The sequence below is a fragment of the Pseudorca crassidens genome, chromosome 13 (genome assembly GCF_039906515.1).
Source record: "Pseudorca crassidens isolate mPseCra1 chromosome 13, mPseCra1.hap1, whole genome shotgun sequence".
Lineage (NCBI taxonomy): Eukaryota > Metazoa > Chordata > Mammalia > Artiodactyla > Delphinidae > Pseudorca > Pseudorca crassidens.
This window is the reverse complement of record NC_090308.1, coordinates 44,281,480-44,353,568: the sequence shown is the minus strand read 5'-3', so window position 1 is coordinate 44,353,568 and position 72,089 is coordinate 44,281,480. Positions and strand designations below refer to the sequence as shown.

Here is a 72,089-nt window from a genome sequence, read left to right as displayed (position 1 = left end):
TACTGCAATATACTTACCGAGCCTAATCAAATTTCTGTATTTCTACTCCACTTTTCTGTCTTTTAATCTAAACCCAAATATAACTGTTCATATAAATGGCACAGGTTCTAAGGACCATGCCAGACCTACCTAGTTTGATGTTCACAAGCTAGTGTGTTTCATATAAACCTCTAGGTGAGTCTCATTCAACAGCACACATGCTGGTGATTATATACTACTGCTGCACTGTGTCCCATGCATCATTCTCAGATAAATCATCCTTAATCTCAGATTCTGGGCTAAACAGCATTTAATGCCTTTCTTTTTGAGAGCTAATGAAGTTCAGGTTTTAAGGCACTTCATAATCTGGTTCCAGCTCATAGATAAGGAATGATCCTCTTGCACTTACCCTGTGTTTCCCTCAAACAGAAAGACTTGCCAACGCTCAAATAATCTGTAGGAAATTCCCACCTATTTCCTTTTATACTGTCTTCCCTTATTTGTTGTCTAAGAAATGTAATACCATCCATTCAAAATATAGTGTTGTCAACTTCTGTATTAGTTCTATCCTACCAAAGGCAAGCTCCACCAAAGGTAAAGTCATGCTTTGATATAGTTTGCACTATGTTGTAGAATGTGGTGTGGGTAAAAAAAAATAATATGGGACTAAAAACTGCATTCTACCTCTGGTTTGTCACCTAATATTGAACAAGTCATTTAATTTCTTACAGTTTTTTTCCTCTAGTCCATAAATGGATAAGGAACACGTACACTGTCTACTGCATAGAGCAATTGGGGAAGATCGGATTAGATCTTCTTTCACACCAAGAATCCAAATGCCTGGGTTCTAATTCCAGGTCTATCACCTCCAAGGTCTAACCTTGTGGAAACTACTTAAACTTTCTAATCCTCAGTTCCTTCATCTGTAGTGTGCATCGTAACAACTCCCATGTCAAAAGATTATGTTGAAAATTAGATGAGATGATACATGAAAAGTGTATAGAACAGTATCTGCCAACTAACTGGTGCCTAGTAAATGATACTGTAGTAAGGGTTTATAATTTTCTTTTCAACCCTCTTTGGCATCTGGCATAGTAAATACAGACTGAATAAATATTTTCTTAAAGTAAAAATGTTGAGTGAATGATTGGATAATTTATTTAACTCTGATATGTGACTGAGTAATGGATTTGGCCTGAACTGGAGGCTAACATGATTATTAGGTACAGTAGAAAAATAAGATAGGAAAAACAGAGCATATGTCCAGAGATGCAGTCCAGTATGAAATCCAGATACAAAGAATTATGAAAACTACGGACTGTTTGAATTTGATACAGTAGTCAACTGGAAATCATTATGACTAGTTGAGAAGGGAAGCAAGATAGATATAGAAATGATTCAAAATATATATTTTTGCAGCAAGAAACTGGATGGATTGGAAACAGGAAGACACGCATATAGGCAATAGGCTTTCATAGTTAATATCGCCTTTTGCATATACAACTTTCAAAATAACTTAATGGATTTCATTATCAGAATAGTTACAAATAATTGTAATTAAGCTCATTTCTTTTTATCTTGCATTGTCTTGGTGAGTTGCATATAAGAAAGAAGATTTTGGGGCTTCCCTGGTGGCACAGTAGTTAAGAATCCACCTGCCAGTGCAGGAGACACGGGTTTGAGCCCTGGTCTGGGAAGATCCTACATGCTGTGGAGCAACTAAGCCCATGCGCCACAACTACTGAGCCTGTGCTCTATAGCCCACAAGCCACAATTACTGAGCCAGCATGCCACAACTACTGAAGCATGTGCGCCTAGAGCCCATCTCTACAACAAGAGAAGCCACCGCAATGAGAAGCATGCACACTGCAACGAAGAGTATCCCCTGCTCACCACAAGTAGAGAAAGCCTGCACGCAGCAATGAAGACCCAATGCAGCCAAAAATAAGTAAATTTATTTAAAAAATACATAAATAAAGTGGAACCTCAAGTTCATCTTCAAAAAAAAGAAAGAAGATTGTGTTAAACTGATGTAGTCTTATGAAAGAAATATAAATTTCATGTTAGAAATTTATGTTTTATATGCTTTAATATAATTCTTGCTGGGTCATCATAAAATTTATAGTATGATGCATTGAAAATCCTTCTTATTAGTACATCTCAATAATTAGAAAATATTAATCAGTAAGTTACTACTTTTGAGTACAACAGTAAAAAGATTTGCTTTATAGCAAAATGATCAGAATACTACTCAGTGGTGTTGTAAGAAAATGTGAGGAGCATAAGGATTTGGTGAAATACACTTAACCAAAAATTATTTATACTGAAAATAAAATAATTTTAAACAGTTTACAATATGTATTTTATTGAGTTATTTGAATGCATTAATTATTATTCTTTATTCTAATAATACATATGTAACAAACTGAGTGGTACCATTATTCCCAGAAAAAATTAATGTGCTTTTTAAATTAAAATTTACAATTTTGGAATCACATATTGATGAGAGAATTGTATGCCTTCAGAAGGGCAAAGTGGTAAGTTGTTTTCCACAAATCAGTTCTCACAAATTCTGACACTCACATCTCCTAAAGAAAGTCTTTTCAGGAAATCGAATATTGATATGACCGAACATTTTAACCTACAAGTAATAATTTCATTGATACTTTTAAGTAAAAATTACATACCCAGAAATAATTGATAATTGTGTCAAAAGCCATCACTAATTCTTTCAAATTTTAATGTTTCCAGCAGTCTTCTTAATACTTAAGATTCCAGGATGTGTATTAAATAAATATGTGCTTCATAAACATAGTTAATATAATTTTCACAATTATTTAGTTCTCTATTGAGACTTGTGGCTATAAGTTTGTCTGTATATTTGTTTCTCCCCATTTTTCTCTATTTCTCTCTGTCTCCTTCTCTCTCTCACTCTCTCCACACACACACACAGACACACACACACACACACGACGCAAACACAAATATACATAATTTGAATGATCATACTGGACTTTTTAAATAATATTTTTAAATCACTCTCAAAATAGTTTAGGTCAAATTTTCTTTTTTGGTTAGGAAGTGCACTACCACTATCCATTTCAAATGATGCTATGCTCAGAGATGAGATGAATAAAAAATTGGTAAGAATTGCTAACCATAGTAAGGCCTTTGTCCTTGTCTATATTCTTATTCTTCCTCTGATTTCTGTAGTATTTTGCTCATCTCAGATAATTCTATTTTAAGGTCAATGTATCTAGTCAAATTTCCTACTCTGTATGTGTGCCTAAGTCAGCTATTAAAAAGAGCTGGGAAAACTGCAATAAAAAGCTAATTATTAACAATGGCTTAAGAAGTTTCCCCTCCACTCTTGGCCTATGCTTTGTGCAGGACTCTGGAGTTTTCTACTGGTGTACTCTGATCCAGTGGGTCTTCTTATTTGGGGGTGCAATAACCAATACAGAATACATGGGTGGGTCAAGACTCCCTAAAATTGTATGTAAAATTTTGTCTTTATGCTTATATTAATATTTTCAGAAACAGCTTTCATCAAATACAATAACCTATTTGTGATCCAGAGTAAGGTGAAGAACCACAGTCTGTCAGAAAGGAAGAAACTAGGACATCTGGCAAAACAGGGACACAGCCCTCCACAGACCCATATTTCCTTGAAAATTGCCGGGTTTTTCTTAGAAATCATATAATTTTTACTTTCTGTTCCATAATATCTCTGTGTTTATTTAATATAATATATATACTTTTAAATTACCTCATGAAAGTTATTGGGTGAACCTCTTATTTACATAAATTAAGCTGGACAATTTCTATTTCCCTCTGAGTTCTGTTAAAGAATGGCCCAATATTGAACCCTTTCTGGCTCTTTAGTAGTCTGCTGACCTGTGGGAGATCATAAAAATTTTCATTGTGCTCCTGGGCACCTCGAAGAATGGGGTGAGGTTTGCACCATACGTTCAGAGTTTCTAGGTTCCTTAATGTCTATTTTTTGTGAACACATTGCTTCCCATTATTCCTTTAACCCCACTCTCAATTAATGTGATTAAGAAAATATCTAGCTAATTAACTTACAGAAATTAAAAGAAAATAATTATCTAGAAATCTGTAGTCATTTTCTCTGACAAATTCACTCCCTGGAAGAATACTTAACAGATTATACATGTCATGTGAAGAATAATAATTAGTATGTCATTCAGTTCACTTCCAAAAACATTTTAAGGCAGATTATTATATGAGACAGTGCTCCCAAATGCGGAAAGAAAAAGTTGAGTAAGACACAGTTAATGACTTGAGGGAATAGGCTGTCTAGGAAGAGAAACTGGTATGGAACCAAATAATGATCATACTGTGCCATAGCTAATGGTCCATTCTGTTTTTCTTGATTCTTACTTTTGCCTCAGTAGTAGTTTTTCTTTTGTCTATTCAGAGTGACTCTCTTTTGGGAGAAGTTTTTCTCTCCTCTTTATCTACAGTGGAGAGCCTAGCAAAACCCCCCAGAAATTTGTCATATGTGATCTCTTCTTTCTGCTCATAACTTATTTGACCAAGTTAGGACAGTTGACTCAAGCTGAGCTGAATAGATGTTTCCTTGCAAGTTGTTAGAACTGCAAGGTTCAGAAGTGACTGTGAGTGGCTTATGACCAAGTTAAGTCATGTAAATTTGGAAGCAGTGGTTCATACTCTTACAGCCCAATGACTAGAGAAAGTCAGACACAAAGAAAGAGTGGAATATGTACACGAAATAGGAGATCAGAGAAAGAAAGTTCTGATGGATTTATTTTTTAGCTCTACTCTTTAGTTACATTCTTCAGAAGGCAGGAAAACTGTGGCACCAAACCAGTGGCCTTTCCATCATCTTATTCTACCTCTGTCCTTGTGACCAAGGCAAGAAAATTAACTTTTTGTACACCAGTTTCCTCATCTATAAAAAGGAAATTAGTAATAGTATATTACTCCATAGTAATACTATATATTACTATAATAATTATAGTATATTATCCCAATGGTAATACTATGGGGTTTTTCCAAAGATTAAATAAGCTAATATATATAATGAGCTTAGAGCAGATTTTGGCACGTGGTAAGCACTTGATAAATGGGAACTGATATCGTTATTGCTTTTGCCATTGGATTTCATGGGATAACTTTCACTAATTAAAGTGAACTACCTCTTTTATTTCCTTGAGATTGTTTCTGTTACAAAAAGCTCCAAAAATTGCCCTTTCTATAGAGTTTTATCTTGGCATTGGTGTTTTTAATTTAATAGGCACCACGGGAGACAGCTCAGGCTGATGGAAAAAATTAACCTTGGCAAAATAGTTCTCTGAGATTCATTTTTTCTCTTTGTTAAATGCAGGTATTAATAACTATCGTGTAACATTGTTTTAGGATTAAGTGATTTACAGTGTCTGTCACTTGGCATATTGTGAATAAACATCTATTATTATGATGTTTATTATTTCCATAGATTTATTCTTTTTTTTTTTTTTTTGCGGTACGCGGGCCTCTCACTGTTGTGGCCTCTCCTGTTGCGGAGCACAGGCTCCCGACGTGCAGGCTCAGCGGCCATGGCTCATTGGCCCAGCCGCTCCGCGGCATGTGGGATCCTCCCAGACCAGGGCACGAACCTGTGTCCCCTGCATTGGCAGGCGGACTCTCAACCACTGCGCCACCAGGGAAGCCCTATAGATTTATTCTTATTCTTGCTGTATTATTAACTGGTTACTAACTTTATTGTTGCCTGATTTGCCTGAATTTTGAGTTATTTCACTTAGAAACAGGCAGAGTTTTGTGTTTGGGGCTCTTTAGTTAGTAATTTTAGGTCTCAAAAATAAGTACTGCAATAAAATAATTAAGTAATTTTATCCATTATGGGTATTAAATGTCTAACGTTTTTGCCAATTTTCCAAGAATGACAGTTAAAGTAGGATTAATATTGATAGCTATTTAATCATTTCCTTACAGTTCCTACTCTTAATACATTTCTAATTCAGTATATTAAATTAAATTAGTAATTGTTATTAAAATTTTAAACTTCTTCTAGAAAAGAATTAAGATATTATGGTAATCAAATAGACATTAAAAATAGTTTCCATTTTCTCTCTGTTTCTTAGATTCTTCTTTTCATGCCACTTCTATTTGTCATTCTAGTTTCATCTTTCTGGTTGCATATTTACATTCAGGATTGCATTATTTTATTAGCTATTAAATCATCACCTGAATTAACATATATTAAAGTATACTTTTATAATTTTTAATTAAATGATTCATACAGTTTTTTTGTACCATAAATCTAATAAGCCCAATTTAATAGAGTCCCTTTTGGTTTCTTATGATGTTTTTCTGTACCCGTTAGTCTCATTCATATACAGATGGATACTGAAAAGAGAGACACGATTATTTATTTTTCTATTAATGTAATAAACCCAATAAAATTAGGATTTACCAAACGAGATGCCTTCCAGTAAGAGATGCATCAACAATCGTCGCCAATTGCTTCCTTAACATGTACTCGCTTTCTTTTTGCAAAGACTTTTTCAAACCTTCCCATCCTCTCAACTTCCTGACAGAGAAGCGCCTCTTGTACAGACAAGGTGGAGGCCGTCAGAAGGCCAAATGCCTGATATTACCTCCACTGGGCAAGTAAATCCACTCTCTTAAACTTACCCATCATTTTCTCCTTCTCTATTGAAAAAATAGTCTCCTCTTTCCCATCATTGTTTTGCAACCTGAGTCCTCACACCTCTCTCCACTTTGATTATCCCTTCTCTCACTTCTGCATTCAGCTCATTTGTTTCTTTTCAACAATCTTTACACATAATCAAATATTTCTAATCCAAGCATTTTTAAAGATATCAACAAAAGGATTAGTAAAAACAGTGAATACAACAGTCCTTCCAGCTGCTGCTTGATCTCACCCTACCTTTACATAGTCAACTTTTTGTAAGAGTGACGTATATTTCCTATCTCCATTTTGTCACCTATCACTGAATCCTTAGCCCTTCCAGTTTGATTTATATCTCTCATTCCATTCTAACGTGATCTGTAATGGCAATGCCATTAGGTCTAATGGACGTTTTTCAGTATCAATCTTATGTTAACTTTCAAAAGCATTTGACATTGTTGACCTTGGCCTTCATCTCTAAACACTTTATTCCCTTGGCTTACTTGATATAACACTACTTTAGCATTTCTTTTTCTATTTCTTTATGTGTACCTCTCTCTCTCTCTCATAGGCTTATCTTCTACAAGCCCCTAAAAGTTGAAGTTCTTCAAGTAGTTTCCTTATACATTCTCTCTTTTCACTCCATATCTTGTACCCACTTAATTGCATCCATGCCCATGGCTTAAATTTTCACCTTTATATATTTATATATTTATTTATTTTTGGCTGTGTTGGGTCTTCGTTGCTGTGCACAGGCTTTCTTCATTGTGGTGCGCAGGCTTCTTGTTGTGGTGGCTTCTCTTGTTGCAGAGCACAGGCTCTAGGCACACGGGCTTCAGTAGTTGCAGCACGCAGGCTCAGTAGTTGTGTCTCATGGGCTCTAGAGCGCAGGCTCCATAGTTGTGGCATGCGGGCTTAGTTGTTCCACGGCATGTGGGATCTTCCCGGACCAGGGCTCGAACCTGTGTCCCCTGCATTGGCAGGTGGATTCTTAACCACTGTGCCACCAGGGAAGTCCAAATTTTCACCTTTATGAAGGGGGCAGGGCGGGGGGGAGCTCAAATCTTTTTCTATCTAGACTGTGTCTTTTCTGAGCATTAGACCCATGTATCCAACTGCCTACATGACAGTTCTACTGAATATCTGCAGAGTAATTCAAATCAAACTTCTCAAAATTGAACTTTATGATATTTCCTCCTTGGTTCTAAGCACCATTCCCCATCAAGGGGCCATTCTGAATATGACCTCCTTCTCCCTTTCCATCTATGTGTATTATACAAAGTCATACTAATGTTACCCCCTAAGTAGCTCTTGAGTAAACTCACTTTTATGCCTCTCCCTTACCAAAATTATGGTCCAAACTACAGTATAGTAGTTTCTCATATACTCATAATATAGTAGTTTCTCATTTTCTCATATAAAGCACAGAATAGCCCCCTAACTTCACTCTCTGGATCATCTCATGTCACCCTCACTATGCACTCCATAGACCAGCAAGAGTGATTTTTCCAAAATATAAGGTTGGTCTTATCATCCGCATGCTTAAAATAACTCTAAGAGCCAGATGAAGAACCAAATTCTTGGTACAGCTTAGCTTTGTAAATCCCTCCCTACCTCCCTTGTCTTACTTTATAACTTGCTTTTAGCAAGGCTGGTTTATATGTAGTTTTCCAGGATGCACCTATACTCTTTTATGGCACAGACTGTTACCCTCTGACATTTCTCTTAACCTTAGTTTTTACTTGGTTATTTCCAGTGCTTCCCTGAATCATAGCTTAATCAGATCATCTTCAGGAAGTGCTTCCCTATCCTCACTGACTAGGTCAATTTTCTTTATTGTAAACTTGGAGAATACTTAGTAACTCTTCTTTTTTAGTGTTTTTTACATCTAAAGTTTTGAATTTAAGTATTCAACTCTTGCATTAGACTCTCAACTCTGTGAGAACAGGTTCTGTGTCTCTTTGTTCTCATCATGGAAGCCCCCATACTTAGTACACTGCCTGGCACTTAGTAGGAACTCAAGGAATAGTCACTGGATGGCAAAAATGAATGAATTATGAGTATTATACTTAGAAGAATTGAAATTCCGATACTGAAAGGAATCTTATGACTGCTAATTTGACAGAAATTTAAATTAAAAACAATTATCAGCTCTAAAAGTGTGATACTGTATCACTATTTGATTTTTGTTAAGACTAAATCTAAAACAATAGTATCACTTACATGTAACACGTTAGAAAAATGGTATGTGATAAAGACAAAGTGGAAGAACTTCTAAGAAAGGCAGTGAAATGATAAATGAGTTAGAGGAACTGACTCAAGTGGGAAAAATAATAATGATCAGCCCAGTATTGAATTTGAAGTAGCATTCTTCATAGACTAGACAGAACTTGTTTTCTATGTCATGATCTCCACTCTTACTATTTTAATTGTGATACATTTAATTAGACTGTTCTTTTCCAAAGAAAGTAAATAATTCTATTTCAAAGGCATGGCTCAGAGATGGTTTAAAGAAATACGATAATAATCTATGTTTATTGAAAGCATGCAAACACCAGTTGAGGATAAAAAGTATTAGATAGAAGAATTAGTTCTAAGATTAATAGAGTGAAATTAAACTTGGGAAATTTTCAATCAAGCATAAAATTCCTATCCAAGATACTGTTTTTTCTAAAATGAGTGAATTCTCATAATATCCATTATGCAGCAATTTAAAGAAATAGCCAGACTGGGGTGGTTTTGAAGATGGGGCATTATAAATAAAATAAAAATAAAGCAAATATTGGAAATGTAATGCAGTATAATATAATAATCTTTTCTTTCAAACATGAGTTTCCTATAATTTTCAAGCTTTTGGTCATTATAAATATTTATTATATTTTAAGTTAAGTTTGATTCCGTCTTTTAAATTTTTTTACATTAGAAAATTAGAAGCATCTAATGGCAAAAATAAAATTTACTGTATTTTTAAGAACGAAAAAAATAAAGCTGTGTTCATTAAGAGAGATTTGTAATCTTCACTGCTAACACAAATGTCTCAATATTTTAAAACTTTATGTGGGGAATTTTATATTTATCAATATTTGAGTATTCTTGATATCTGCATTCACATATTCTTTTTCTCTCTGTTTGTCAGGTTCAGTTCAAAGTCTCATCCTTTTCTCCCATATGATGATAGAATAGAATCACTTTGAAACACATAGATGAACAAATATTCCATGAAGAGAAATTAACTTCCTTGACTTCTTCTTGGACACGAGACTATGTTTCCCAGAATTGTAGCTAAGTATGGTCATGTGACTAAGTTCACACGAGTAGAATATGAGAGAAAGGGAGATGTACAATTTCCACCTCACATTTAGAGAGAAAATCTAGAGCCCTTTCCCTTGTTCCATAGGCAAGAATGATAGTGACTCAGATGGCCTTGGAAGGCCTCTGTGAACATGGCAGAATTGCCCTCCTGGACCCTAAACAGACTTATGGATCAGAGCTGTCCATAGACACTGAATACTTCTAAATGTTCTTTGCTTGAGGAATGACCTGGGTATTTTCACAGAGCAGCTAAGTGTTTTACCCTCATTAATACATATGTGAGTAAAAAAAAACAAAAAAACAAAAAAGTTTGAAATTTTATTCATTGTGTGTCAATTATAATCAAAACAAAACAAAAATATTCCAAAAACATAGTTGCATTTTGGGTTTGAGTTGAATAACAGGTTATGGAAAGATCATGAAAGTTCTGGGTGGTCTGTGGTTTTGCTGACATTTCCAAATGTCACACAGGTATGGTGTCTTCCCTTATTGCCTTTTGGAATTAAATACTTGAACATGAAATAAAGATGTCACTTGAAATTTGAAGTCTCCACTTGAAGCTGGGCTCTTGGGACAAGTATCCGGAGATTGCCTAAGAGTGACACCAGATGGATTTTGTTGTAAGAACTCCCTAATCTTGTGTCAATATAAATTAATTCTCCTGCAACAGCACTGGGTTTAAGATCAGCAATAGAACACTTTTTGTGAGAGAATGTACTGAAAGAATGAGTTATAAGCCTGTGTCCCACTTACAGTTATTAAATTTTCTGATCTTAGTAACTTCATCAGAGGTTTACTGTTTCTATTTAGCTCTCATTTTACCTTGAAGGAGAGAGGTGTTAAATGTTCTTTTGTCTGTGTTGAATGCTTCCTTGGTGCCATTTTGTGGTATTTGCAGCCCTCTTTGACATTATCTAATGGACTGACATTTTAAATATTTGCAGTGCTCAGTGGGTACTAATTCAGCAAAGGTGAACCACAAGCTTCTTTCACTGTGGCACAGCAAGTGATGTGTGTCTGTTTAATCACAGCAGCTGAAATGAAATCAAAAGGTACTATGTTGGTGAAGTACTAAAACTGCTGTCACAGCAGACACACCTGGAGGGGTCCTTAAAGGAAAAAGCTAAGTAGTGAAGAACGTACTTAAGCCACAAGCTTATCTGAACCTGTTAACCCAATTCAGCAGGAAAGTCTCTCCTAGCATGTAAAGTTTCTATATTTCTAATACATTCTTTATTGGTGCAGCTTAATCATTTGTGGGCCTCTCAGCAATTCTTGATTTTCTTTTGACCCTAAGTGGAAATTTTACATTCTATGCTTTCTCAGAGGTGAGAATCCAAATATTCTCAAAAGATAAAAAATAGAAATCATTTGACATATTCACTACCATATATTTTGGGGACTTGAGCCAAAAAGAATTTTAGAGGGTATGAAATGGTACTACTAACTTTTTGGCTGTTGAGATTGTATACTTCATGGATTATTTACAGATTCTACAGTGACCAGTATTAAAACATCAGTGAATGGAATGACTTTAAAATTTTGTCCTAAACCGTTTTTTTTCCTCAACAAAGCATGGACTTTATGTATTATCCCCAGTATTTTAAAGTAGTCCATCAAATAACCATTTGTTAAAAAAAAAAAAGCAAAAAAAAAAAATAATAACCATTTGTATTTTTTGTTAACTTGAATATCTTCAGCCTTCAGGGTCCTGCAAGCAAGGAAGAGTTTGCATTAAGATTTTTACCCAAATTCCCCGGACTTACGTCAATCCCACGTATACCTACAGAAACTCAGCATCACTATCTTCCATCCTAGTCTTTCTGAAGGGGTTTAGGGCATCATATCAAACCTATCTATGCAAGTGTGTCAAATATATTAGTATGGAAAATACTAAAGGCCAGCTTCCTGTAGTTCAACTTGCTATGTGTTTAAACTACATTTAAGAGATAAATAGGACGTAAAGCTGAAAAAGTTTGGTTAAATATAAGGTGGATAAGTCAATATATGTTATAATTTAGGTATATAAGGCTAATTTGTATGACAGTAGGGAGTCATTGAATAATTCGGAAGACAACTCAGTGATTTTTGTCCTGCAATTTGCTCCATTTACTTCTTGGCCTAATATATGACATTCTTGGTTGTCAGGCAAGTAACTCAACTTTCTTCTATATACCTTTTCTTTGCAGTTAAGAAAAACAATTATCATAATAGCAAAATAAAATAAAATAAAACCATGGAATATATGGGAAAGAAAAATAAATAATTGCTTTGGGATTATTTACAAATGTCCTTCCTCTCCAGTGTCCCAGAGGGCAACTGATTTCACGTCAGTTGAAATCCTCATCGTCATTTCCCCCCTAGGCTTTTAAAAGACAGCACTGAGGCTTTCATAAACAGATTCAAAGAGTGTGTGGTAAAGAACTGGGCCTGTGGAGTAGGAGGAGAAGGCGAAATATTGAGGGTAAAAGATTGTTACTATACTCAGGGGCTGAAATAAAATACTTAGCTGGGGCTTCCCTGGTGGTGCAGTGGTTGAGAGTCCGCCTGCCGATGCAGGGGACATGGGTTCGTGCCCCGGTCTGGGAAGATCCCATATGCCGCAGAGCAGCTGGGCCCGTAAGCCATGGCTGCTGAGCCTGCGCGTCCGGACCCTGTGCTCCGCAACGGGAGAGCCCACAGTGGTGACAGGCCCGTGTACCACCCCCCCCCCAAAAAAAAATTTAGCTGCACAAGCTGTAATAAAAGAAATATTTATTGAGCATGAACTACAGGTGTGGTGCTGTTCTAGGCATGTGGATGAAAGAAAGAAGGATCCATACCCTTTTGAAGCTTTCATTCTAGCAGAAGGAGACTGATAATAGATACAATAATAAGTAAACTATGTAGTTTGTTAGAAGATTAACATTTTCAGGATAAAAGAATAAGATGGGTGGAGAGCGAGGACGACATGGTTGGTAATGGGGGACTTAGTGCAAGTTTAAATATAGTGGTAAGAGTTGGCCTTATTGAGCAGGAGGGATTTGCAGGGCCTCGCTGACTAGTATGGATTGGAGGAGGAGGTTTTTAAGAAAGAGGAGCTGAGAGTGTTTGTGAGCAGTACATGGAAAACAAAGGTGTAGGGGAAAGGAAGTTATGTTAAAAATATTTAATAGGTTGCTTCCATATCTTGACTATTACAAGTAGTGCTGCTGTGAACATTGGGCTGCATGTATCTTTTTGAATTAGTGTTTTCATTTTCCTCAGATATATACCCAGCAGTGGAATTGCAGGATCATATAGTAGTTCTATTTTGAGTTTTCTGAAGAATATTCATACTGTGTTTCATAGTGGCTGCACCACCGTACCTTCCCACCAGCAGTGTACTCGGATTCCCTTTTCTCTGTATCCTCACCAACATCTGTTGTAGAGTTTTTGATGGTAGCCATTCTGACAGGTGTGAGGTGACACCTCATTGTGGTTTTACTTTGCATTTCTCTGATGATTAGTGATGTTGAACATATTTTTATGTGCCTGTTGATACCTGTATATCTTCTTAGGAAGAATGTCTATTCAATTCTTCTGCCTATTTTTTAATTGTGTTTTTTGTTTTTTTGATATTGAGTTGTATGAGCTATTTATATATTTTGGGTTGTTGGTCCTTGTTGGTCATATCACTTGCAAATATTTTCTCTCAGTCCGTAGGATGTCTTTTCATTTTGTGAATAGTTTCCTTTGCTCTGCCAAAGCTTTTAAGTTTAATTAGGTCCCATTTGTTTATTTTCATTTTTGTTTCCTTTGCCTGAGGAGACAGATCCAAAAAAAGTATTGCTATGATTTATGTCAAAGAATGTTCTGCCTATGTTTTCTTCTAGAAGTTTTATGGTTTTCATCTTATATTCAGACCTTTAATCCATTTTTAGTTTGTTTGTGTATATAGTATAGGAAAATGTTCTAATATTATTCTTTTACATGTAGCTGCCCAGTTTCTCCAGCACCACTTATTGAAGAGACTGTGTTTTATCATTGTATATACTTGCCTCCTTTGTCATAGATTAATTGATCATAGCACGCTTAGTGTCCATCAGTGGATGAATGGATAAAAAAGATGTAATACATATATATATATATATATATATACACACACACACATACACACATATATACACACACATACACACACACACACACAATGGAATATTACTCAGCCATAAGAAAGAATGAAATTCTGCCATTTGCAACAACATGGATGAACCTAGAGGGTATTATGTTCAGTGTTCTAATTTTTTTTTAATTTAAAAAAAAATTTTAACATAGTTGAGTACACAATTGTCTATTTCGTTGTTTTAATAATTTGTACCTATTTTAATAATTCTTTTGTGTAGTTAATAATGAACTAAAACAACATAAAAAACACCTTTGAGTAGAGAAGGCACATTCTAAAAGGACTAAATGTGGTAATAGAAGTCAAAATGGTAGTCACTACTGGCGTTGGATACGTTAACTCACCGGGAAAGGGGTAAAGAGCTTTCCAAGATGTTGGAAGTGTTTTTATCTTAATCTGGTTGCTGGCACACACGCCTGTGTGTGTGTGTGTGTGTACACTTGTGTGTCTGTAAATATTGAGGAGCATTGTGTACCTTTCATCCAGGTACATGGAACGTCTTGAACACTCTGGAGAGGGGGACACAAGGAAAGAGAAGTTAGGCCAATCATCACAACATTTATCCCTATTCATTTCCCTTTCCTCTTCATTGGTTGTCATTGCCCTCTAAAGGGCCTTCACATGTACGGGTTCCTTAGAAAATCTCTTCATAATCAGCTGTTTCAGTATTTTTTTTTATAACCTTTCTCCTAAATAAGACATCTCTACCGTGTTACAGACTTCTGTTTCCAACTGCTAAGCGTGTTTCTTTGGATCCTCTACAGCATCTTCATAGTGATACTGACCAGCATTCTTGGCCTTTCCCAATCAATAGAAATTGACTAGAAGTTAGATAAGAAATTCAGGCAAGGTTTTACTGGGGCCCATGCTGCAGCAGGGGGCATCAAGAACAAGTAACAGGTTCCCTTGCTCGTTCCCCAAAGAGGGGCGAGCTGGTTCCTTAAATGAGGTGAGGGTAGGGGTGTGTCCAGGGGTTGGGCCAGAGGGATGGCTTAGGTGTTCTGCCCACCGCTTTGTGGTGTTGAGTGAAGGGGGCATACACAGTACCCTGCCTGCTTTTGCTCCCAACACCCGACACCTGGTTTTTGCTCCTGGCTCTTCAGAAGTGGCAGGTTTTTTTTTTTTTTTTGGTCTTTTTGTATATTTTGGCCCAGAACTTGCCCCTACTGTGCATACATGCACTTACTTTTAGTCGTATATAGTTTCTTTGTATTTTGTTTCTCGAGGAGAGGTTTGTCCAGGTGCAAGCATTGCAGCACTGCAGCAAAGGGTCTCAGGTCCCAGCCTGTCTCAATAGCACTAAGACTCTAATAAAACACTTTGGGAACAGACAGACAAATTTTCTTACCTTCAAACCTGCACTTTCTAGAACTGTAAGGACGTATATGTTGACCATCCACATAGTTGAATACCTCTTCTATATTCCTACCTAGGGGTCACACATGTTCCTTTGAGTACTTCAGAGAGTAGTAATTCTGCATCTTCTGAACCAGAACACCTTTAGATCTAAGGGTTAGAATATTCTTTATGTTAACACCAAAAACTAATCTCAGATTCCACATCATACCATTTATATATTCAAAGTACATGGCATATATTTGAGTTTAATACATTCATTTGGACAAATACTTACTAAGTGACTACTGTTTAAAAGAAATAGTTTGTTGAATGTTAATTTTATTTTTTATATAATTGAATTTATATTTTGCTTCTGTATAACACAATATCTAACTAAAATAAATAGATAAAAATTAATCTAAAACAGATTGAAAAAATCTAAATGCTAACAAAAATATGAAGGCAACTTTGAGTTAAATAATAATTGCACCTAATATAATGAGTCATTCTTTGTTTGAGCAAAGACAAGGCCATTTGCTGCATAATGCAAAGCAAGTCTGTTATCCCTCAGGGAGGACACAGCACTTGATCTACTTTTTCCATGATATATTACCTTTCAGAAGCTTTTCTTTCACATAAGTAATCACTTGCAGGACAGTAAGAATATCTTATGAAGGAAGAGAAAGAGGAAAATAGGTGAAAGCACATGCTAGAAAAAACAGAAACCCTAAAAATTCAACCACTTAAGTTTACCAGACTTGAAGAATTTATTAACAGTGACAAAAATTCGATAAAATGAAAGTCCTATGCAAGGAGTAGAAAAAGATTATAAGAAAAAAAATTCTTTCTTACTAGTTCTAAAATATTTCCTTAAGAAGACCATCACAGAGTATGTTGACCATGTTGCATTTTTCCTACTGCTATACTATTTTTCAATTACAGAATACAACAACTCTTCAGTGAAAAAAACAAAAAGGATTGAGAAACAATTTTTTTAGGCATTACAGACATGTTCTAAATATCAAAAGCCCAGTCACATATGCATTTTAATAGGTAAAATGACATTATGACTGTATACTATGCCAAATATAAAATAGACAATATTATTTTCCTTAAATTTCCACATCCTCTGATTTATGTCAGGTTCAGAAAATGACATAGTATCAAGGCCAAGAAGTATCCATAAGTGAAATTTCCCTGTGGACCCCTAGAAATGGAACTGCATCTTTTCAATTCATGTACTTCTTCAGACTCTATGTTAACTTGAATCTGACTATAATATCTGAAGTCTGATGGTTGCTTCTATTTGTAAAATGGTTACAGAAGAATAGAATAGTGAGATTTGGCAAATCGTGTTGATTTTCTTGTACCTTTTTTTATTGAATGAAAGTCTTTACAGGTATAGTATATTGTTTCACAGTTTCTTATTGTACAGATGATAAGACAGGATAGAGATGGAACATTAGTGGAATAGTTTATGTTGGAAATAATTTATCTATATTGGAATTGTGCTGTTGGGGCCTTTAATAACTTAGCTACATTTCTGAGCTGAGATACATCAACCAAGGTTCATTTTGTTCTCTGCACCCTATCAGCAATTATTTTCCTTAACCTTAAGTTTCACATTCAATATACACATTAAACTAAACCTATCATCTTGGGATACTCAGAGCATATTTTCTCCATTTCTACTGTAAATATAACGTGGCCCTTCAATCTATGGACTAGAACATGTGTAAAAGAAGGTTTATTTGGAGAGAAAGAGAGAGGGACTGTCAGTTAAGGATTCTCCACTGACTATTCTGGAGTTCATTGGCTTTAATTAAAGTAGTAGAGATGCCCGAGAATTTCCAACAGAGACTGAAATTAAGAAGCACTAAACCAGAAATCTATAGAGCCGTGTGGCTGACAGGGTCTTGGTGCTCCAGCCTGGTGTCAGGCCTGAGCCTCTGAGGTGGGAGAGCCGAGTTCAGGACATTGGACCACCAGAGACCTCCTGGCCCCACGTAATATCAATCAGCGAAAGCCCTCCCAGAGATCTCCGTCGCAGCGCTAAGACACAGCTACACCCAACAGCCAGCAGCTCCAGTGCTGGATGCCCCATGCCAAACAACCAGTAAGACAGGAACACAACGCCACCCATTAGCAGAGAGGCTGCCTAAAATACTAAATTCACAGACACCCCAAAACACACCACTGGACACGGCCCTTCCCACTGGAAAGACAAGATCCAGCCACCCACCAGAACACAGGCACCAGTCCCCTCCACCAGGAAGCCTACACAAACCACTGAACCAACTTCACTCACTGGGGGCAGACACCGTAAACAATGGGAACTACGAACCTGCAGCCTGCACAAAGGAGACCCCAAACACAGTAAGTTAAACAAATTAAAAAATAAGAAGACAGAGAAATATGCAGTAGATGGAAGAGTAAGGTAAAAACCCACCAGACCAAACAAATGAAAAAGAAATAGGCAGTCTACCCAAAAAAGAATTCACAGTAATGATAGTAAAGATGATCCAAAATCTTGGAAATAGAATGGAGAAAAAAGCATGATACGTTTAACAAGGACCTAGAAGAACTAAAGAGCAAATGATGAACAACACAGTAAGTGAAATTTAAAATTCTCTAGAAGGCATCAAAAGCAGAATAACTGAGGCAGAAGAAGAGATAAGTGACCTGGAAGATAAAATAGTGGAAATAACTACTGCAGAGCAGAATAAAGAAAAAAGAATGGAAAGAATTTAGGACAGTCTTAGAGACCTCTGGGACAACATTAAATGCACCAACATTCAAATTATAGGGGTCCCAGAAGAAGAAGAGAAAAAGGGTCTGAGAAAATATTTGAAGAGACTATAGTTGAAAACTTCCCTAATATGGGAAAGGAAATAGTCAGTCAAGTCCAGGAAGTGCAGAGAGTCCCATACAGGATAAATCCAAGGAGAAACACGCCAAGACACATATTAGTCAAACTATCAAAAATTAAATAAAAAGAAAAAGTATTAAAAGCAGCAAGGGAAAAGCAACAAATAACATACAAGGGAATCCCCATAAGGTTAACAGCTGATCTTTCAGCAGAAACACAGCAAGCCAGAAGGGAGTGGAAGGACATATTTAAAGTGATGAAAGGGAAAAACCTACAACCAAGATTACCCATCAAGGATCTCATTCAGATTAAACAGAGAAATTAAAACCTTTACAGACAAGCAAAAGCTAAGATAATTCAGCACCACCAAACCAACTTTACAACAAATGCTAAAGGAACTTCCCTAGGCAGGGAACACAAGGGAAGGAAAAGACCTACAATAACAAACCGAAAACAATTAAGAAAATGGTAATAGGAACATGCATATTGATAATTAACTTCAATGTAAATGGACTAACTGCTCCAACCAAAAGACATAGACTGGCTGAACGGATACAAAAACAAGACCCATATACATGCTGTCTACAAGAGACCCACTTCAGACCTAGGGACACATACAGACTGAAAGTGAGGGAATGGAAAAAGATATTCCATGCAAATGGAAATCAAAAGAAAGCTGGAGTAGCAATTCTCATATCAGACAAAATAGAGTTTAAAATAAAGACTATTACAAGAGACAAAGAAGGATACTACATAATGATCAAAGGATCAATTCAAAAAGAATATATAACAACTGTAAATATTTATGCACCCAACATAGGAGCACCTCAGTACATAAGGCAAATGCTAACAGCCGTAAAAGGGGAAATCGACAGTAACACAATCATAGTAGGGAACTTTAACACCCCACTTTCACCAATGGACAGATCATCCAAAATGAAAATAAATAAGGAAACCCAAGCTTTAAATAACACACTAAGTAAATCTACCTACTTATTGATGACTGAATAAATACACCTTACATGAAGACTTTTAAAATTAGGTTCGGTGTATTCATATCGTGGCATTGGTTGTCCATTTGAGAAATTCTAATCCCTAGTACAGGTTATTTTAGTAACAATATATATACATATATGTTCACAAGAATCTTACATATTATTAACAGTAAAATATTTTTTGAGCAGAAATGTCTAAAACATTATGCTTTTAGCATGGTTCCAGAGTCATCATTTAAGCCTAAGTACTTAGTTGCAATATTCTTTCATAGAAACATTTGAAAGATTATAAAAAGAACTTACTTTAAAAAACGCAAGATACTTAACATAAACTGAGTATCAGTAATACAAAAGAGAGTGTATAGAACACAGAATCATTCAAGATTCCTCCTCAGGTAATAAATTATAAAGTGGATGGGTTAGGATTGCACTGGACAAAAAGACTGGCAACAAAAAATGAAAAACTTCTCATTTTAGCTTTAGCTATTCAAATTGCTCATGGGGATTTGAATAAGATTTTAACATTAGGTAAAAGACAACATTTCTAAAAATTATTTCTTTATTTATTTACTGTGTCGGCTCTTAGTTGCGACGCGGGATCTTCTGTTGCGGCACATGGGCTTTTCGTTGTGGTGTGTGGGGTTCTGTCTAGTTGTTGTTGTGCGCGGGCTTCTGTCTAGTTGTAGCGTGAGGGTTTTTTTTCTCTCTCTAGCTGTGGCGCCCAGGCTCCAGGGTGCATAGGCTCTGTAGTTGTTGTGTGTATGGTCCAGAGCGTGTGGGCTCCGTAGTTTGTGGCACACCGGCTCTCTAGTTGAGGCACGCGGGCTCAGTAGTTTTGGCACGAGGGCCTACCCCGTGGCATGTGGGATCTTAGTTCCCTGACCAGGGATTGAACCCACATCCCCTGCATTGGGAGGTGGATTCTTTACCACTGGACCACCAGGGAAGTCCCCAAAGACAACATAGTTTTCACCAACTCTTGCATCCACTGTTATTGTAGGACATATAGGCCTGTATAATGTCCTTCTGTTAATTTCTGGATGTCCCAGGAATTGTACCTCTGGTAGTCACACCTGAAATCTGTCATTTTCTTCAGCAATTTTTTTCTCTTTGACTTTTGTGTATTTTCTATTTAGTTTCAAAATTTGCTTGATAATAAATGCCAAAGAAATACTACTGTTTAGTTATAATATATGGTACAACTTTTATAAAAATTTTTTTTGTTTGTTTATTCTTTTCCTATCCCAGACCTCATGGTCCTCTGCAGACTCAGACAGAAATGCATGGCAAGGTGGGCCTAGAGGTCATTTTGATGCCATTTTGTGCCCAGAATCACCCTGCCCTTTTTGAAACTAATTCTTACCTAACTCTGACTTCTCTTAAAGAGGACAGTCTCCAAGGGGGTCCCTGTCATTTATGCATATGCCTGCAGGAGGGAGCATTCCACTAGTTCACCCCAGCACCGTGAATTACAGCAAGGGATAGTAACCGCAGCAGAGACTCAATAATATCAGCTCGACTACTACTCAGTACTACTAGGTACTCTATAAATATTGTGCTAGTTGCCTTTGCTTTTTCAATCTCATCCTTTACCAGGTAACAATACCTTTTACCTCTAAATAAGGATTAGAACAGTCTTGCTCAAAGTCTCATGAAATTAAATTGTGGAAGAGTAATTAGAACCCAAATTTATTTGTTTTTAAAGACCGTGTTCTTCAGTTATAACAACTTGCTTCCTGATGCTCAAATCTTGGAAACATAAGCCCCTATTGGAAAGATTTATGCTCAAATTAGTTAAATTCTACAAATTGGGCTTCTATAAGCAAAAATAAAATATAATTAATTTGATTTTTGTTTGTTTTCTTTTGTTTATAACAGAACTAGGGCAACTAGATCTCTGAGCTAAAACCAGCTTTAAAGATTCATTTGGTACTACGTAGGGATCAGGTGTGGTGTGGCATGTTGTAGCTCCTTTCTGTCGTGATCAAATGAGTGTATTAAGTTCATTAATTGACTAAAATAAATAAATTAGAACATAAACGGTCAAAAATAGAAAATACCTTTTTTTGGCTGTTTGTTCTCCACATTAAATTTGGAATTCTGTCAGATTTGTTGCACTGAATCAACATTGGGAGTACAAATATAAAATTGTTTTATTTTCTCTAAGATTCCCCTTAATCATGCTCTGGAGAATTTACCTTTTCTACCTCTAATTACATCTCAGGGAGATTCATAACTTCCTGGTCACTTTCAGATTTAAAAAGATATCATCCAGTTCTGTCCAGTTATATATTCTTATTTCATATTTTTTCCCACGCAGTCCCTCTTCCCTCCACATTATGCTTTACTGTGACTCCAGGCTCCTGCCGTGGGGAAGTACACATGCCTGATTGTACTCTTTCCTATGTTGAGATGGAGAGAAGGAATTGGAGAGATAGCAGTGGTTGTCTCTGCCTATCGGTGGTGGAAAGACACTGCTGCTTTCACTCCAGCCAGGCCTGGTCTGCTTGCTCCTTGTAACTTTTACTGGTGTGGTGATGTCCATGTAGGTGACATGCCTTGTTTTCTTGTGGACAGTGTTGTCCTTTTTAGAACCTCAAACATCATAGAGTCCCTCCTAAGGCAGAGTCAGCCCAGTCTTTCTCAGTCCCTGGCAGTAGACCATGCTCCCAACCCCAGATTTTAGTGGGAAAACTTCCTTGGAAGCCACCTAGGCAATTTCTTGTTGTGCGCATTCTTTTACCTGTATGTTCCTTCAGATGGAGCCACAGAAACCATTACTGTGCTTTCCAGGTTTCCAAGAACCATTGAAGACTATGGGGATATTATGGGATTCTCATTCTAGGCATGGAACCCTACAGTCTTTATTTGCCTTCATAATGTGGCAAACAAATTGCTTCCTGATGCTCAAATCTTGGAAACATAAGCCCCTATTGGAAAGATTTATGCTCAAATTAATTAAATTCTACAAATTGGGCTTCTATAAGCAAAAATAAAATAAAATTAATTTGATTTTTTTTTGTTTATAACAGTTACCAGAACCAAACTTATGTACCAGAACCAAAATGTAAAGAAGTAGTAGTCATGCCTTCTCAAGGATGACCTTCCTACACTCTATTCTGATGTCAGTAAGTGTCACTTGATTCCTTAGCAGTAAGCATCCAGGCAGGGAAAGGGGCTCCTATCTCCCTTCCTGCTGGCCCCTTTCTTAGGGCCTCCTCTCACTACATGGAGGGTGTTGAAGGGAGGTGGAGATCCCCAGCCTCCACAGGGAAAAGAAAGGACCACTGCATGCCTATCAACTCTAAGGATAATGAAATGATCTTTCCTTTACAAAACGGCGGGGGGGGGGGGGGCGTGCACGGGGAAGGAGGTAATTGCGGAGTTAGCAAAGCCAAATATTACAACATCTTCAAAGGACCTGGAGAGTTATCTTGCACCTGTTGTGTTTTCTTTTTTCAAAATGTCAAAATCATGAAGCTTCTTTGTCTTCACTTTTGGGTTAAATGTCTGTGCAACAGAAATGTGCACTCAGCATCACATTACAAAAGCATCATTTGAGTATCGAAAAACTTACCTTGTGAAAAACTTGACATTATGCCTTTAAGACATCCTGAGTGAGTATGTCTCATCAGCAAATATAAGCCTTCCACTCTGCTTGACAGGTAGATTTCTAGTGGGAGATGAATGCATCTCAAACTCTCATAGCTCCGTGACAGAACTCTCTGTAGTCATTCAACTCACTCCCTTTGCTCTGACTGCAAACTCCACAAACAACATTTAAGATGCTGTTTTAAAAAAAACTACATTTTTTTTTTAAATGTGGCTTTCTGTGTAGATTTTCCTGACCACAAATAAAAAAAATTCAGTTTCATTGTATTTCTCAGAGTAATTTTCCCAACATTTTCTGTGTTTCTAATCTTAATTTAGGTTGCTTTGCTGTCTTTTTGTTAATTTATTTTCAGGTCGCTGAAAAGAATGTCCTCTTCATAAGTAACTACCATGTGGCAGGGTTGTTGTTACCCAATCAAACAAAGTAAGGTTGACTTCTCAAAGGCAGTACGCAAAACATGTGAATTAATAGTTGTTGCTACCACTGGCACAGAGTGAAGAGCAGACTAAATGAGTCTTTCAAAGAAGTTCACTCATATTATTGGAGCTATCTATACATCAAGAGAAAGTTAGGCATGTGCCCTTATATAACTAAGTACTTATAAACAATCTTCTATTTAGTTTCCAATAAAATAATTTTATTTTAAAAATCTAGAATTTTTAAAGAACTTCATGAATATTAGAGGAAGTTGAAGCATATTTTTCTCCTCTCTGATTGACCATCATTTTGAAGGACCTTGGTCTATCAAATTCTAAAATATAATTTCCATTAGTTTTTTAGCTTTAGATAATATAAAATTAATTTCTATAATGCTCTCTAACAATAACAATGAATGGAGTTCCAAATATATCTGTCATAGACATACAACTTGCAAATATGCTAAGGTAAAAAGGAAGGTGGTTCTTTATCCAGTTTATATTTTTTTATTATTATTTTTTAAATAGTAGTTTTTATTGTGTATGAAATTTGGAGTGAGTTTTATTAATTAATTTATTATTTTTTGCTGTGTTGGGTCTTCGTTTCTGTGCGAGGGCTTTCTCTAGTTGTGGCAAGCGGGGGCCACTCCTCATCGCGGTGCGCAGGCCTCTCACTGTGGTGGCCTCTCTTTTTGCGGAGCACAGGCTCCAGACGTGCAGGCTCAGCAGTTGTGGCTCATGGGCCCAGTTGCTCCACAGCACGCGGGATCCTCCCAGACCAGGGCTCGAACCCGCGTCCCCTGCATTAGCAGGCAGACTCTCAACCACTGCGCCACCAGGGAAGCCCCTCTTTATCCAGTTTAAATGGCACTGAGTATGTTTTTCGTCAACCTCTTTACACAGGAAGACATGGTGATTTCATTAGTGTGGTCTTAGAGATTCACCTTTTGTTTGAAATCTCAAAGGATTTAGCAAGCAAGATCAGGTCAACAAATAAAACCCAATAAATGCAGTAGCACCCAAAAGCTAATTAGACAAGCAATAAGAACACACCGGTTATAAACTACTTAATCTAGACTTCAATAAAGGAGATAAGAGACATGAAAGCCAGTAGTGCTAATTCCTCCCCCACCTTTATCTAACACTCCCCCTCTGCTCTACTTTTCCCCAATGATTCTAATGTAGTTATTAGTTACAATACTAGACAACATTGACTCTGTTCAAGGAGCACTTAATCTCTATTACACAGAGGTTGGAAGTCAGAAAACGATCATCCATATCAGTGATTTCTGCAGAAGACAGCTGCTGAACCGTGTAAGGCTGTTTAAGGATAAGAATGAGTTCCCAGCTATTTCACAAGTCAAACAGTATTGTGGAATCATATTAGAATCTTCAACAGCTAAAGGAAACACTAGATCACAGAATATTTATGTTTGTAAAAAGTATTATATCTTAAGACAACATCAGTCATTTAGTATCAATTATTTTCAATTTGATTTAAAGGTAGATGGAGAAAATTTTCTGTGGTCAGTGTTGTCTATCAATCAATAGAAAACAATAAGATAATTTTTGCAATTATTTGTTGGCAGTTAATAATTTTTATGAACTTTGTCCCCATGTTTAGAAAAAGATATTTTTTAATTTCTTAGTTTGTAAATAGATGGAATTTTTTAAATGTTTACATAAAGCTAATTTGGGGGAATCAAAATGTAGTTAAAATTCAAGAGAAAGAGGTACCTATTTTAAAATCTCCCTTGAAATTATTTTGTGATGTGAAAAATCTTTTTATTATGCAAATGTTACATTTATCTTCATATACCTTTCAGCTTCTCTTAAAGCAAAATATTTATAATTTAGCAACTTCTTTAAAACAAAACATCAGCTTATACATTTCTTCAGCCTCTCTTTAACTCTTTTCCATCAAAAAGGAAAAAAAAATATGGACAATACAATAATGCAAATGGCTTTTTTCCCCTCGTGTATCATTGCTTTTCTTTCCTAAATGCATGAGTGCTATTTACAAAGGTGGGGGCATTCTATTTTGGCAGCAATATAAACCTCTGATAAACAGCTGCAGGGCTTATGGCTTTAGCATAGCCATACTGTAATGGAACATTTCAACCAGACAAAGGAGAAGTTTGAAGAAAATGGGAGAAAGCCTTCCTGACAACACCGACATTTACCCACATACAAAAATAGTAGACAGAGTCACTCTGGCACCTTGACAATTCAGACACTGCACTCTGCAGTTTTGCCTTTCTGGCTGCTTCTTTCCCAAGTCCATATATAACAAGAATGAAAGTCATTCAAGTGGTAAATTACTCTTCCTGGAAAGAGGACTTCAGTTTGACCAGTATACAAATGAAATTTGAGGATGGAGACATAGAATTTTTTAGTAAGGAATTTTTTGTATGTTTAATCGACAGAGACTGACTCCTATGGTTGTAAGGCATATATATTTTCTACATCTTGCACTCAGGAATTCCCTCTTTTCCCTCAATATTAGCTTAGTAGAAACTTCCTAGGAAAGTTTTGAATGTTCTATGGACAAGTTTCTATATTGGCTTTAGAAAACTGAGAAAACATAGCTCAATCATTTTAATTTTTTTTGCAGAGAATGCTAAGGTCCCTTTGTATGGTTTTTATGGAGAAGAGAGCAATCAAACACAACTAATATTCTAAGCCAGTTACCAACAATACAGTCTATCATGGCACAAAAATTCAATGTTGAAGAGTTAAATATTAGTAGTAATTTTAAACATTGACACCTAAGTTTAAAAATTTGGAAAACATTCAGGAAAACAGAAAAATAAATTTTAAATTATATAATGATCTTACTTTCTAATGATGGCTACTATATCTTTTTCTTTATTTATGTACACATACACATATAAATGCACTGATACACTTTTCTCATAAAAATGGGTCCATGTCAAACTCATTAAAGTTATGTTTTTGATTTAATGACATTTTCTATGTCATTAAATCTATAAAATCAGATTAATAGAGACATAAAATTCTTAATTTTATTTTTTCCTATTAAGTTTTGATGTCTTTCTCAACTATGCTTTGGAAAACATTCCTGATATAATCCATAAAAAATTTCAAAATAAAGCATAAAATCTAGTAATGTTGAAGAAAATTGCACCAGACAAGTTAAACAGGCAAGGAAAACTTTATTCAACACGATTGCAATAGTGGTGAAGACTATTGCAATAGAGGAGAAATACTGAGCTCAACTCCAATGAAACATAAGGCAGGAAAAATTTAAAATCCTGGTATAAGCTAGTGGGCAGGTACTAGAGGATGTAGGAGGGGATTTAGCCAACGTGATTTGTTCATCAGTGTTTACCAATTGGCTTTTATCCTGTTTATTTTAGTGAATTTAAACTCCTATCTGCACACAGAGACTGGGAGATAGGGGCCTTATTTTTCTTGATGACTGCATTACAAAGGGATGACTTCAGGTCCTTCAGAAAGACATTCCTAGGTTGTAAAACTGCCCCAGCTGGTAGGAGATTTACATCACAAAAAGGCAGGGAAAGAATTTACATTTGCAAGTTTTCTAGAATAAATGCTCTAATAAAAGGGAGGTTAGGAGCCTATTGTCAGGAAGAAACCTAACTCAATTTTAGTAAAGCTGAGGGGAAAGGTAAGGCCATCTTGGTCAGTAACAATATATGTTGCTATGCATACTTCATTTATGAATTTTGGTTATAGTTCATCTATTATATTGGAAGCTTGCAACTGTTTGGGGTGAATGTAGACATGCGCAATGTCAGGAAGAAATGATGCAGTCAAGACCAGTATGGCTCAGATCCAATCAATTATGAGAAAGTATTTAAATTTCTACATAGAGCAAACATGTACTATCTGACATATGAAACAAATTAAACAGACAATAATAATGCTACAAGATGGTTGCTGGATTACTGAGCTTTTTCAAGGACTATTTAAAGAGAAGGAATTCACAAACACATTTATCATTATGAAAAATAACTATTTCACTAAAAACTAAAACTTTAATAAGAAAAAAATGGTTTGTGTGAATGAAGTCATAAATAAGCCATCAGGAGAATTTTTACAACTAATTTAAAAGAAAGCATTTCAAATAAACAGAATCTCAATGGCATTTCGTTGTTGTACGTTAGTAAAAATGAACAATTGTTTTCATTTTCCCTTCTTCTGAGAAACTTGGTAGTATAACATCCATCAACCATACATACACTCCTTGTTAGTTCTAATTGGTTTAATCAAAACAAATCAAATTATAGGTAAAAGGAATCCTGAATTACATTTCCTCTGTCTACTCCTTTATCCAAATGTTCCTGATGTCATAATTGAATATCTTTGACTCTTGTTTCCCTAGACTGTTACACAGATCCTATGATTTAAAAATCTTGGTTATTTTAAGTTTAGATGACTTTTATTTAACCATTCTTAACATTCCTGCTCTATCTGAAGCTCTGCTAAAATCCTAGAAAAAAATATGTATATATGTTTTATATATATATATATACATGAATATATATATACATATATATACACAAATATATATACAGATATAGATATATATATGTACAGAGAGACTAAGATATTGATACAAAATGGTTATTTATACATGTACATATAAATACATATATTTATGTATATGTAACTATTATTTCTGTATCTATAGGTTCATCTGCCTCTATATCTGTATTTGCATTTTGTATATATATTTGCATTTATAGCTTAATTTTGCCACAATCACTTCTTTCCAAAGCGTAGGATGTCAGTTTTTTTCTTCATAGTTATTTTTTGCTCCCTGCTTCTAGATATAATATTCAGGCTTTAAAAACGTTTTTAACCTCAACTAAAGCCATTTCATAAAAATAACTTTTAGTCCTGTTTCTTTACTGCATGTTTTATTTCAATTCTTGCTCCCATTTTCTTGCTGATGACAACAGGAGTCACTTCCTCATACCAGAATTTCAAAAAGGGACTGTAACCTATGGGTGAGATTTTTGTATTCCTGAACAATTGGAAGACGAGCAATAAAGAGTAAAAGAATTCTAGGGACATAGAAAATTTTGTGTCTTATATTATTTTAGTCTAGTCTTGATTACTATCTTTCCTTTAAACTGTCTTAACACTTTAAATCTGAGATTTATGATGCAAGAAGCATAATGATAGAGCCATAATCATCTCAAAATCATTTTCACTTTCCCCTCAATAGGGGGTTGTAATTGCATGTAGTCACGGAAATTAGTGTTGGCCATAGGCCTAGAAGGGAAAAGAACGGCACAACTAGAAAAAGTTACACTGAGAACTATTAAATTTGCTAATAAAATTTCAAATCCACTCCTCAGTAGAAAATAATCTTTTCCTGGTATTGTATACTTTCTTACTTGAGTATCTACATAACGCATTTAGTATGAGAAGGATTTAGGGAAATGTATCCATTTAGTTCTATGAAAGAGGTGAAGAAATTAAAATTTACTTAGGGCGCTACTATAATTCATATATATGTTGTCACTGACAATTTCTTATGACTCCATCTATCTACACATTGTTTAAATACATATAAGACACTCTCCCAGCATACTCGGGCAAAAAATAGAGCTGCACCTCTGAGTGGACCGTGGCAATAGCCTCAATACAAATTTTGATTTTCAATCAGTATTTTCTTGAAAAGTCAAGCTTGATCATTCAACTATCATGATTAAAACTCTCCACAAGCCTCCTACTCTGTTACATAGATTGTGAGAACACCGACATTCCAGGCCCTGATTTAGTCTTCAGCTTCATTTCATACTACTAACCACTAACTCCCTCTTAGTCTATGCTTCCCCCATTCCAGATTTGTTGAACTTCTTCTGGTTCCTCAGAGTGCCCTTGTTCTCTCTTCTCTTCTGGACTTTGTGTCTAAATCAGACCAGTGGAGGATAGACAAGATCCATAAGGGCAGTAGGTATGATGGTCAAGCACATGAATGGAAGAGCCAGAATATCAGCATCTGAGTCCTAGCTCTGCCTCAAATATTACATAAGCGAGTTACTTTTCGCCCTCTTCTGCACTTAGGTGCAACAATGGAGTTAACCATATTCTACCTCATAGGTCTGCTGTCTACTATGAGAAAGTACAAGTGAAGCACTGAGAATAGTCCTTGGCACACAGCAAGTGTTCAATAGATGCTGGCTGTTATTATCATAAAGGACATGTTTTTCAAGGAGGAAAAAATTAGATGAGGGAGAAAGGGATGTGTTATTGCCAAATAGAGCACTGATGAGAATAAGCATGAATTTACGATATTATGTGAAAAGGGTCATTTATTTGAAATGTTGGAGTTTCTCTTGTGGCTTATTTACTCATACAAATTTAAGAAGAAATTAACGTGATTCTAACTCTCCAAGCCTCATCAACATGATCATCCGGAATAAATTGTAATTTATTGTTCTACAGTTGACAGGGGAAGAACATTGTAAGATGAGCCTAAGGGTAATCAGATCTTCCTGAAATAGAGAAAATTAAAAGGTCAATTGTCCTTTGAAGCTTCCCAGTGCTCTTTTTTGTCAAACATGCAAATCCGCAGTGCTGCCTATAGAATAATCTTCACAAGTACTATCAGTTTAATAAAATACTTACTTTTATCTTTCTTATACATACATTATTCCAAGCTCACATCTAAGTCATTCTTCATGGTAAGAGCTAATCTCATTTCCTCATACCTGTCACTGAATCATGTTAAATATCTCACTAAGAATAATTACCTCACAGCTAAATTTCCCTGGCCTTTCTGGGTACAAAAAAAGGGAATGGCTTTATCCACTCAGAAACATTGTCATCTAGGATAGCCATTTTTATATTCTGCATAAGAGAATACATATTATTTTGACATAAGTAAACCATCAACTTGATTCCAACATAACATTTGAGATATTTAAGTTATTTGCGTCCAAGTTACCATAATGTGACCTTCAGAAGTATGGTCTCATCTCAGGAACTTTTTCAAACTTTTTCTATTATCTTGACTTTCATATAAAGAAAAATTTAAATATTTAGTTTCCTCTCTGTCTGTCCCTATTTCTGTCTCTGTCTGTCTGAAGAAGAAGAAGAAGGAGAAGGAAAAGGAGGAGAGGGAGAGGGGGAGGGAGAGGGAGAGGGAGAAGAAGAAGAAAGAAGAAGGAGGAGAAGGAGGATAAGAAGGGTAAGAAGGAGAAGAAGGAGAAAGGCAATACAAAAGCTAACTTTAATATAGAGTTGCATGTGCTGCTTGATTAATATGCTTGTGAATTCTTAATAAGGGATGTGTGCATATTCATGGTGATGTTTATTAATTCATAAAGCAGCTGCTCAAAGGCAGCTAGTGGAGAGAGACATCGTCTCCTCTGCAGAAGCCTCTTGGCAGCAATCAGAACTTTCCCTGCCTGGTCGTAGATCACAGCCCCAGCATCCTAACTGATGGCCCTTTATCTGCCCTGGGAAATGGATCCCTTTTGCCAGCCAGAGGCCTGAGGGATTGGAGGTTCGGATCTAAATCCCCCAATGTGTGGAGGATGAAATATTAAACTTAATGAGACTAGTAGAGTCCACAGCTCATTTCAATTATTTTTAATTGTTTTCAGATGCAGCCCTGCATGCTTCATTTAGTTCTGCAATAAACAGAGCATGCAGTGTGGTGGTGGGTCTCACTTGAGACCCTGAGGAAACATCCCACAGGAAATGATGAAAAATAATAAAGAGTGTGACATGTATTGGAGCATGTACCAGGCAGATGAGATGGAAAGCACAGGGGTGGGAAGAACTAATGACTGTGCCTCATCTACCTGGATTTACACAGGAAATCTCACTTTTACATTCTTAGAATGACTCCTGAAATTAAACATAAATAAAACACATTGTAAGTTATGTATTACTAAGCTCCTCTCTCCTGAACTATTTTCTTCCTACCCACTTGGAGAAAAGGCTGACTACAGTTTAGAGGAGTTTGAGACATTGATATACACAAAATTGCAGAATACCAGTTAATAATCTGAGAAAGTTTTATACAGAGTATCTCCTAGCAGCTTCATCTGAAATGTGAGTAGACATTTATAAGTTGCTTAGAAATGTAGTTTAATTGAAAAGGCCTGAAAGCTTTTATTTGATATCATTAGAGCATGTCATTTGGGGAAATTAAAATATTTTATTTTAATGACTTTTATCATTTTGACTAGAAGACTGGGGAATTTTATTACGTCAATTTGGCTAGGCAAGCGTATCCAGAGTTTGGACAAACACCAGTCTAGATGTTACTGCGATGTTATTTTTTAGATGCGATTAACATTTATTTATTTATTTTTAAGATTTATTTTTCATTGATTTATTCGTTAATTTTTGGCTGCATTGGGTCTTAGTTGCAGCACGTGGGATCTTTGTTGAGGCATGAGGGATCTTTCATTGTGGTGCGCGGACTTCTCTCTAGTTGTGGCGTGGGGGTTCTTTTCTTTTCTCTAGTTGTGGCGCACAGGCTCCAGGGCACGTGGGCTCTGTAGTTTGTGGCACGCGGGCTCTAGTTGAGGAGCATGAGCTCAGTAGTTGTGGTGCGTGGGTTTAGTTACCCCGTGGCATGTGGGGTCTTAGTTCCCTGACCAGGGACCGAACCTGTGTCCCCTGCATTGTAAGGTGGCTTCTTTACCACTGGATCACCTGGGAAGTCCCGTGATTAACATTAAATCAGTAGATTTTGAGTAAAGCAGATTACCATCCACAATGTGGGTGGGCCCCATTCAACCCTTTGAAGACCTTAATAAGAATGACAGAGGTGCCCTGAGGAAGAAGGAATTATGTCTCCAGATCACCTTCAGAATCTGTGGGTTTTGGACTTGCAGTCCTTACAGTAGCCTGAACCAATTCCTTAAAATAAATCTTCTTTTTCTTTCTATATACACATTCTATTGGTTCTGTTTCTCTGGAGATCCTTGACTAATACAAAGACCAGGACTGAATCTTTGAAGCTCAACAGAATAGTTTCTAACAAAATTCCAAATGTACGATAAGGACTTACTGAACATATTTTTGAAGTATATGTCTGTAAGTGAAAATCCTTCTTTTAGTCCATTCTCAATCATTCTCAGCTTTAAGTAATGCAGTACAGTCAAGTAAATAGTAATCATGACCTTTAAACAAGAAGGTGCCCAATTCCACTTCCAGACGTAGTGGAATATCTGTGGATGAGACTGAGGTGTATTTTCTTTTTAATTTCCTAAATAATTCTGACATTTAGCCATGTGAACAAGTGATTATCCATATATTGGCATGGTCTCTTCCATTTTGCCTTCCAGGTATATATTTATATGTACTGTTTTCAGTGACTGTTCCATTTTTTTCACTAAACATTACATAATCAACATTTTATCATGTCATTGAATACTATTCCATGGTTTTCCCTTATAATTATGTTCCATAACTTATTTACCAAGAATCTATTGAGATTGTTTCTAATATTTACTTTTATAAATAATAATCTGTTAAATATTATATATAAAGGTCACATATACACATCTATGTCTGAATTTTTTCCATTAGGAAAAATTGCAGGAAGAAAATAACCAGGTCAACTGAGGACATTATTAAAGCTCTTAATATATATTTCCCAGGGGCTGGAAGTTCACATGATAAACACTCTCACTAGGAGGGCATGAGAGTGACTATTTTCACCTTCTCTTCAGCCATATTGATAGTTACAAGTTTTAAACATTTTAACAAACTTAATATTGAAACAATGCCATTGCTGTTTTAATTTTAATCTCTCTTATCACTAATGAGGATGAATATTCTGGGAATTGTCAGTTCATGGACTTTTTATTGGTTTATTAGTGCTTTCCCATGTATTTTAAGATCCCTTTATATATGACACTAATCCACTGTTTGTCATATTTGTGGCTTATATGTTCATAGTTTTTAAACTGCCTTATACCTTATTTATGGTATTCTTCATCTAAATGATCTTATTTTTAAAGTGCCAAGTTTAATGACATGACTATATATAATTTCTATCATTCTTTGTAAGCTTAGAAAAACTTTTTTGCGCTGTTAAAATCAGTAAAAATTTACCTCTGTTTTCTTCTACTTTGTGTGATTACATTTTGCTTTTAGGGTTTAAATGATCCTGTATTTGTTTTGGTTGCTGTATGAGTTGCAAACCAGCTACCTTGGTTTTTCCCCCAATACTCAATTTATTGAATAATTAATTCCTCAGTTTTTAGATTTCTTTAGCCAGGTACATTTATACAGATATGTTTATACATAGGGACTATTTGATCTAATTGATTATTTTTATTCCAGTATCAAATTTAAAAGATAGTGGGCTAGACATATACATTTAAAAATGGCTTACAGGAAAATTATTCTCTAATTTTTCCTTTTTTAAATAAAAATTTCTCAATTTTCCTGTAAAATTCAAGAATACTTTAAATTTTCTGTAACATTTGATGTTAATTTTTCCTTCTTCCCCCATTACATACTTGAATCATTTCTAAAACCCATTCTAAGAAACTTAGCCATTTAATAAAACGTTAATTTATTTAAATACATTGTCAAATCTGGTATGTTAAAATTTCTGTCCTCACGTTTTAAGCAAATTTTCTAGTTCTCTTTTGTTTGTTAGTTTAAATTCCCTTGCTTATTATTTTGTTTTCTGACTTGGTAGGCTATAATTTATTTTTCATTATTATAAATAAGACAATATAATATTCACGATTTTCCACCATGAAGGATAAAAAATGTATCTCAATATTTTTCAGTCTTTGTTAATTTAATCTACTGTTATATATACTCAATCTACTACTATATAATTATAACTTTAATAATACGGTTCTCTTTTTTTAAACAATGACTTTTAGATTATTTATCAACAAGCAAAACATCAATGTCCCAGTAGAAATATGCATATCCTGAAGAAATAGGCAATTCACACACACACAAAATTACTTCAAATTGTACAAAAATGCTAGCTTCATCATTACAAATTCCATGTTTAAGTAATAGTATATCAGTGTTGCCTATTAATTAAAATGTTGTGCTTTTAAGTTAAAGGAATCGTCTTCAAAAGGAAGACGGGAAAATTTATTCTTACGTGTATACTCATATACTCTGGCTGGTTAGAGACAGTATTAAAAGCCTTTGAAATATTCACATATTTTGACCCAGGAATTGTACTTCTAGTAATTCATCCATTGGAAATTATGGCTTCCATACAAAGAAACATACCAAATGAATCAAACATTACTTATAATAATGAAAAAATTAGAACATCTCAAAGTGTAACAATAATAATGTCTATCATTTATCAAGGACTTACTAAAGTGCCTGACATATAATTTTACATGCATAATTTCACAGCAACCCAAGGAGGTAGGTACTATTAATATTCCTGTTTGTCAGATTAAAAAATGAGTCATAAAGCTAGTAATGGTTCATGTCCAATTTGAACCCAGATAGTCTAGTGTTAGAATCCAGGCTTTGACTAGTAAAACAACGGATAATTCTCAACAAGGGCAAATTTAATTTAATTTTCTTAGTCCCAGCAATATGAGATTAGTTACGTATTCTATACCTATACAATAGAATAATATGCTTCCATTTTTGAGTTCCTGACTTTGACTAGTTTAAAATTTTGTTTCATCTTTGAATCCACTCTCAAAAAACACACACAGGAGTTTTATGTGTTCTGAATCATGTCCTTCTGTCACTTTTATACATATCGAATGATATTTTCCTCTCAATAAATGGCACTCCATTGTCTTCTAGCACTTAATGTTGTATGAGCTATTTATGTTAATCAGCTGTGAACATTTTTCAGAGAAAAAGTTTAAGTACATTTATTCTGTTTATATCCTTGAAATTATTTTTAGGAATGTGTTCCTCTTTTCATCAAATACTTTTTATTTATTTATTTTTAATGCTTTAATATCTTTCAAGGCTCCTGTGTTGTTATCTATTTGGTTTTGTTTTTATCCTAGAATTGAATAGAGATTTCCCAGATCTCATGTTTGCTACAGATTGGAGAGGTGGAATGATCTTATTCCTTTTCAATTTTTTTTTTCTCAATATTTTCACATTTTACAATATAGAAGAGTTCAGATTAATGAGTACTGTCCGATTGCAATGCAAAAGCATCAGTGATCTATTTCAAGGCTGCTGAATAAAGGAAGAATCTTCTCTGAATTATATGGTCACATATGTTAAGGGTACTGGTGTTTTCTGAGTCAACTGTAGTGCATGAAAAATTAGACCCCCGTCTGCCTTGTTCCCAGAACTTTTTATGCGTCTTTCCTTGTTTTCAGTTTCCTTCTAACTAAACATCTTGGTTTCAGTGTATATTTGTTCATTTCTCCTTTTCTTTTATCTGTGTTATATCCTAGAAGGTCAGTTCTTGGAAGAAGAGATAGCAGACTTTTTTTTTCTCTGGTTCATAAAATGCTTTTAACATAGTAAGAGGCAGTTTTATAACTTTTTCCATTCAGTGTGTTAATTTGTCCTGAGGTAGTTACAAAGAGTAAGTCACCTTGGTGGAAGTTAGCGAAGAAGCCCTTTAGATGATAGTTCCAAGTGTTGGGAGGAGGAACTATAAGGAAGTTCAATTAAATAAAAATTATTTGAAAAAAGAAAAATCACTTGTGAAAATGGAGTTTTCCTAGCCACAGAAAGACTGAGATCTTAAATCTTAAGTCAAATGTAGCTTTGTCTGGAATAAACAAAAGAAGGCGTACAAGAAGAAATCTGGCTCAGAGGGTATTGACAATATTCAGGCAACAATAACCACAAGTACCCGGGCATGTGATAGGCCCTTAATAGATCTTCGTTCATTAAGTCAGTCAAATAAAGAGATGATGAGAACTTTAAAGACTGATTAGGCATTTGCTAAGTAACGAAGATGTTGGAAGGAGAAGAAGGAGAAACAGAATGTCAAAAGAAGGCTGCCCTTCACGCAATGAGCAGTATAAGCGAAAGCTCAGAGGTGGGAGAGAAGCTGGCACATAGGGGCAATTGTGAACCTAGTGTGGCCAAAGAATAGATTTCCAGGAGGGAGTGATGAAAAATGAAAGGCTTTCCCTATCTTGCTAGGTTTAGGTTTTATCCTGAAGTCAATACAAAGGTATTGAGAGATTATAGGTAGGAAAACCATATACCAGTTTTTAATTTAGGAAGATCATTATGATAGAAAGAATTGACAGGAAGATAGAGGTGGAGCAACGGGGGAATAGTAAAGCTATTCCTGCAGTAAGTCGTCAAAATATGGTGCAGATATGAATAGTAATTAGAGTTTATTAGAGAAGTTAAATTGGGGAAATGTAGGATGGCAAAATTTGCTGATTCTGTGTTCCAACCAGATCGGGAAAGTAAGATTGCTGGAGAAGTCTAAGACTATTTCCATATTTCTTGCTTTGCAACTACTACTACCTATGACTGAAAAAGTGCTTACTCTCTGCCAGGCATAATCTCAAGGAATTACATGAATTAATTAATTATATAATACTTCCAACAAATTTATAAAATAAGTATTTTCATGATCATCATAGTATAGAGGAGAATATTGACTTACAGAGAGGTTAAGTAACTTTCCCTTACATAATAGTGGCAGAAATGAATTTTGGACCTATTCAATTCTAATTCAAAGCCCACCTTTTAAACTGTTCTGCAAATTTTCATAGGATGAGTGTACCTCACGTAGCATGACAAAAAATAAAAGAGGAATACTTCAAAGTAAAGGGATGAATTCATACTGAGCATTTCAATAGAGATTCGGATGTATTGTTCTGACACTCATGAGTAGGATAGAAATAGAAGTTATAGATAATAAAGTTGATAATTTATTTTATTTTATAGTTTTTATAACTACTTTTTTTCTATGCATCTATTCAGTCATTTAATGAGTGAGCATTAAAAGTCTGCCATATGCCAGACACTGTCCTTGGTCATGGGGATACAGTGGTGAGAATACAAGTCAAGATCCATGTTCTTGATAAACTTAAATTCTAGTTGGAGGAACAAAAGAAGTAAGTAAGTGTATAAAATAATTTCATGTAGTTTTCAGTTCCATGGAGAAAATGGAACAAACAAGTGAGAGATTGACTAAGCCAGGCAGGATAAGGACTTGACATTAATTGTTAAGAGAAGGCCTCACAGAGAATGTAATATTTGAGACAATACATGAACGATAGGGGAGAGCCAGCCATGGGAAGATTCTAGACAAAGGAAATATTTGGAAGGACAGCATGATGGGGAAGAATGAGTGAGGGAGAGAGTGGGCTTGTAGCATCTTGCAGGAAAGGCTGATATTCCATCATTAGGAACTACTTCAGCGTTACACATTGTGACCAGTGTATCATCTGATTGGTGAATGGTCATTCCACACTAGCTGTTAAATATTTACTTCTATCTTTCTGCACGTAGACATGGTAATAAGCAGAAATTTCTAAGTTCAACAAGAAACCACCAGCTTCCTAAATAGCAAGGGACATGACTTCAGGTGCATTTACAAAGGTCTCTCTGGCTATTATTTGATTAATTAAATTGTAGGGGTGCACCAACTGGAGAAATCAGGTGATGACTGTGCTAATAGAGGTAGAAGATTAATAGGGGCTTAGCAAGAGAGGTAGCAGTACAGATGGAGGTACGTGGACAGAGTTTTAACAAATTCTGGAACTTTCAAAGTCAAGCCTACTTACTGATGTTTTGGATGTGGGTTAAGGGGAAGGGAGAAATGAAAGATGATTATTTGTCTTGAAAAGGGGGATGGAGCTTACTAAAAGGAGGAAGACTGAAAGAAGAACAGCATTAAAAAAATCAAGAGTTCTGCTTTGAACATATTTGGCTTGAGATATTATTAAAAAAGTAGTGATATAAAATGGGCATTTGGATGGATGAGTTTGAAATATTGTAAAGAATTTGAAATCAGGGTTAGATAAATACTTACAGAGTTGTCTAGCTTGGGTTCCTCAGAAGCAGACTCAGGAATAAGCATTTATATGCCAGTAATTCATTAGAGTTTTCTGAAGAGGTTTCATTATTCTGAAGTTTTATTTTCTTCATTCTTAACGAGTGGCTCCACCTGTGCTTAGCATCCCTTTTTTACTGCCATCTCAGAGATTTCATTCCTTTCTCTGTTTTTAGCCTTTTCTTTTTTACTGGTTCCTTCCTATTAGCATTTTAAAGTACTAAGGCCACTTCCAGTTTAGGAACACAAAAAATCTACTAAAATAAAACTTGAAATCTCTCAAGTCTATCTAAAACTTCTTCCTCTAGACATTGCCCTACTTTCTCCGTTTCACAGCCACATTCCATTTCTCATTGTCTAGACTTGAAGTATCTACTTCATCTTCCATTCACCAGTCAATCACTATCATTTGGCCCTAATGACTTTATGTAAACTCTTCTTGCCATGGTTGCCAATGACATCTTTGCCTTAAATCAAATGGATGCTTCTCAGATGTTAATCCTTCTTGATCTCTGAGTAGAATCTCAAATTTTTAACAACTTGTTTCTTGTCAAAGTCACATTTTTCAAAGCTCCTGGGGCATTCAACATTATAGGTTTTAAGAATCCATACTCTGTAATTTTCTTGTAATACACATACATTTCTCATCCCCTTCAGTCTGTCTTATGTACAACTCTTTCTTCAAATGTCACTTAAATGTTGCTTGTGCCAAGATTCTGCTCTTCCTTCACTTTACACTCACCAATTGGGTATTCTCAGTTACTTCTATGGATTTAACTACTATCTACTTATATATGAATCTCGAATTGAACCCAGTGAGAGCCCTTATGATCCAGATATATAGCTCTAACCAGAGACAATGATGTGGATCTTCCACAGGTCCTTCATAATCATTTTGTTTACTTCCAGTGCCAGTCATATGGAGTAAGCCTACTACAGCCTATCTCCTTCATGAATTACAACTGTAAACCCTGGACAGAATATAAACTTGAGGGCATGAAAAATAAGGAAATACAGGAGGGTTGGCAAGGAAAGTAAAAACTTGAAAGACAAAATCAGGGGTGAGTTACTTGGTTATTTTTTCCTCCTTTAATTTTCAGCTTTGACAAGAGGTTAGTCCCTTTGCTAACTGTACTACCCCAAGAAAAACAGTAGTGTGGGTACCTAAAATCCAGATAGAAAATCAAATCCTCTAGCCACAGGAATCAAGAAAAGGGTTCCCTGAGGACCAAATAATGTGTTTCAGAGAACTCACGTTTCTTTAGCTCTTTTTTCTTTCTCTGTGGCCTCAAGGACAGCCCCAGCTGCCCACAGCTGAACAAGAGTACAGGGGCTTACACCCTGAAGTAACCAATTTTTCTGGCTAGATGACATAGGATAAAGGACCTACAGGAGCTAGACAGTATAGGGGAGATCACAAAGAAGGAGAGCTAAAGAAGTTTATCCACTCATTCTCTGTGTAGCACAACACAAGTCTTGGGCTCCAGGTGCGCTAAGTCTTGAGCTGCACATATGTAGAACAGAACCAAAGAAACAACAGCACAGGCTTTGAAACCTGGACTGTTATATAAACCAGCGCCAAGTCCTGAATTAACCTCAGAGTGGTACATGCATAGTACAGATCTAAAAAGTATAGCAGTGGATTTGAAAACTGAACTTGAAATTGGAACCACTGAACACAGATGAGATCAACCTTGTATTCTAAATCTAACTGGGTTCATTGACAGCAAACACACACACACACAAACACACACACACACAAACACACACACATCAACATTCTCCATATGATTTTAACAGGACTCAAATCCCACGACATGGTATAAAAACATCCAGGTCACAATACAAAATAAGAAGGAAAATGTCAATTTGAAGAGAAAAGAATATAAACAAACGCCAAAAGCAAAAAATATCAGACTGTCAAAGTGGTTATTATAATCACGCTTAATAAGTTAAAGATGAAGGCTCTAGAAATGTATGGAAATATATATGTTTTCAGCAAGAGAGACAAGAAAAGTCTATAAAAAGAAATCAAATGAGAATCAAAGAACTGAAAGTCATAACATCTAAAATAAAAATTCACGGAATGGTTTTGATAATGGAGAGAAGATAGCAGAGTAAATAAGCAACAAATTTGAAGATAGGCTGATAGAAATCTGCCACTCCAAACAGCAGAAACACACAAATTAAAAGGCTGAAAGTAAACGAACAGAGACTCAGGGATCTGTGGAACAATATCAAAAGTTCTAACATTTGAGTCACAGAGGAAAATAGAAAGAGATAGACAAGGAAAAACATTTGGAGAAATAATGGCTAAAAACTTAATTTGGTAAAAGATATACATGTATAGATTAAAAAGCTCAGCCAATCCTTGAAAGGATAAACTTAAAATCATGCTCAGAATCATCAAAATAAAACTACCAGAAAACAAATACAAGGATAAATCCTGAAACAAGGCAGGAAAGAAATGACACATTACACAAAGGGGAAACTGTAATTTGAATGTATTCAGATTTCTTACCAGAAAAAATTAAAATGGAGGAGAACAGAAGATAGAGGAACATTATTCTTAAAGAACTGAAACAAAAGAAATATTAATGCAGAGTCTCGTATACAATGAAAATATCTTTCGGGAAAAAAAGCAAAATAGATATTTTCAGCTGAAGGAAAAGTTTGAGAATTTTTATGTTGCCAGCAGAACTGATCTAAAAGAAAATCTACAGAAAGTTCTTCAAACTAAAGGGAGGCTTAACAGAAGAAAACTTGAAATGTTAGGAAGGAAGGAAGAGCTGAAGAAGTGGTATATTTCCAGATAATTAGAATAAATTATTTTTCTCCTTTTAAGTCTTTTATATATGACATAAAGGCACTGTACAGTTTTAGATTTCTAGATTTTAATTGAAGTGGTAAAATATTAACTCTGAAGAGGCTATAAAAATTAGGTATGTATATTGTATTTATCAAATAAAATATTAAAAACAATAGAAAAAGAAAACACTAATATAAGTTAATTAAATTCTACAAAACTTTGAAATAATCCAAAAGAAGATAGGAAGTTGGGAAAAGAAGAACAAAAAATGAGAGAGAACAACAAAAATCAAACATTAAAATAGTGAGCTAAAATCTAACCATATAAATAACTACATTAAAAACAAATGAGCTCTATTTAAAAGACAGAAATTGTCAGATGATATAAAATAACAAGATGAATGACATACTTCCCTAAAAAATTAACCTATAGTGCTACATGTAAATTAGCGATAAACACATGGGGAAAAACATGCAAACATTAATCAAAAGAAGACTGTGGTAGCTATGTTAGTTGCAGAAAAAGTAAATTTCAAAACAAGAAAACTCATCAGGGTTACACAGATAGATTTCATAATGACGAAGGCATAAATTCACCAAGAAGACAAAGTAATTCTATAGAATTACTTCTATAGAAGTTCAAAAGACATAAAGCAAAAACTGTATCTACAATTACACATGGTGTCTTCAACATTTTTTTCTCCATAATCAATAGTTCAATACAAAAACTAAACAAGATTATAGAAGAACTGAATAGCGTCATCAACCTAATTTATCCAATTGATCGGTAGCACTATACTCAACAATAGCAGAATGTACATTCAGTTCAAGTGTATATGGACTATTCACCAAGGTAGATCATATCATAAGGTATAAGGCAAGCCTTAACAAATTTGAAAGGATTAAAATTATACAAAACATGGTTTCAGACCATAAGGAATCAAACTAGAAGTTAACAGCAGAAATGTGTCTAGAAAATATTCAAATATTGGAAATTAAACCACACATCTAAAGCCTTCATTCTTCTAAAACTCTCACTTCTGGACCTTCACACATCTGAGTGAAACATCCCTGCTACCTTATTTTCTCTGGCTAATTCTTATTTACACAAGAGGAATTAGTTTAAGCTTTATTTTCTCAAGGCATCTTCTCTAGTTCCATGGAATAGAGAATGGGCCACTACTTTGTGCTTTTATTGCATTTCTATTTCCCCTTCCATACTTCCTCACAATGTTTTATGTAATCAAATGTTACTGGACCTTGTTGGACCATAACGTTCCAATCTAGAGGTCAGTCTCTGTATATGTAACATCACAAACAACAACAGAAAAATAAAATATAACAACCAAATCTGATATGAATTGCCACTTTCCCAATCACTAGACCCAGCCAACAAAAAGCACCTCCTTCTTTAGAAATGGGGATAGGTGAGATTTGAATCACTTCTGATTTATTATTATTTTCTTTTCATGTTAGTTGATCTCCCTGTAACACACTAAACTGCATGAGGTAGAGGACAACGTCTGTCTTACCTTTTCACCTGGCCAGCGCCTGATGCCCACCATCAGTTATTGCCACTTGCTGCTTCTTTGTCAGTGGTCGGGCCATCAGGATTCTGGCGTGACTCAGAAGAACCAAAAGAAGTCCAGCTCACAGAATCTTTGGAGAGGTGTTTTTTTTTTTTTTTTCATTCTTGAACACCAAAGAAACTGTTTGATAAAATGACCAACTTAGCTCTAAAATAAGTCATATTTTAACCTTGTCTGCAAATTCACTTCCTTCTTGCAAAACCCTAGCATCTTGTGACATCCCATTCAGCATTTTTGTGTTTGTATCTCACTTCCTTGTTTAGTGTTAATAAAGTATTTCCAGGAGGCAAAGCCTTCTCTACTTGCTCTTTATGTATCTATACTCATACTCAGCAGGAATTTAACTGGCCCCTAGCAAAAGAAAAGTGTCTAGCTGAGAGCAAAATGCACTCAGGAAAGGCATTATGTGAGCAGAAACATTTCACTTTAGGGAAATACAGTCTTTGTACTTGAAGGTATTTGGGAGGGAGTGCTTCAAAGTACTCTACCTCATCAAGTAGGATGGCCAGATGGTTCAGTTAATGATAGCTGCTTCAAAACAAATGAAGCCCCCATCAGTGTATACTGGGAAAGTAATGACAGATTATAAATGAAAATTTAATTGAATAAAAGAAGATTTTTCTTTTAAATATTTTAAAGGCATTCAATGACTGAGATACAGGGCGCATATACTTGATGGTCAATAGCAGAACTAGAATCAGTAAGGAAGAAAGTGATTTATCCAATATAACACAACCATGCTGCATCATTTTTATGAAGATAATATAAATCATTTTTCCCTCAGCATTAATATATTTATTAAATTGATGCACTATGAAATTTTACATAAACTTTAAATATTACTCAGTAAATATGTAAATATTGTCTCCCCACTACTGCCCCTCACCTCCATAGAGTAATAAACAACAATTGCATGATTGAGGAGGTTCCAAAAATATCCCTGAAATAACAGATATGAATATTCAGTACAATTTGTGAAAATGTTGCATTAATATCTGTTAAAACAAGGATCTGATTAATGTGGCTTAGGGACCTCAGACAATTTATCGAGCTGCTTGCTGATTACAATCTATGATACTTCCCCTCTTCTGTGTAGCTATTGATTTGATAGATAAAGTGGGGGTAATTTTTCTTTTGGAATGGTGACATTAATGGACATTGAATTCTCACTGACAAGGTAGTGAACCATGTTTATTGGAACTCCAGTAGTTGTTTCAGTTATTTTTCTCCTCTTCTGCTCCCCTCCCCCTCTTTCTCCTCCTCCTTATGATTTCAGTCTTTCAAGGATGATGGAAAAACCTATAGGAGGGTAAGCCAGGATTTCAGCCTATATTTCTCTGAAAGGCAAGATGACTTTTAAAAAAGGAAAGGAAGAAAAGACCATTTTGTTGGGTCTGTCATACTAAAATCTTTATTAAATCTGCCTTTGCAATTGTTTGTCTATTGTTTGAAATAGTTTTCCCACTGAAATCATTTCTCTATGTTTACCAGATCACACACCAGGGTTCATAATGACATCCACAGCATCATATAATGAGTTCAGGTATAGGTGCTATCTTGAAAAGGAGATTGCCTCAATATCAGGGTAAGCAGGATAGAGATGCACACGTCCCCAGCTTCCCATCATCCCATAGTAACACATACCAGGGCATCTGTTAAGTAAGGCATGGCTTCCATATTGGTAAAGAGACCATACTTCGCATGTGTTTCCTGCCTTATGCAGAAAAGCATTAAAAAATCAGCCTTGACATTGGAAGAATAAACAAGCTGCCAGAAAGCACTGATGTTTGTTGTCAGTTGTTTACAAGAGACTAATGGGAATGTCAGTTGCCTTTTGCTCTTGTACACGTACACGTCCAAAGGACGTTGTGGTTATCCCTGCTAGGAGAACTTCCTAGCCCTTATGAAACTGAGTCTGAGTGCCTCATCTTTCACTGAAAGAAGGAGAGGGTACCTGGTAGCTCAATTTCTAGGCAACCCGGAGTGAGTTTCTAGAGTCATTTTCAGATAATATTATTCATTGCTTCAACATCCTTATATAAGAAAAAAGAGGAAATATAAAATATAGTTTATATATTTATTGTATATATATAATCACAATTATATAGACATGATATTGCTATGTTTATCATATGTATATTATATATTCACATGCATATCATGAGCATAATATGTGTATAATATAATCACATGTTTATGTGTACACATGTGTGCAGATATACATATGTGCATATCATGCTTATGGACAGTTTTCTAAAAACAAATTTTATCTAGGCCCTTCATTGAAGGCCTTATATTGTAGTAGACATGGTATAAAGTGAGGAATCAAATGTGCCCAAATGTGAATACTGACTCTGCCTCTAAAGGTGAAGTCTTGGGAGACATTTTTTTCTAAGCCTCAATTTGATAATAAATTGTTGATAATCGTAAATTCTCTGCAGAATAGTTTGAGGTCTCAAGAAAGTAACTGTAAATCACTTAGTGTAATATCTTGTATAGTCGACACTGACATCTCCATGTTGTTAATATTGTAACATATCTCAAGAGAGTATTAATTCAACAGAGAATTAACTTCACTTAGTCATTTAGTCAAGAAAAATTTACTGTCATCTAGAGTATTGCAAGGTGCCTAGAGATACAAAGATGAAAAGGCCACAGACCCTAGTGTCACTGGGCCTGCACATTAGGGAAGGTACCAAGGCAACAAAGAACATAATTCTATAATAGGTAAATAAATAGTGGTATGAGTTACTGATTGAAATCTGCGTGTCCCTGAGGCTTTTGTTTTTAGTTTGCTTTTTTTTTTTAATGGTGCAGAGAGTTAGAGTGGTGATAATCTTCCTTTGAATTATACAAGACTCAGATCAAAAAAGTCCTCGTTCTAGGCATGAGAGTCTTCAGGTGCACATGGGAGAGAGAGTAGTATGCCTGTTTTGGAGGTCTGCCCTTGGAGAAGCGCGTGAATGGGAAGGGAACCTGAGCTCTCATTTGTGTAAATATATCATCCTAAAGAGAGGCTGTCGTCTTGTCTCTTTTCATCTCCCTGTCAGTGAAGGTCAGAGGCTCAACTGATTCCCTTTATTGAAGGTAAGGGAGGGGGTCCCCAGGAAGTCACCTGTAAAGTTTAGGGAGCCCTTTAAGAAAGGGAGAATAAGGTCTCATTTCCTGGGTAGAGACATGTTCAATCACTGTGTGTGGTGGGGGGAAGGAGAGGCACTTGAATCTTCGAGTAAATTATTTTCTGAAATGGGAATGGGAACATGATTTCATCAATAGAGTGCACAATTCAGAGAAATAAGGATTCAATGAAGCACAATTAGAGGCAAGCATTTGAAAAAAATAAATAATTTTTTGCTTATAACCCCAATGAACTCAACCTGCGTAGTGAGACAGTTATATTTATAGCACTCTCTATAGCAAGTATAGAGAGACATGCAGGCAGTATTATTGTGGAACCATGGTGTCAGAGAAGGCCTCCTGGGGGGTTTAAATGCACATCCTAAATTTTAAAACATAGGCATTCATTATACAATCAAGTTTGGCTTGGGAGAATATTATAGATCATTTCAAGGAAAGGATGAGCTAAGGAACTGAGACACGAAACAGAATATGACAAATTGTGTTGTATATTTTACTACATTTATTAGTCATGATATGTTTTCTGTTCCTCCCAGTGAAGCACAGATAAGGAAAATTAAGCTATTTTCACACACCCACAAGCAAGATGGAGTTCTATTCTTCCACATGGGATGAAGCACTTTGCAGTAATTTCTGCCTTGCTGTTAAAATAAAGTAAAACAATAATGTTGTTCTAATCATTTTTATAATAGGAGGGCCCTTGGGTAGATATCCAATTGGAATGACATTTGTCAGGACACTTGACAAGATATTTTACTTATGCTGCTTTTCTTTAGATTTTATAATGATTTTGGTGGTGATGGGAGGTGTGTCGTCTTGCATAGAACACCACTGGAAATAGAGAAGTAAAGAACCCTGCAATCCATCTATTTGCTGCTGACATTGACAAGTCCGTGTATCTCATCGTATTTTTAATACATTGTGTGAGTCCACTGAACATAGAGGCGATGACACTTTGCTTTGAAGATGTATTAGCTGGTTCTAAATAATGCATTAATTCTTTCAAAAATAATTATTAACTAGAATGTCTCAAAGTCATGGTGATAACCCTTGGTGATACAAGGTCAAACAAGGTAGATACTATCCTTGTCTATAAGAGTTAACAGTTGAAGTCTATTTGATTTCTCTCAGGAGAGGAGAGGGAGATACTTTCATCTTCCTTTAGAACCTTTCTCAACCATCACAACTCATTACCCTCTAAAGTAGTGATGTGTTGATGAATATAGTAATAATATATGCCTGCTACTGACAGAGGGTGTGGGAAAATGAGGAGGTTTGTTTCTAATATGCATTGTTGTTAGGGAGATTATGCAATGTCCTAGTAGTTTATGTAGTAGTCAGGGTTCATTCAGATTTTAAATTCCTCTTTAATATTCCCTTGGAAAAGAAAATTGTAAGATGTAGTCTACTGTCATGGTCACTTTGATGCCTGTGAGTTAGCTGTGTTCAACACAGTGTGAATGTCCATTAGACATCCACATATATGCATCACTATTTCATACCTGTGAATAAATCATTAGTTAAATTGAAAGAAACAATGATAATGTCTATGATTACTACAAAAAAAAATCTACTTTGACAAATTATTCTAGTTTTTAAAGAACACTGTTTTAATGGAATACAAGCATACATCGGAGATAATGTGGATTTGATTCCAGACCATCACAATAAAGCAAATATCACAATAAAATGAGTCACATGCTTTTTTTGGTTTCCCAGTGCATATAAAAGTTATGGTTATGCTATAATGTAGTCAGTTAAGTGTGCAATAGCATTATGTCTAAAAAATGTACATACTTTAATTAAAAAATACTTTATTGGTAAAAAACACTAATCATCATCTGAGCCTTCAGGGAGTCGTGATCTTTTCCCTGGTGGAGCGTCTGGCCTCTATGTTGATGGCAACTGACTGATAAGGGTGGTCATTGCCAAAGGTTGATGAATCCATAGCGATTTCTTAAAATAAGACAACAATAAAATTTGTTGCTTCCATTGAACTTTTCTTCCTTTTGTGAATGATTTCTCTCTAGCATGCATGGCAGTTTGATAGCATTTTACCCACAGTAGAACTTCTTTCAAAATTGGAGTTAATCCTTTCAAACCCTGCAGCTGCTTTTTCAAGTAGGTTTATGTAATATTTTAACTCTTTTGTTGTCATTTCAACAATCTTCACAATATCTTTACCAGGAGTAGATTCCATCTCAAGAAACCACTTTCATTGCTCATCCATAAGAAGCAGCTCCTCATCTGTTACAATTTTATGAGATTGCTGCAGTCTAGTGAAATCTTCAGCCTCCACTTCAGATTCTAATCCACCGTATCTGCAGTTATTTTCCCTACTGAAGTCTTGGACCTTTCAAAGTCATCTATGAGAGTTAGAAGCAACTTCTCCAAACTCATATTAGTGTTGATATTTTGACCTTTTTCCATTAATTGTGAAAGTTCTAAATGGCATCTAGAATGGTAAATCCTTTCCAGAAGATTTTCAATTGACTTTGCCAAGATCCATCAGAGGAATCACCATATATGGCGGCTATAGACTTACAAAATGTTTTTCTTAAATAATAAGACTTGAAAGTAGAAATTACTTCTTGATCCATGGGTTGCAGAATGGATGTTGTGTTAGCAGACATGAAAACAACATGAATCTCACTGTCCATCTCCAACGGAGCTCTTATGTAAGAAGTAATATTTTGAAAGGAATCTTTTTTCCTGAGCAGTAGTTCTCAACAGTGAGCTTAAAATAGTCAGTAAACCATGCTGTAAACAGATGTGCTGTCATCCAGCCTTTGTTGTTCCCTTTATAGACCCCAGGCAGAATTGGTTTAGAATAATTCTTCAGGGCCCTAGGATTTTCAAAATGGTAAATGATCATTGGCTTCATCTTAAAGTCACCAGTTGCATTAACCCCTAACAAGAGAATCAGCCTGTCCTTTGAAACTTTGAAGCCAGGTATTGACTTCTTTAGCTATGAAAGTCCTAGATGGCATCTTCTTCCAATATAAGAGTATTTCACCTACATTGGAAATATGTTGTTTAGTATAACCACTTTTATTCATTATCTTGGCTAGATCTTATGGGTAACTTGCTGCAGCTTCTACACCAGCCCTTGCTGCTTCACCTTGCACTTTTACATCATGGAAACAGCTTTCTTTCTGAATCCTCATGAACTAGCCTCTCCGAGCTTCAGAATTTTTTTCTGCAGCTTCCTCACCTCTCTTAGCCTTCATAGAATTGAAAAGACCTACCACCCTGCTCTGGACTAAGCTTTAGTTTAAGTGCATGTTGTGGCTGCTTTGACCTCTATCTAGACTCCTAAAAATTTTTCCACATAGGCAAGAAGGCTGTTACAGTTTCTTATGATTCATGTGTTCATTGGGGTAGCACTTTTAATTTCCTTCAAGAACTTTTCCTTTGCATTCAGAATGTGGCTGACTGTTTGGTACAAGAAGCCTAGATTTTGGCCTAGCTTGGCTTTTGACATGTCTTCCTCACTAAGCTTAATCATTTTTAGCTTTTGATTTAAATTGAAAGACTTCCTTTCACTTGAACACTTAAAGGACATTGTAGGGTTATTGCCCTGAATTCAATATTGTTATGTCTCAGGGAGTAGGGAGGCCTGAGGAAAGGGAAAGAGATAAGGAAATGGCTGGTTGGTGGAGCATTCAGAACACACACAACATTTATTAATTAAGTTCACTGTCTTATATGGGCAAGATTTGTGGCACCCTCAAAACAATTTCAATAGTAACATTAAAGAGCACTGATCACAGATCACCATAACAAATACAGTAATATCAAAAAAAGTTTGCCGTGTTGTGAGAATTACTAAAATGTGATACAGATACACAAAGTGAGCAAATGCTATTGGAAAAATGGTGCCGATAGACTTGCCTGAAGCAGGGTCACCACAGATCTTCAATTTGTAAAAAACACAGTATCTGCAAAGCACATAAAGCGAAATACAATAAAATGAGGTATGCCTGTATTAGGAAAGACAGAGAAAGAGAGAGAAAGAGACAGAGAGAGGGAGAGGGAGAGGAAGGGAGGAAGGGAGGGAGGGAGGGAGAAGAAAAAGGTTTTTTCAGTGAAATTTCTCCATTCTAAGTCAAACTAAATTGAATTGGAAATAATTCATAGTGGCCTCTACCTTTGTTTGGTAAAGTAAAATAACACCACCATTAAAACTAATACTAGCATATAAGTAAGCATTGACACAGGAGAGAAGATTTACTGTTTATGAATGTCTGCTTTGTAATTCAGAGTGGGAACCTGCATAATCCATACAGCTGCCATACTAAAGACCAGTTATGTTCTCTAAAGTGGGGGATTCCACCAAGAGATCTCTAACTGTAAAATGACAAGTTTCTAATCACCAAGTCACCTTCAAAAGGAGCTATTTTTAAAAAATAATAATTATGTAGGATTCTGAGAAATTTCAGTTGCTTTTCTCCCAATTATATTAGTCACTGGCATAAAAACATGTCTACACTTTGAGAATGAGCATATTTATTTGGACAAAAGAAACTGCAAATGAGAGATAAAGTAGTGTTTACTCTGCACATTTATGATAGAAAATGAATTCTTTAATGCATGTTAGAATGTTCTTATTCCTGTTAAAGACAGAATAAGCTCAGAATGCTTATGATATTACTGGAATTCTGTATAGTCACCTTCATTAGTAAAGCAGTTGGAAAATAAAGTTTACCATTTGATACCTTAAAAAGAATTTTCTCATATTCAATATTCTCTGTGTAATATTGAGAATCTTGTTGTCAAAAGCAAGGTAGGCAATAATAAAATTCAAAATTTGTCCTGCAAGTATTTTCTTGTTTTCTGATTAAAACGGGAAAAGTGGTGAATTACAGTTTGATATTTAAAATTATTTATTTGAATTGCATACACTTAATTTCTTGTTTTCCTCTGATATAAGCCGTGCTTTAAATGATAGCACTAGAGGGCTTCCCTGGTGGCGCAGTGGTTGAGAGTCCGCCTGCCGATGCAGGGGACACGGGTTCATGCCCCGGTCCGGGAGCATCCCACATGCCGCGGAGTGGCTGGGCCCGTGAGCCATGGCCGCTGAGCCTGCGCGTCCGGAGCCTGTGCTCCGCAACGGGAGAGGCCACAACAGTGAGAGGCCCGCGTACCGCAAAAATAAATAAATAAATAATGATAGTACTAGATGCTACAAATATTCAGTTTTACTAATAAGCAAATCTACAGATGGGCTGAGTAAATGTTTGAGTTTATGAATGTTTTTGGAAGATTTTAGTTGAAAAATTAAAATAAGAGAATAGAAAGTGATTCATATATTTTTATCAAGTTTGCTCTTTAGTAAATAACATAATATAAAAAGATCTTTTAACATATAATTCATGATGTAGTGAAAGTCTTACTTAATACTATGCAGGATGCTTGGGCTTGATTCTTTTAAGGGAGAAGAAATGATCTCAGTGCTGGGTAAGGTGATCTTATCAGCAGCGTGTGTGTTGGGGGGAGGGTGTTGGGGGTGAGGATATGGGTCCAAATCAAAGGTGAGAGACCATCAGCAAGTTATTGCAGTGGTCTGAAGAAACAGGAGGATCTGCTCTAGGGTAGAAGCTGTGGGAATGAAAAGAAGAGATGTAGAAAGACACAAAGATAAAAGAATCAGCATAAATAGGAGTCGAAGTTTGATCACAAGGTTGTAAGAAACAGGGAGGAATGAAAGACCATGCTGGGGATCCCAGCTTGAGTTACTTGAAGTAAGATATTCAGGAAGAATCCTTGAGCTTGAGGTATATTGGCATAGCTCTTGGGAGCACTGGTGCTCATATTCCCAGTTACGGTAGCAGTTGGAACTACCTCTTTGAAAATACAGAAACAGGCTTAAACTGAAGACAGTCTATGGTTTCAAAAAAATGTATGCATGTATTAAAGCATAATTAATGCTTTGCAGGGAAAGCAGAGGAAATCTAGAATTTGGAGTGGCACGTGGTGGGAACAAGCACACAAATAAACAAATACCATTAAAAGATTTCTTCTTCTTTTTTTTTTTTTGCGGTACACGGTCCTCTCATTGTTGTGGCCTCTCCCGTTGCGGAGCACAGGCTCCGGATGCGCAGGCTCAGTGGCCATGGCTCACGGGCCCAGCCGCTCCGCGGCATGTGGGATGCTCCCGGACCGGGACACGAACCCGTGTCCCCTGCATCGGCAGGTGGACTCTCAACCACTGCGCCACCAGGGAAGCCCAAGATTTCTTCTTTTGATTAAAAAAAAAGTCACGTAAAATCCAAAAACATTTATCGTGGGAAATGAGTCTCAAACAGACTGACTTCATAAGGCTTCCACCAGCGTATGCATTTACGTTTAACTTGCAAATCAAGTTCAGAGCTTAGAAACACCATTGAGATCTTCTTTGAGGGGTTTCTGAATACTGCTGTTACTGATCAGTCAGTGCTGCTGTACTATCAGAAATTCTATATTTGAGCAGGCAGGCAGGCACGGAAAAGAATCCAACAGCCCTACAGTACCAATTATTAAAGGAAAAATAGTTGAAAGCTTAATTTATTTGAGAAATGGAAAACATGTACACTATTTAAACTTCAGCCTTCTTTTCCCTGGTGTAAATGAGTTAACCTCGCACAGTTACAAATGATCTTCTGAATTACGTGGCACTGTGGGTGTGCATCGTTTCTAGTAAGCTTGTGGCCTTGATCCCTGCATTGATGTGCATCATGAAGCCTTTTCAGCAGTACTTGTTTAGTTTAGAATTTATGCCCTGCTCACTTGCAGAAAATATTTGAATTGGTGGGGAAAAAATAGAACACAGTATAAAACTGAAACACACATGTTCAAATAAATATCAAAGCCATATAGACATAATATTACCATTCATCTGGGATGACTGAACCTCTGCAAGAATCACCATGAAGACACATCACAAGGACCAGAGGGGTTTGTACTGTGTCCAGAGAAGAAGGAACTCAGATATGCCCATCTTTTTCCTATCTTCTTGGCTTTTCTGATCATCTAGTTGACCTAATCCTGCCAGCACTGTCATTATTACAACTAATAGAATGAAAATCATGAGTATGCATATGATTTTATCATTTGGAGAAGGGACCACACAATATATTTTATCTACTTTTGGAAATGCAGAGGATATTATAATATCAGAGTACATAACTGATGAAAAGAATTAAACATCTGAGTGAACAGAATATGCTCAGCAGCAGATGGCCCCCAAGAAGATGCTCCACTCTAGTGAAGATCTTACAATTTTTTAGAAGAATAAAGAGAATTATAGCATTATTTTCTTTTTTACCCACTTAAAACGTTTGGAAATATTTCAGGAATGCAAAAAGAAGAGAGAAGGAAATAATACAATAGACATACTTAACTATAACCCAATTATATCAAATCTTAATATTTTATCTTATGATCATTTCTTTAAAAATTAATCTTTAGAAATGTGGTCTGAGAACTCTCTCCTGTCACTTTTTCTTTAATTTCGAATGCCAATCAATCATTTAAAATTATTTATTTAAGATGTGCTTGATATTGTCATCACATTTTTATGTACCCATAAATAATCTCAGTTTGTATGTTCTTAAAATTTATATAAATTGCATCATATGTCTACAACACCATTTTATCTTTTGAGATTAATACTTATGGGTATGTAGTTCCTAATGCACTTTCTTTAAACACAGTATAATATTCCACCCTATGAAGATACCAAACATTAGTTATCCATTTTATTGGTGGAAATTTGGATTGTTTCTTATTTCTGTTTAATAATAAACAACATTTCATTTAGATCTTAATAAATTTGAAATTTGTATATTTATATGGAGTAATGTAGCCATCTAATATCATTTCTTTCTATATAGATAGCCTATTTTCCAAAAGTATTTATTCAGTAGAAAATGGAAAATCATTTAGCCACTTATTTGTAATACAACTTGTGTTCAAGTCAAGTACCATATATGCAGGATTGCCATTTTGGTTCATTTATCTATTTGTCTATCTTAGTGCCAAAATCACACTGTATTAATTAGTATCTATTTTTAAAATATCTTGATATTTTTGGAAAGATAGTTTCTCTAATATTTTTCATAAATGTTAGGACAATTAAGAAATAAATGTATCATGAAGAAGGAAACTTACCTGTCCTGACACTAAACCTGAATCGAGATAAAAAAGTTCCTACATAATTTATAAACACAAGCTCTGGCATAAGTTTAATGACTGAATTAAAGTATCTTTGTGGTGAAAAAAACTAAAGTTGGGAATTTAGTTTATTTTCCATAAAGCATTGGCAGAAGCAAATGCAAATATTCCACATAAGAGATCATTCAAAGTCTCAAATAATTTTCAGAGATAAAATGTCAAGAAAAATTAGTGGGTCATAGATAAATAGAAAATCATACAACTTAAGAAAACAAGGCACCATGTGTGGGAGTTAGCTAAAACAACAATGAGCAGTGTTAGATTCACAGCCTCAGAAAATTTTGAATTTTCAAACCTGGAATATGTTGAAAAGATGATGTGTTTTGTAGTGAATATATTAAAAAACCTTGAAACCTCAAAAACCTTGAAAATATGTCAGTAACGTGAGATCATAAAGCAGACTAAGCAGATTTTAAAATATATACATATATATGTGTATATATATAAATTTTAGAGTTAGAAAACCATAAAAATTCAAATTAAAAATGAATGGACACATTAAACAAAATTTTAGACACAGAGTTTAAAAACAGAGTTAGTGAAAGAATGATATAGCTGAAGAAATTTTCCAGAATAGATTACAGAGGATAAAACTGTGAAAAAGGCAAAAAAGAGATTAAGAAAGTATAGGAAAAAGTGAAAAGGTTTAGCACAGATATAATCAGGATTTAAGAATTATAAGATAATTAGGAAGAAGAGTTATTTATTCAAAAGAATGATGGGTGAGTATTACACTTTTATGAAAAACACAGAGAATAGAAACCCAGGTCATGTTCAGGAAATGGCTCACAGCCTTATTTTGCATATAGAAATCAGAATTTACAGACTTTTATTTATTTAACTAATTACAAAATGTTACACTTTTATTTGGCATAACACAGTTATTTTAACACTCAAATGTTTTGTTGAAATACACATTTTCAGTAAGATTACAAAAGTCCTGAATATATACATTCTGGTGACCACAGGATACAAATAGAAGATGAGGAAGTGGGCAAATTTTTTAAGTTAAAATGTCTACATATACTATTTGTTATCATTTTGAATCACAGTCCTGATATGAATGCTTACAGTGAAAGGAGCAAGAGGCTATCCAATTTATTCAGTTGGTGACTAAAAATTTCAGTTTTTTTTTTTTTTTTTTTTTTTTTTTTTTTTGCGGTACGCGGGCCTCTCACTGTCGTGGCCTCTCCCGTTGCGGAGCACAGGCTCCGGACGCGCAGGCTCAGCGGCCATGGCTCACGGGCCCAGCCGCTCCGCGCAGCATGTGGGATCTTCACGGACCGGGGCACGAACCCGTGTCCCCTGCATCGGCAGGCGGACTCTCAACCACTGCGCCACCAGGGAAGCCCAAAATTTCAGTTTTTATTCCAGAAATCCAACTTTTAACCTCAAGACCTTAACCAAAAATTTAAAAGACATGTCTGTTTTTAAGAATTATATTAATTTACTCAACTACAGAATGTATTTGTTTCAAAACAATACGTATAGGGGCTTCCCTGGTGGCGCAGTAGTTGAGAGTCCGCCTGTCGATGCAGGGGACACGGGTTCGTGCCCCAGTCCGGGAAGATCCCACATGCCGCGGAGCGGCTGGGCCCGTGAGCCATGGCCGCTGAGCCTGCGCGTCCGGAGCCTGTGCTCCGCAGTGGGAGAGGCCACAACAGTGAGAGGCCCGTGTACCGCAAAACAAAACAAAAAAAACCCCAATACGTATAAATTGACTACCACATCTGAATGGGATAGTGTACTGTACAAAAAAAAAAAAGTGTATATAGAGAGGAGAATCCAAATTTAAACCACAATGACTCCAATATATAGAAACTGGTGAAGGAGAAGGAAACAGCAAAGGAGACCATAAAACAGAATCAGTGAGGTAAGGAAAGAAAGCAAAACATGTCAGAGTCTTGAAAGCCATGAGAGAAGAGAATTTCAAGAATATGGGTGTGGTTAACTTGGTGAGATAGCGAGTAAGCTGAGTACAGAAATATCATTAGCAATATTGGTGACCTTAACAGAAACACTTCCAATGGAGTAGCAGGGAAATAGTGAGATTGGGTTGGAGATAGCCTGTGCAGATAATCTTCTGGGCGGGTCAGCTCTGAGAGAAGTCAAGGATATGGCCAAGTAGTTTGAGAGAGTGTGGCATTGGATACATTTTTCTTTTACATAATGGTTGAAGATACTAGATGTTGTTATGCTGACATAATTGCCATAGAAGGGAAGGAGAGAAGAAGAGCGAATAAAGAAGCAGAGTTTTAGGGAGAGTCAAAAGGATGGGCTTCAGAGCGGACATGAAAGATTGGCCTTTGGTAGGATAGGTGGAACTAATCTAGATAGGATTATAGGTTTGTTGGGGAGAAGATGAAGGTGGTGAAAATACTGTGTGAGGTCATCTGCTGTGGGTGATTACTGAGAAAAGGTATGGGAGATTGGGACATTTGAGTGAAGAAGATTATCTAAGAAATAATCCTCCTGGGAAGTGGAGCTAACAAGCCAAATAGAAGAGATTGCCGGAAATTCTGAAGAGCCCATTTGAGGTTTTTGTATTTGTTTTTGTTTTGTTATTGTTCATCAGGAATAAAAGTGAAACAAATAAACCCATTTATAGAATTCTTACCTAAAAATAGTCAAATTTTCTGGTTTAGTCACTGCATCTAAAGGTTGCAGTTTATCTAGAGTTGATATTTATGTCCAGAGGGGATTAACAGAGATAAATTATAGTGGATCAGTTTAGTATTTAGCTTGAACAAGGAAGGAAAAAAAGGAGGGAGTTTATTGCTAGTGAAGAAGTTGTGAGGCTAAAAATAGACCGTTTTTAAATAAGAGGATATATGATTGGACAGTTTCCAATTAATATTGCAAAAGCGTTACAGTTACTAATATAGAAATCAATGATGAAACAGTTGTTAGGCAAGACTACGTTTTGAGTTTGAATATAAGAATAGGCTGATGGTATATCTGTTCATTCATCACTGTGTTGTGACTTTCTCCAGATAATCTAGAAGAGGAAGATCAAGTAACTTTCCATAATTGGAGATATGAAAGACTTTGGGTTGGCAAGGTGGATCACAGTGGCAAAAGAATAATACGAAAAGTATAATTTTAGGGCTTCCCTGGTGGCGCAGTGGTTGAGAGTCCGCCTGCCGATGCAAGGGACGCGGGTTTGTGCCCCGGTCCGGGAAGATCCCACATGCCGCGGAGCGGCTGGGCCCGTGAGCCATGGCCACTGAGCCTGCGCGTCCGGAGCCTGTGCTCCGCAACGGGAGAGGCCACAACAGTGAGAGGCCTGCGTACCGCCAAAAAAAAAAAAGTATAATTTTAGCAGCTGGTTATAAGGTTTTAATTTGGAAGAGAGGCAGGTGATGCCAGAATTAGGAGATGAGGAAGAATATGTACAACTGGGACAACTAGAGATCTTCATCTTGGTAAATATAAAGTTCTATGTTGGTAGAAATTTAGAAGTGAGAGATATAAAACATTAGGAGGCACAGTCAAGTGTGGGATTTCAGTGTAGGTCATCTTAACAAAACATTCAAATGATAATGAAATCTGTTCTGTGACTGCTTATGTGAGTGACTGTACAGACTGGAGGTCACTGTCCCCAAGAAGTTCAAGATACTTAGGCTGGAGCAAAAGAAATACCAAATAATTAAAGAAAAAAATACACTGCATATTTCTTATAAGCAGCAAGAAATTTTTCATATTATTTTTGGTGCTGAGTGACAAAAGTTAAATAACTAATTTATTTTCTTGAACTTTTGATTAATATCCTAACTGGAAGCTATCATAAAGAAAATTGACAATTTTAGAATTTGAGGTAAAGGTCAAGTGTATATTAAATGTCATTTTGGAAACAAGAAATTGAGTCTTGACAGAATATATTCAAGGAGAACCACAGACTTTGCCCACTGATAACGCAACCTAACTATAGATACCACCTCTTGCCCCCTGGAGATAATTCTTAGTTACAGTAATTATTTGAAATGATCAAATGGAAATAGATTCTTCACCTGGAAATTGTTGAAGCTGTCTTGAAATTGAGTAGGAAAATTGTGTGTGTGTGTATACGCGAGTGGGCCTGTACACATGCATGTACACTCACGCTTATGACTTAGATATTTTTGGATTGACTTTTGAGTATTAGGATATACACTGTAGGCAAAGAAATCTGAATAATTCATAATAATATAAGACGACTTCCTATGTATTTTTCAAATTATAGTCTAAAAAGAGATGTCAGGGAAATGCACGTTTGCTATGAACAAATCTAACATTTACAAAATCCTTTATACAAAGAATAAATCAAATAGGGGTTCATTATTTGTTTTGGAAAATATTTATTATAGTGTTCATTTAAATGTCAAGTTTCTTCAATGAGTTTTCCTAATTGGATAACTTTTGTAGAGCTCAATTATTTTGTAAGTGAAGATACCAATGCATGTTAACAAAATAAATTTCAAGAAAGTAAAATTGACAGAATAAAATACAGTTCTTTCAAAGAAATAAGTAAGAACTTAGTAACTAGAGTAGCAGAAATACTAAAAATAAATTCCATGTACTGAAAAAATAAAATATAAGCTTGGGGATCTGGAACCAACACATAGAAATTCTCAAAATGGAAGTTGGTAGGAGAAACATAATGTATGAGAAATTATTAAGAATTCTTATTGAAAAATATTTTATATGATTGTTCATTTAAAACATACTAGTTCCACCATACATAATACATGTGTTGAAAGATGGCAAACTGTTTAAAAATTAGTACTTATAATTTTTCTATGAATAATAAAGAGAAGTAATAAAATTTGGCAAATAGTGTATTCCCAGAGTCTCCTACATTGAGAAAAAGAGAGAATTATGAGAGGAAAAAGAAGGATGTGATAGCTGGAGATAAAGAAAATCTTTCTCCTTTTCCAATTTTTTTTTTTTTTTTATATGTTGGGGGTAGGAGTTTATTAATTTATTTATTTTTGCTGTGTTGGGTCTTCGTTTCTGTGCGAGGGCTTTCTCTAGTTGTGGCAAGCGGGGGCCACTCTTAATCGCGGTGCGCAGGCCTCTCACTATCGCGGCCTCTCTTGTTCCGGAGCACAGGCTCCAGACGCGCAGGCTCAGTAGTTGTGGCTCACGGGCCTAGTTGCTCCGCGGCATGTGGGATCCTCCCAGACCAGAGCTCAAACCCGAGTCCCCTGCATTAGCAGGCAGTTTCTCAACCACTGCGCCACCAGGGAAGCTCCCTCCTTTTCCAATTTAAATATAGGTATCTTTAGACAAATTTCAGTTATTAAATTAAGTGAAAGTATATATAAAAGTGGAAGACATGGGAACATCTAAGCTATCCTTCTCAAGGGTCTGCAGCTACTCTCAACAGAACTTTGACAACCTCTCCGCTCTGCACAGTCTAAAGTGAAAAAATGTACATGTCTGTTTAGATCAGTAGTTGGAAACTGAAGCTTTACAAAACATATTTTGCATGCAGATTACTTTAGTCTACAGAGATTTAAAATTGTGAGTGGCAGCTGGCCCCTTTTCACAAAAGCTGTGCCACTGTCCATTGTCCACAGTCCTTTCCATTCACCTGTGTACTTACACTTGCCACTTTATTCACTTTTTTGGCACTTGTAAGCACTTGATTTTGAGATGCTTTGTTCAGAATGTGGGTTCTAAATACCAAGTAATTCCTACAAATTCCATCTTTTACCAATATGTAAAACCAATTTTACCAATATGTAAAATGTATGGTTTTACCAATATGTAAAAACATATATACCAATGTGTAAAATAGATATGTGAAGAGTCATAAAGCCTGGGAAATAAGAGATTAGATGTAGCTTTGCCTGGGCCTGTGAATATACAGTGGAAGTAGAAAATGAAAAATTTAACCTTGTGTGCTTGTATCAAACAAGAAATAATGGAAAGATGCATGGCAAAAGTAAATAAAATGGTTAATAGGGAGAATGAGATAATAAAAGGAGGAGAATTGTGTAAAATGATCAATTGATTGTGGAAATACATTTTCCTTTCATTATTTCATGTCTCAACTTTCCCATTCAATTAATTCAGTAATGAGACTTTCTCATTTTCGAATTCCCTTGTCTTCAATTAATTAATGCAGTAAATGAATGTGAAGTCAAATTTAAGAGAAATTTCCTATAGAGAACAATTAGGTCCAAAGAAAAACATTATGGGTAGAATTTAAATGAGTAAATTAAATTCATAAAAAATGACAATGAAAATTATCATATTGTATTTTATGTAATTTCTTCCAAAATTTTGGATGAAAGTTATTCACTTACTTTTTTTTTTTTTTTGGCTGTGTTAGGTCTTCATTGCTGTGCGTGGGCTTTCTCTAGTTGCCACGAGTCGAGGCTACTCTTCGTTGTAGTGTGCAGGCTTCTTATTGCAGTGGCTTCTCTTGTTGCAGAGCATGGGCTCTCGGCGCATGGGCTTCAGTAGTTGCAGCACGTGGGCTCAGTAATTGTGGCTCATGGGCTCTAGAACTCAGGTTCAGCAGTTGTGGTGCATGGGCTTAGTTGCTCCGCGGCATATGGGATCTTCCCGGTCCAGGGATCGAACCCATGTCCCCTGCATTGGCAGGCGGATTCTTAACCACTGCGCTACCAGGGAAGTCCCACTTAACCATTTTTTAATGAGCACAGAGTTTTTAGTTTTGCAAGATGAAAAGAGTTCTGGAAATGTATAGTGGTGATAGTTGCACAACATGAATAGGTTTAGTACTACTGAACTGTACTTTTAAAAATGGTTAAGATAGTAAATTTTATGTTAAGTATATTTTACCATAAAGAGAGGGAAAAAAGAATTAAAAAAATAATATGTTGAACCCAGCTGAAGAATTTTTTGAAATCACAAATCAAAAGGAAAGTACAGTCTTATTATTTTTTGCTTAAACTGATAGAAGCAAAGACAAAGAAATGTGAGTGATTGAAATCCAGGGGTTTCCACACAAAGATTAATTGAGGAAATGGAGGAGAAACAATTTTAAAGTTCAAGGTATATAAATGTAGCGTCCTTTGTACTCACTGACACTGGTTGATGTCACTGTTTACAGTCTCTGAGGCTGACTTTCATGAAGTTTTGGAAATACTCCATGTTCAATCTTTCTATTCATTTTTAGGACAATTTGAAATATTTCTTAAAATAGTATCACTGAATCAATTTTTTTTTGTCTTGCTGATGCAACTTTACTACGCTCTTTTTTGATTTAGTCTTTTATCTCTGACAACTTCTAGTCCTCACTTCTAATTACAAGATGTCCTGTGCCATCAAGTATAAATGGATCTTCATCAAAGAGGTTCATTAGAGACAAAAAGAATGAAAAAATGAGAAAGAGAGAGAGAAAGAGGAAATTGAGACAGAGTTAGACCCTGAAAGTCTAGGGAGAGCCAGAAATAAACAGCTATGAAAAAAGGAAATGATAGGATACACCTATTTTGTTTCAATCAGGGTTTCTTCACAGCTGCACTAGTGACATTTGGGCCAGCTACTTCTGTGTTGTGGGGTGCTGAGATATACATTGTAGGATGTTTAGTAACCTCACTAGTCTCCACTCATTAGACGTCATTAATTCACCCCTCTCCCAGTAGTGACAGCAAAAAATGTGTCCTAGTGGACAAAATTGCCCCTGGAAAAACTAGCGCTCTATACTTTCCAGTCTCTCTGAGGTGAATTTTCCAGGGTACAGCCATTCTCAATGTAGAGTTGACTGACTTAAAGTATATCTAACTTTTTACATCTTAAGGAGTCTCTGTTTTAATGGATTCAATTTCTGATTAAAATAATTTAAATTAGATTATTTGAAAATTTTTAATTATTCTGTTTTAAACTGTGATTAAATTCAAATGGATGTTACTATAACAACTGATAAATTTTAAGATCACACATACATTCTTGGCTAGAATGAATCCCAAGAAAGAACCTTCAGTATAAATAATGTTTTAACTATTTTATCTTCATATCTTTAACTATTTTGTATTCGCATGTCACAAACTATAGTTAAATGACTTTGGGTTGAAACATAAAACCCCAAAGCAAAGAAATGAACCCATAAGAACTGGAAGTTCTGATCAACCAATCTCAGATATCAGGTGACATTATGATGTGCCTTTATATGTATAACACTTGTTTCCCTGAATTTCTTTATTTTCCTCAATAGGAAAGATATTTTCCATTCAAATATAAATGCTTTGGTAAATGTTGACATAATTATGGCATGACAAAATATTCATCACCATATTTATATTTTTCTTCTCATATTTTTAGAAAAGCATTTTGTGACAAATTTATTGCAATCAAACATTTCTTGAAAAAATGCTATGTACAAATCAAATTGTCACTGTGACAACCAAATAATCCTAAAATTTATATAGAACCACAGAAGACCCTGAATAGCCAAAGCAGTCTTGAGAAAGAAGAACGAAACTGGAGGTATTAAGCTTCCTGATTTCAAACTGTATTACAAAGCTATAGTAATCTAAACAGTATGGTACTGGCACAAAAACAGACACAGATCAATGGAATAAGATAAAGAGCCCAGAAATAAACCCATGCATATATGGTCAATTAATCTATGACAAAGGAGGTGTTAACATACAATCGAGAAGGCAGTCTCTTCAATAAATTGTGTTGGGAAAATTGGACAGCTAGCTACATGTAAAAGAATGAAAGGAGACCATTTTCTTACCTCATATACAAAAATAATCTCTAAATAGATTAAAGACTTAAATGTAAGACCTAAAACCATAAAACTCCTAGAAGAAAACACAGGCAGTATGCTCTTTGACACTGGCCTCAGCATATTTTTTGGATATGTCTCCTCAGGCAAAGGGAACAAAAGCAAAAATAAACCAAAAATGGCACTACATCAAACTAGAAAGGTGAAGGAAACCATTAACAAAACAAAAAAAGCAATGTACTGAATGGGAGAAGATATTTGCAAATGATATGTCTGATAAGGGGTTAATATCCAAAATATATAAAGAACACATACAACTAAATATCAGAAAAACAAAGAATCCTATCAAAAACTGAGCAGAGGACCTGAATAGATATTTTTTCTAAATGTCTAAATACAGATGTCAAACAGGTACATGAAAAGATGCTCAACACCACTAATCAGGGAAATGCAAATCAAAACCACATTGAGAAATCACCTCACAGCTGTCAGAACGGCTATCATCAAAAAGACAACAAATGACAAGTGTCGGTGAGGATGTGGAAAAAAGGGAACCCTTTTGCACTGTTGGTAGGAATGCAAATTGGTGCAACCACTATAGAAAACAGAATGGAAGTTCCTCAAAACATTAAAAATAGAACTACCATATAATCCAGAAATATCACTTCTGGGTATTTATCTGAAGAAAACAAAAACACTAATTCAAAAAGATATATGCACCCCAGTGTTCATTGCAGCAGCATTATTTACAATAGCAAAGATACAGAAACAATCGAGGTGTTCATTGATAGGTGAATGGATAAAAAAAGATGTAAAAAATCCACTTTAATATATGGAGCCAATGGTTCATTATTCTTTGGACCAATTAGCAATTCTTCTGGACCTTCTAATTTTGGATTTTCTGTCTTTCTCACATTTTGGTACCTTTCTAATGTCTCTCCCTCTGAGACACAACCCTCCTCTATTCTATTAGACTATGGTCTAAGATTAAGTAGCATTCTTTTTCCCTTTTTAAAAAAAATCTTTCAATCTCCAATGTCTGTATGAGATATTTTTGTTCTTAATAATTTTCCTCCAATATTGCCTCAGACATTGGGGCTCTTTAGGTTATCATCTCATTATAAATAATTTCCTTTGGGGATTTTACGTACTCCCATATTTTCACAACGTTTTGAAATTTGATGACTTCTAAAATATTTATCCAATTCATTATATCGCCTAAATTACAGATTTATATATTCTTTTGCCTTCTGAGAATTTCTTCTTCAGAAAACAATTCCCTCAAATCAAAAGAGAATCTTCAACTCAATAACTGAGTATTTAAAACCCGAACTCTTCAGCATCAACTTTATATCTTACTTTATTTTCTAGCTACCATCTTCTTATGGTAGAATCCTGAAAGTCAACTCATAGTTCTTGCTCTCTTCCCCACATGGCTTAATTTGTCATCAGATTGTTTTGATTCAATCTCTTGAAAATAGGTACGATGCCACTGCTCCAGCCATAGTGACTGCTGTCATCCCTCCCCTGGATTATTATATTTACCTCCTAACACAACTGCAATCTCTAATCTGTTCTTCATACAGAGGACCCTTCAAATATCTGTATTTGTCCTGACATTCTCTCAATTAAAAACTTTCAGTAGCTCTCCATAACTCACAGTAAAAAGTCTAAACTCATTAGTAAAATAACCTTCAAAATATGACTCTACCATCTACCACATTTAACAATGCTTACTTTCCTCTATCTGTATTTTAGGCACCAGCAATATTAAATTGCTTCTTATTGCTTGAATAAGCTATGCTATCAAAATTTACTACATTTCTGCATGTGCCATTAATAGTGTTTAAATTGCTTTTTATCTTATATCATATGGTAAAATCCTAAGTCTTAGACTCAATCGAGTGAATCATGTCCTCACTGATACTACTATTTTATTCTATACCTATTTCTATTATTCAGTCAACATGTTGCTCTAATTATTTATATATGTATCTGTCTCTGTTATATAGACTTAAATCCTTTGGGAGCAGGAACTGTATTTATTGCTCTTTGCATATCCAACATTGTTTAGATAAGTGAAAAACGCATGAATAAATGAAAAAATAATTGTAAACTCTCAGTTATGTATATCTATGTAGATGTTCTAAAGTTAGAGCCATATTTCTCCTGAGACTAATCAGTCTTTCTAAAAATCACCTGGCTCCACTGAGAGGAGTTAATTATACAGTCTTAGCTTGGAGACATTGTGGGTTCAGTTCTAGACCACTGCAATAAAGTGAATATCCCAATAAAGCAAGTCACACTAATTTTTTTTGATTTTCCGAAGTATATAAAATTTATCTTTACACTATACTGTAGTCTATTAAATGTGAAATAGAACTAGGTCGAAAATATGTACATATCTTAATTAAAAAATACTTTGGTAAAAAATGCTAAACATTACATGAGCCTCCAGGGAGTCATAGTCATTTTCCTGGTGGAGCACCTTGCCTCGATGTTGACGGCTGCTGCTGACTGTTGAGGGTGGAGGTCACCAAAGGTTGTGGTGGCTTTGGCAATTTCCTGAAATAAGACAAGAATGAACTTTGCTGCATTGATTGACTCTTCCTTTCACCAACAATTTTTCTGTAACATGCAATGCTGTTTGATAACATTTTACCCACAGTAGAACTTCTCTCGAACCCTACAACTGTTTTATCAACTAAGTTTATGTAATAATTCTAAATCCTTTGTTGTCATTTCAACAGCCTTCACAACATCTTCACCAGGAGTAGATTACATCTCAGGAAAACATTTTCTGGGCTCATCCATAAGCATCAGCGCCTCATCTGTAGAAATTTTATAATGAGATTGCAGCAGTTCAGTCACATCTTCAGGCTTCACTTTGAATTCTAGTTCTCTTGTTATTTCCACCACATCTGCAGTTACTTCCTCCACTGAAGTCTTGAACCCCTCAAGGTCATCCATGTGGGTTGGAATCAACTTCTTCCAAACTCCTGTTAATGATAATATCTTGATTTCTTCCCATGAATCACGAATGTATTTAATGGCATCTAGAACAAGGAATACTTTCCAGAAAATTTTCTATTGACTTCATCCAGATCCATCAGAGGAATCACCATCTGTGGCAGCTATAGCCTTACAAAATGTTTTTCTTAAGTAATAAGACTTGAAAGTAGAAATTACTTCTTGATCCACGGGCTGTAGAATGGATGTTGTGTTAGCAAGCATGAAAACAACGTGAATCTTATTGCACGTCTCCATCAGAACACTTAGGAGACCAAGTGCATTGTTAATGAGCAGTGATATTTTGAAAGGAATCTTTCTCTCTGAGCGGTAGGTCTCAATGGTGGGCTTAAAATATTCAACAAACCATGTTGTGAACAGATGTGCTATTATCCATGCTTTGTTGTTCCATTTATAGAACCCAGGCAGAGTAGATTTAGTATAATTCTTAAGGGCTGTAGCATTTTCAGAATAGTAAATAAACATTGGCCTCAACTTAAAGTTACCAGTTGCATTAGCGCCTAACAAGAGAATCAGCCTGTCCTTTAAAACTTTGAAGCCAGGCATTGACTTCTCTCTAGCCATGAGAATCTTAGATGGATTTCTTCCAATAGAAGGTTGTTTTATCTACATTGAAAATACGTTTTTAGTGTAGCCACCTTCATGAATTACCTTAGCTAGATCTTCTGGATAGCTTGCTGCAGCTTCTACATCAGCACTTGCTGCTTCACCTTGCATTTTGATGTTATGGAGACGGCTTCTTTCCTGAATCCTCATGAGCCAACCTCTGCTCACTTCAAACTTCACTCCCGCAGCTTCCTCACCTCTCTCAGCCTTCATAGAATTGAAGAGATTTAGCACCTTTCTCTGGATTACGTTTTGGCTTAAGGGAATGTTATGACTAGTTTGAGCTTCTATCCAGATGACTAAAACTTTCTCCATATCAGCAAGAGGGCTGTTTACTTTCTAACACTGGAGTAGCATTTTTAGTTTCCTTCAGGAACTTTTCCTTTGCATTCACAATTTGGCTGACTGTTTGGCACAAGAGGCAAAGCTTGGCTTTTTGCATGCCTTCCTCACCAAGGTCAATCCTTTTTAGCTTTTGATTTAAATTGAAAGACTCTTCCTTTCACTTGAACACTTAGAGGGCATTGTAGGGTTATTAATTGGCCTAACTTCAATATTGTTATGTCTCAGGGAATAGGGAGGCCTGAGGAAGGGGAAAGAGATAAGAAAATGGCCTGTTGGTGGAGCATTCAGAACACACGCAACATTTATTAATTACGTTCACCATCTTATACAGGCAAGGTTTGTGGCACCCCAAAACAATTACAATAGTAACATCGAAGATCATTGATCAGAGATCACCATGACAAATATATTAATAATGGAAAAGTTTAAAATGTTGGAGAATTACCAATATGTGAAAAATGAAAAAATGCTGTTGGAAAACAGCACCCATAGACTTGTTTGATGTAAGGTTGTCACAAACCTTTGATTTGTAAAAACATCAATATCAGTGACGCACAATAAAATGAAGCTCATAAAAGTGAGGTACGATTATATTTGGAAATAATGAAAATTTAAGGAAAAATTACCACTCTGACTTAGGGTATTGCTATAAAATGATGTTTCATTTTATGAGTATTGCAAATTATAATATTCTCCAGAAATTGATGTCAGTTTGATTTTTTGATTTGTGATTTCAGATTTCATCTCTTGAGAACTCAGAGTAATACTGACTGGCTGTCTAATCCTGCCTAATATCAATGCTTCTTGCTTTAAGTCTTCTAGCTCTTCCAGGAAGCCATACTGGGCTCTTCCCATTTATACTGGTACCCTCTTTGAACAGCCATTGTTTCACTCATAGAAACAACATGTCCTTTACTTGTGCTTGTAGTTAGGAAGTATGCATAATGCTTTCCTTTTTCTTCTCTCAAGATGGCAAGCCCAGCACTGGGCATATTTTCATAGAGCTGTAAAAATTAATAAACAGAAACCTCAATTAAAATAGAGTCAGGAGGGCAGAAGGGGAAGCTTTCAAAGTCCACAACAACAGCAGAGCCCAGAATGAAGAAGAAAGACTTCGTCTTCTTACCTAGTAAGAGCTCAGCCAATGAGAGACTGTCATACTCAGCCAATGAAAAGCACCTATACTTTGAACTCTTATTTCCTCCAGTGGGCTCTGTGTTTACTATAGTGTTCCCAACTTCCTTTTCCCCTCTTTAAAAAAGTTTCCCTCTCCTTGCTGTATGGGGACTAGCATATGGCTCCTCTTGCTTGCAAACCCCAAATTGCAAGTCTTCATTGATCCTGAATAAACCCATTTTTGCTGAAGAAATAACTGGCAGTCTATTTGTTTTAGCTCAAAAGAACTGATAATTTAAAAAAAAAAAAATTTAAACCATTCCTCTAATAACATGTCCAAACTATAAATTTTAGAAAATTCACCATATTTATATTGATTGCAAAACTATAGTATTTTTGAGATTTAAATATTTTTTAGTGTTTAGAGATAAAGGAGATGGTATTTTTGTGCCAGTAAAAAAGTAAAAGACTAAAACATTATTCTGCGGGCATTGTTAGGTTCTGAATCAAATACAAAGGAAAAAATCTAAATCCCATATAATACGGTGGATTCTGTTGTTCATTGTTGCACATGGTATTCCCCATCTCAATACACACACGCAATTTTAACACCGTCTAAGCTTATTTGAGTCTTAAAAGAAATATGTGTTTTCAGGTGAATGAAAAACTGTTGTCTCTCCAGGTGAGTTCAATAAAATATAGTACTTCTGAAACAAATCATTGAGATAGTTTTCACTCTCGAGCTTGGGAAATTCCTCCTTACCAGTGAGGTCATTTTTTGGATAACCATCAGCCCTGCAGTGGTACCAGCCCTGTCTGGTAATTATGATACATCACTCTGAGCTATACATTTCACTTTTTGATGAAACTAAAGCTAGAGTAACAGATTCTTGCCTTTATCTCACTTCCAACTTTAGTGACCTCAGTTCATTTCTTTTTCTCAGCCATATATTATGTTGGAATTCCCCACATGATAAGGCTCACATCTACTCTATAATCAGGTCCTCATGGAAGTGATTGAGGAAAACTCATCATAGTTGTTTAGGTGTGCTTAATCTTCCCTAGTCTTGTTTTAAATCTCTTTATCTTTTCTCTTTAAGTATTTTTTTGACGGTTTATTAGTTCCAGAAAGTAGGTAGAGTGTGCTTTAATAAATCTCTTCTTATGTTGCTTGTATGTTGCTTGTATGTTGCTTGTAAAGCAACATATTACTAAGGTCAGTTGAGTTTAGGTTGAGCACATTTGGTCCGAAAAGCCCAGAGACTCAGGTGAGTGAGCTGAACCTCAGTTCACTGATAGGAACTCCTGTCTTCATAACTTCAGATTCAGACTGTCTACTGTCTATTCTCAGGGGTCGCCTGGACTGTCCTATCCCCTATCTGTAAGAAACAGTTTTCTAGAATTGCCAAACTCTAAGCCTAGACTAGCAGCTCTGTGAATTCTTGGGACACTGATGACAGTACAGGTGCTGTTTTGTACTAAATTCTTGCTCTACTCTGAAACTCCTCAAGGGCTTGAAATTCTGCTAAACTCCTGTGGTTGATGATTGAGTTGGGGGAACACCTCAATCCCCCTGTCAGGTCCACTCAGTGCTCGAAATTTGAACATACGTTAAAATTCAGGATGTTCATTCATGGATGAATGAAGAAAACTTCCTTGAAGCATAGGTGCTCTTGTAGTTGAGAATTCTATACCATAGACTTAGATTTACATTTTTATAAATGTCTGGCCCTCTTGTTACTTTGTTCAAATATGCAGATAATATATTACTTTGATTCTTCATCAAAGCCTTGATTATTTGAATTTCTTAAGAGATCTATAGATGCCTTCAAAGTCCTTGTCACAAGGCACACCCTCACCTTCTAGTTTTCTCCTTTCAGACATAAAGATAATAAGCATCTCAATGTTGGATGTGTATAATGCAAACAGGCAACTGCCTGCTGCTCGATGACATGATTATTAGAAACAGTGAAAGGGCAATATTCATTATTCAAACCTGAGTGGTTATTTCCTTATGTTAATACAACCTTAATCCACATTTAATATTCTTCAGATGCATTATAGGTATTCTTACGTCTCTTCCTTTCCTTATAGGCAGTTCATCTTGCAGGATTATTACCATTACCATGGCTTCCAAAATGCTTGTCTTCCTCACAGTTTAAAGATGATTTCCTGAGCTTATTACAGACATTCGCCCATTTTATACACAAAATTATAAGTTTACACAATTTTTTCAAATACTGTTTTCCTTGCAGTCTGCATTTCGTGCCTCTGTTAATCTTCTTCTCTAAAATGCTTTACATTATTTCTTAATTGCGATATTGGAATTTGCTGAGCCGACCATACTTGCTCCAGAGCTACATTCTGAAGAAATGCAGGTGCTGCAGAACTGCTAGAAACTGTCACTTTTTATCCGGCTAATCACGGTCACAGTTTGATTAACTGTTTGCCTTTGTCTGCTGCCTACAGTGATGTGGCTTCAGCTCTCTCATCTTGATGGCATCTGGAAATATCTGGTAGGAATGAAACTGCAACATAATTACTTCACACTGAACAAAGAAATAAAATCATCTGTTGAAAAGCTGTGTAGGTGTAAACAGGGTCCTGTAACTATGTGAGAAAATGAAGAATCTTTCTTCACTAAATAGTTCTCATTTTCTTTCATTCTGTTAGAGTATATGAAAATAGTTTGAATTTTAAAGTGCCTTTTATCTAAATTTCTTAGTATACTTAGAGACTATTTTGTGTGGTATTAAGTAAACACATTTCCAGAATGAACTCTGCCTGTTTACACATATTTAAACAAACAAATATAAAAGGTAATTATGAAGATGTTAAATTTCAGGATGAATATCCCTAACAATTAAGTGTTAAAAGCTGCCCAACTGGATCATGTGGCAGATCCAAGAAAGATAGTGTATTTTGGAAAAAAAAATCTTAATTTGTCCTAAAATACTATCTCTGGAACAACCTTACATAGAGTGAATCCTCTAGAGAATTCCTTGGCATGTTTCTAAAATATCTATTAATGGATTGTTGATCAGCTGTGAATATTTTAGGCAAACACTATATTTAGTTTAGGATATTTGCATCTGAGATATACTCTGCCAACTTTGTTTAATTATGGTGACAATTCAAAACAAATAAACATAAAGGCATGAAATCCCACTGGCCATAGCAAATACTGAATGATTTTTCTGTGCAGATTGGCTTCTGCAGTATTAAATGTGCAAAAGATGTTTAAAGTATGAATTCTATTATAAGGTATATATGGAAAGAATTTGGAATCTCATTGGAAGAAATATTAATTTGTTTTCAAATTTCCTTTTGTGCAGAAATTCATCTTTAGGAAATAAGAGCTTCAAAAATATCAGTCTATCATTCATAACTCAGAATGCCCTGGTTTAAGAGCTCTGATCTTTGAAGCTAGTTTGCTTTGTATTCCAATTTAGTTCAAAGCACCCACTTGAAAATAAGAGAAAGGAATTATCAACATGTCTATGAGCCTCAAAAAAATGTTAGACATAACTAATGTAGAAATTTTGATAAACTTATTTTTATCATATAAAACACAAAATGAATTCACTGCTCATTCATTTGCAACTATATCCTCCCACCCCCAACCTCCCCAAGAGACTGCTGAAAACAAGAATAGGACGATTTCTAGTACATTTGTGTTATTCTGGAAAAATTTAACAAATTTGAATCCCAACATTGACTTTTAGAATAAAAAAAGACAGAGAAAAACACTCAAAGATAAGACATCTCTGGGCACAGGAATATTTAGATATTGATTTATACTCATCCCAATTTTTTCATCTTTTAATTTTTCCCTCATCTTTATTTCACAATATCTACATTTCTCTTATTTTCTCAGAAGTGTAAGGATACCAAATGACTCAACAAAGCATTGCAATTTTTTTTGAGGTATTTTCATCCTGGGTTTTAAATTTGAAACCCTATGGCCATATTTCTTTCTTCCCTAAGGCTTTGGATAATCTCAAAGGAAAACACCTCCTAAACACTGAGTTCCCTCTATAAATCTTGAAAATCCTATATCCAAATTATTTCATCTGGCATAAACCTGCAGGTTTCCATAGGTGAGTAACCAAACATTCCCTAATATAGCCAGTTATGTAATTTGGAATGGAATTTGATTCCTCCATTTTTGGAAGGGGCAATCTTATTTGAAAATGAAACTCACAGCCCATTTGTGTGACAGTTTCACTATAACGTAAAACTGTCAC

General features: G+C 35.6%; 1 long non-coding RNA gene across 1 annotated transcript; it reads right to left on the bottom strand.

Moving 5' to 3' along the window:
* Positions 1 to 14,140: 14,140 nt before the first annotated feature.
* On the bottom strand, positions 14,141 to 42,819 carry LOC137204996 (uncharacterized). Its single transcript, XR_010933947.1, has 3 exons — positions 42,648 to 42,819; positions 15,463 to 15,620; positions 14,141 to 14,623 (listed from the first exon to the last, which is right to left on the bottom strand). It is a non-coding gene; the product is annotated as an uncharacterized lncRNA (long non-coding RNA).
* Between the last annotated feature and the right edge of the window lie 29,270 nt (positions 42,820 to 72,089).